At 48.8% G+C, this 71,112-nt stretch overlaps 1 protein-coding gene across 3 annotated transcripts; it reads left to right on the top strand.

Annotated features, from left to right (window-relative positions):
* Window positions 1-17,519: 17,519 nt before the first annotated feature.
* Window positions 17,520-56,550, top strand: DRD2 (dopamine receptor D2). 3 transcript variants are annotated; one of them, XM_019547132.1, is made up of 8 exons: window positions 17,520-17,670; window positions 41,042-41,355; window positions 49,102-49,211; window positions 49,695-49,831; window positions 50,685-50,875; window positions 52,286-52,372; window positions 53,582-53,933; window positions 54,735-56,550. In XM_019547132.1, the coding sequence occupies exons 2-8, from the start codon at window positions 41,074-41,076 to the stop codon at window positions 54,926-54,928; spliced, it is 1,353 nt and encodes a 450-aa protein (XP_019402677.1). In that variant the 5' UTR covers window positions 17,520-17,670; window positions 41,042-41,073; the 3' UTR covers window positions 54,929-56,550. The 3 variants fall into 3 exon arrangements, with proteins under 3 accessions (XP_019402677.1, XP_019402679.1, XP_019402678.1); XM_019547133.1 differs by having other exon boundaries at window positions 17,522-17,670; window positions 53,594-53,933; XM_019547134.1 differs by lacking the exon at window positions 52,286-52,372 and having other exon boundaries at window positions 53,594-53,933.
* The last annotated feature ends 14,562 nt before the right edge of the window (window positions 56,551-71,112 follow it).

The raw sequence follows: 71,112 nt of genomic DNA, 5'->3' as shown, positions 1-71,112 counted from the left end.
AGTTACTCAAACTATTCAATGAGGTTAAATAAACTGGGTTTTGCTTGTGGACAAATCTTTTTAAAAGAGATTAAATTGGCCTAACCTGCCATCCCCAGCGGATCCCCCACAAATGATTTACTGAGCTCCATCTTATTTCTTGAAGTTTCTGATTGAGAATTCAAGGGGAATGTATTTCACTACAGACTCCAGAGGGCTGGAGCTTTATTTGTTGAAAATTAGTTCCTAATGTACAGCAGCAGAGGAACTGGCTTCATATACTCCTGGTATGGAAAAAGCAACATGTATTATTAGCCCAGACAAGAGTACATGGCACACAGCAGAAAGACCTGCCATTTTTTTTAATTCATGCTTTTCCTGTGGACAAACTAAAAGCAGCTTTCTTTAATAAGAGTGAAGAATGTGTTGACAGCACACATAAATAAGACCATTACAGGCAGCTAAAATGCAGCTTTGCTGATTTATTAAAGCCTGTAAATCAAAATGACAATATTGATTCACACTGCAAGGTTTTGGCACATGATAAACAATCAATACGGCCCTTTGAGTCCATCCATGCAGAGTATACCCTCCAGTTATGAATTACAAAGAGTGTTTTTTTCTGGATTTGAGTAGGGTTGTTTTTCTCTTAAATGAGCAAATGTAAAGCATATTTGTAAAATCATTGAAAAGCAAAGGAGACTAAAAAAGATGAACTGTACCCTGGCCCTATTAGATGGATAACCCTCTGGAAGAAATAATCATGCTTTAAGTATTATTCATCTTGAAACTGAATACTCATACTGAGGAGGAGCAAAGGGTACAAGTATTCAGAACACATATACACTGTGCTTTGAGCCCTAATTTTTCAGTTCAGGTAGAAACAAGATTTGTTAGACAAGCTGAAGTAAGAGTATATTAAAACCTACTTTGGCAAGACTTGAAAAATAGTGTGTCTAAGGAAAAGCATCTCCCTCGACTGCTCCTGGGCCTTATGGAGAAGGTAGAAGCTCTATCTTACCTCTGGCTCCTTAAATATTACATACAGATCCCTAATTAACAAAAGGGGAACTATTTTAATCAGAGGCATGCAATGGAAAGAATTCATTTGGATTCAGTCAGAGTTTGAGCCCAGATCTCCTTCCTCTCTTTGGTGGGCTACCCCATAGAAAGCTGAATAAATTTGTTTGTGTATTTTTAAAGCCTCAGCAAAGAGGTGGTCTTAATTCATCATCCCTTCGCTCTAATGCTGGCAAAGTCAAAGAAACACTTTCGGGGGAAAAAATACAAATAAAGCCATTTCTATAGAAACCAGAGCTTTCTTGGCAATGCCTTGACAAACAAGGGAGTGTGTAGCCCTTGAATCAGACTAAAACAATTAAATGGCCCTGAAGTGTCCCCTCTACTAAAAGAACGGCAGGGGGGGAAAATCCCTTGCAGGTAGACCCTGGTTTTCACCCTACACTTAGGAAATAAAAGGGCAGCTCCTAGCAGGGAGCCTTGCCTAGCCTGAGGGAGTGTCTGCCGCCAAGAGCAGGTTTTCCCCCTTCATCCTGAGCACTTCGGCAGGGGCTGGGGGCTTCTGTGGGGGTGTTGGGCTGGACGCAGCCGTGATCCGGGGGAGGTGTTTGACGTTCCTATCAGGGGGCTGAGAGCCAGGGGCGAGGGGCGGGTGGGCAGGGTGCTGCTGCAGTGAGCAGGGGTAACAATCTGGTCCCTGGCAGCTGCGCCCTGCACCGGGGTAGAGCTGGGCAAGGGAAGGGAAGGCAAGGGAGAGCCCCCGGGAGCCGGGAGCTGTCCAGCGCGCGGTGCTGAACCGGCGCCGCTGCCGCCCCCGCCCGGCCATGACCGACTACAGCCCGGGCTAGGAGCAGCCGGGAGGCGCCCGCGGAGCCGGAGCCGGAGCCGGAGCCGGAGCCGGACTTGGCGGCCGGCAGCCCGAGCCACACGTGTCCGGGGCTGGGAGAGGCCGGCGCCGGGAAGGGGCTCCGAGCCCGAGCTGCAGCCGCACCCCCGCCTTCCTCGCCTGCCCCCGCCTCCTCCTCGCGCTCCCTGCGTCCCGGGGAAGAGCCCGCGGCCATGGGGGAGGCTCCGAGACGCCGGGAGCTTTGAACGTCGGGCAGCTGTGGATCTACCAAGCCAGCAGCCCTGTCCCCTGCGCTCCGGGCACGCATATGGCTTGAAGGTAAGAGCAATTCCCTTCCCTCCGCCGCTGGGAATGGCAGGGGCAGGCAGGGCAGCGCTTTGCAGTGCAAAACTTCCATGGGGACGTCCCCCAAATACCCTGTGAAATGCACGGGGCGGCTTTGCCTCCCACCAGCTCCCTGAGTCAGGCTTAGGAAGACCTCCCTGGGTGCCAGTGGCAGGTCTGGTTTGCCCCAGAAGTTTGAGACTTCACCAGACAGAGACGGGGAAGAAACCAGCAGGGCAGACTCCAGAGTCAGGGGCTTAGCACCAGCATCAGACCCCCCCGCCCGGCTCCCAGGCCCTGGGAAGCTGCCACCCTCACAAGAAACCTCAAGTTGCTTTAGGGAAGGAAAAAGCCACGTCCTTTACCGAGTCACTTAGTCCTGTACAGAAAGTCAGTGCCCGGGAGGGCTACCGCTTTCTTGCCCAGTGCAAGAAGGGAACTGCAGGTTGATGATGGAGCGGAGGTTGGCCTCCCTCCTTTCCCAGGGAGCAAGATGCTGAGACCTTTTCCTCAAGACTGTGCCAGTGTTTGCTTTTTTTTCTGGATGACTTATAGTGACTTGTGTGGCAGGAATAGGTCTTCACTGTTACCCAGTTACATGTGTCGATCTCTCTTTGCTGGTCAACTATGTGCTTAATCTGACTCTTTGCTAAAATGAATGAGGGTCTCCCCAGTGACCTTGCTGGATTGGGCCCTGTCAGCTGCACGTCTGTGGGGTTTTGTGCAAGTTGCTGACTGTGGAGATAGGTGGCCCTTTCGTGCATGGTAATCCTTGGGTCTAATTTGTGGTGTAAGATGTGAAGCAAAAGTGCCACCAGTGTGGAGGGAGGGTGGTTATGAATCACAGTAGAGGCAAATAAAGTTGAAAGCCAAAAAAAAAAGAAAAGCAACTTTTTCTTTTATAATAACCATCCCAGTAATGACCCTGGCTGTGGCGGATGTTGACTGCATGTGCAATTTACTGCAGAATTGCTCAGATATAGTCTAGCATCTTGAAGATTTGATTTAACTGTAGTTTCTTAATCATAAAAGGATCCAGATAATACAATTTCTCATTTATAGGCAAGTTTCATTTCTTTCAGAGCTAATCTCTGTGGACTGGTCCTAGCAACTCATAATAAATTAGATGTTTATTGCTGTTACCACTCTGTCTATGAATGAAGAAAGTGCCTTAAATACGTCCTTTTTAGCACTAAGTGAATCTGATTAATAGCTTCCTGGATATCTTCCTGTCTGCTTCCTTTTCATAAATCTTCATTCTTCACCCTAGAGCAAACTTTCCTTAAACTGTTTTTGTGTTCGTTTAGGAACTAAGTGAATCTCTTTCACATGCACTGAACATGTTGTGACAGGCAGACATGAGAGAGGCTTCACTTCTCCCATCCTCTGTGCTCATTAAAAACAGGAGGAATAATTCCACTGAAGTTAATGGCGTTTACCCTTGTGGGAGCCTGGGCACAGCGGGCAGGGCAGCAGCAGCCAGGTGAAGTCCCTGGGGGCACACATTTCAGCCTGCCCCTCAGTCTTCACCAGGAGCTGCCCCCCACTTGGCCCAGCTGTAACTGGGTACCTCATCATTCAGGCAGCCAGAGAGAGTGAAACCCACAGTGCTTCTTCATGTGCTATGGGCTGTGGAAGCTCGCATGCTTTAACCACCCTGACCCAGGACTCTCCTATGCTGAGGCAGACCCAAAACTGGCTGAAGTTTGGGCACAATCGTGCCCTTTGAGTACTGGCATAGCTTCATAGGATCTGTTTCTCTATTTGTACTCACACATGGGATAACACATCTCAGTTATCTGGTCTGATATATCACAAGATGTCACAACATGCAGCTGAATGTATAACACGTGTGTATGTATGTATTGTATACAGACACATGGAGTGCATGTGCCGGGCCATGATCTCCCGTTTATATGCTCTGTCAGTCGAACTTCTTGAGGCATATGTGCAGGGCATCTGTTTTTACACACAACAGAGCTAAGCAAGGCAGGCACACTGTGTCTCAGTAAGTATCTCACCAAATAACAAGTGTGATCCCCCTGTTACCGTCACGAAATACCCTACCCATTGCTGTATAATGAGAATGTGGTACCCGTTAAAGAACATAGGGTCTCCAGGCACAATAGGTTTTCTATGCACAGCACTTGTTTTAAAACCTCATTAACCCTGTTAGGTTCATTTTAACATTGGTTAAGTTTTCTAGCAAAAGCAAATGCTTCCCCTTCAGGCTTCACACAGAAGCCCGTAAACTGCCACAGAAGACAAGTGACTCTGAGTTAACATGAATCGAGTGTGTGTGGTGCTGAATTTACAACATGCACAGAAGCACACAGCTGGTTTGCTTTGCTGCTCTTTGCTTTCACTTCCCATGTAGAGATTGAGGGCTTGGACTGCAGTTCAGACTGTTGTTGCCTTTACAAGGGAATAAGAAAGAATAAGAACTACCTCCCCAAGGATATCACTGCAAAGACTGTCCAGACCCAAGCATCTGGGGCTTCTAGTCTGCTTAATTCCTTCCTAGGACAAGTGGTCAGGGAACGGGAGGAGTCCTGTCTCCTGCTCTTTACTTACTGGTCCCTGCAGCTGAGCCTGGAGGTAGAAGGACAGCAATGTCTTGCAGGTACAGAAGGGCATCCCACGGGAAGCAGAAGAAGACTGGTGACTTATAGGGGATCTCTGGAGTCACAGTGCTCCTGCGGTTTGTCCCTTGGGATACATGGGATTCCCTCTATTCCCAATGGTCTGATACCCCAGTGTGAAAACCCAGCAGGGAGAAGAGCTGCATCAGTGCAGAATCAGGCCTCTTCAATAACTCATCCGAGCAAAGATGAGCTCCCACATGCCCACACGGATACCAGAAGGACACCAGAGATCACCTTTCATTCAGCCTGAATACACAATGAGCAGAAGGGAGCAAGTAAAGTTATTAAACCTGAAGCCCTTCAAGCTTCACTGCAATACTAGATGGTCCTGCATTCCCACCTGCCCACAAAGCTAATTCATTTCAATGGGATATCAGCACTGATGGCAAGTGACAGGGTCATGTCTATGATGCTCTTACTGGCTCAATATGCCTTTCCAGTGCGCCTTCGGCTCAGTATATTCAATTTAGTCATTACAGGCCTCAGTCTCCACGGCTCTGCAGATATTTTTCTCTAATACAGAAGACAAAATAGGAGAAGTAAGGAAGCTCTGGCCTGCTTTATCTTCCTTAATTTTCTCCTTCCTATTAAAATAGCAGGGGGATGCGGGTCCTTATTCACATTTGACCTTAAAATGAACAAACTGCCTTGAAAGTGTTTGAAACAGTCTGGCCCTGAGGCAACTTGGAGCATCAGACCTGAACTCACCCTTTCTCTTTAGGAGCCAAACACTCTGCTCCTAGAAGGAGTTAGAATAAAACCCTAGGGTGGAAGGGATCTCTGGGCTCATCTGTCCAGGCCCCTGCACAGATATTGCACTGCTCTAGAAAGCTGCAATCCAAGCTGTCTCTGATTCTCCTGTTTTGATTCCCTGATGCTCTGGCTATACACGGTCGCTGTCTCCTAACACATCATGCAGATAAATGAGACGTGTTCATCCGACTGGGCAGAGGGGTCTTTCTAGTTCAGATGGCAGTCCAGGGAGTCTGCTGGACATAAAAACTTCTGCTGCCAGCTGTGGTTTGACTTGCATCTAGGGCTCTCTCATACACTGCTAATGACACCCCCAAGTACTAACTGGAAATCTCTGCTGCAGCTGGCTCACAGTATCCAGAAACATGAAGAACATCGAGATTGTTTAATATATCAGTTTTCTCCCAGAGAAAGTGCTTAGAGCATGAAGGTGCTCTCTCCAAACCATTTCTGCTCTTTGAAGACCTAGAGAAGACATTGCTCTTGCTTTTCCCTGTAATAAACCAGAGGCACCAGCTCATTTACTTGCATTATCACATATCACATATAGTGCTAAACTTATCCTCCTCTCTAACCCAACTCTTCACACAAGCTGCACTGTTATTTTAAACCTCCTGCTTAGACCCTGATACAGCTAAGCCCTTAAAAAGCGCCTACCTTCAAATGCATGAGCAGTTTTTCAAGCACAACCCCAGAGGTATAACCGGGACCCAAAGAAAGAGGCTCCCAGCCCTGGTACTGGCCCAGTGCACAGAAGTAAATGGAACTGAGTCGATCTCTTACTAATAGCATTGCAAAATCCATAAAAACGCATAGCTGCCTTTGCACTTCTCATGCAACAAGCACTTAAATAATGTTTCAGAGTGTCCAGGATGAAGTAGGGAGGGTGGTAGATAGGAGCCAGTGGGATCTGGACTGCAGGGATTCATTTGGGGTCTGGCTGCTGTGCACAGCAACCTACATGGAAAAGCTTTTAGTGTCTGTAGCTGCTCTGGTTAATTCTTCAGTAGCACGCAAATGAGTTTGGCTAATTTGGCTCTCTCAAGTGTTGCTTGGTAGGTTCCTTGGAAAGGGGGAGGTGAGTGTTTAAGTCCTGTCAAATGCATCACTCCTGGAGCGGTTATAAAACCAGCCCATAGTCAATTTAAAATGGTTGCTAATAAGTATTAACTCCTCTCCCAATTGTTCTGCTTCAATTGTGTTGTCTCTTGCTGTCCCTCATATGGTATTTTTAGCCTTTTTTTTTTTTTGAAGCTGCGCCTGTGTGTTCTGTTAGTTATCTGCTCACACATCCTTCCCAATTATCTTAGTGGGGATTTTTCTCTCAGTCCCCCCCAGAATGGGTTTATTTCTGGTTTACTCTTCCCCGCTGGTTTCCATGTGGTTCTGTGGGTGGCAGCATGTTCTTTATCAAAGCAAAGAGACATGATTAGTCCATTCAGAAAATGTAAATGAAGCTGCCTGTGTTATGTAGCATTTGGAGAGGAGAAATAGACTGCAAGCAGCAACAAAGCCAGGCAATAATGAGAGACAGCGTTGGGGCCTGCAGGTAGTCCGGGGCTATCAGGAATCGAGTCACATTTTAAGTTCCCAGTGGCTGTCACTGAATGTGCTGAATCTGTGTAAAACTGCCTGGTGGCAGCTTATCAGTATACAATCCAGTTCAGGCAGAATAAGCTAAATCCATTCTGATTGTGTTGGCTTTGCTTCCAATATATTAATTTTGATTCATAGCCCCTCATTTGCATGTGCTCTGTCATTCGTCTTGAACCGCAGCCCCACAACCCCAATTATTTCCACCTGAAAGTTTCCAGATCCAGAAACCGGTCTTGCCCATTGCCAGGTCTGTGCATTTCATTTCAGTGCATGTTTCAAAATGCTGACGAGCCGCACCGTGGACTTGTAATCAGCCTAAACTGCGAGAGCCCGCGCCAGGCATCCTGGCATAGCGGGGGGTTCTCAACCACCAACAAAAGTGCTGTGAATCACGCTCCTCTGAACGCTGGAACAGAGATCTGGTCCCAAGAAAGTCACATCAAGTGTCTGATGTTCAGCACTATCTAAATCACCAGTCTGCACTGGGTATTTGCACAAATCAGTAGCTCAGGTAGCTGGGATTTCTGAGGCTTCTCTTAGGCACTCCTCTAGTACCATGTCCTTGGTATTAGGGACCTCCTCACAATATTTAACACAGCTATCCTGTGAGGTAGGGAAGAGCTATATGCCCATTTTACAGATGGGGAAATGAGACACAGCAGGCAGGTTTGCACAGTGAAAGGAAGCACCATGTGATGACATCCCAGCCGGCTCCCCGCGATTTAGCCCTGGACTGGCAGCAGTACAGCCGAATCACAGGTCAGCAGCGTGACCATGCCAGCCTGTGGCAATTACCCAAACAGCTGCTGGTTTAGAGCAACAGCGCTGAGAGATCCCCAGCTCCCCATTGAAATCAAAGGCTCTGAAATCAGAGCCTCATCAGAGCCGTGCCATTAAGCAGCCTAAGCCACTTGTGCCCCTCTTGCATGAACGCCCAGCTGAATCGCTTCTAATCTCCCCACAGTTAAGGGCACTTGCAAGATGTGTTTGCAGTTGTACAGAAATACTTCAAGCTCACCCCGACAGCAGATGAATGAGCTAAGCATATGTAAGCTCCATATTTACAGTTTCTGAATTACATACTGATAGTTATAATTAAAGCCTTTTAATTATCTCGGTACTTAGGGAATCAAAAAGTCAACATCAGAATCCCTGGGGTAATGAATATTTCTGCATTTTTTTTTCTGTCATTCTTATCAGTGTGTCCTGTGTCTGCATTGTGTGGAGCACGATGCAGTTGTGGTCCATGACTAGGGCTTTTAAGCCCTACCGCTGCATGAACAAATAATAGCACTTTATCAAAGCCTTGTTCTCATTTATTTAAGGGAATCAGTCAACTGTGGTGTCCCCATTGTTCTATCTACTGAACAGACATGAAGTAGAAAAAGATAATCCTCCCCCCTTGTAGCTCACAAATAATTTTAAAGAAATGTTAAGACTATTTGCCATGGTAACACTGGTCTGGAGAGAGGTGTAATTGCTAGAGATAAAGATACCGACTAGAAAGTACTCCCACAGAAGTCACTTGGTGTTAAATCAGCCCATGAGAGATGCGAGGGCAGACTCTCAAGTGAGTGGAGATCACTGTTGTTCCACTAGCTCCGGTGAAGAGATTGAGGATCTTGTTCAAGATTTGTTTGTTTTAGTCCCTTCACGGAGCTGCTGGGCCTTGATATAGCTACTGAGAGAGCAGGATTTACTTCCCTGTTGCATCTTTAAAAGGTTGTGTTGCTTTGTACTCTAGGCTGTATGTTTAAAACAATTTGTGAAACCAGTGAATGGTTCCCAGCATAAAAGCAAGCCCCTGAGAATCACAGTGACTGCTCAGGGCACATGCCCATTTCCAGCAGGATCTCTGCCAAGTAAGAGACTTCCATCGTCTTTGTCACAGGCGGAAACATCCGCATGCAGCACTTCTGAAATGGGGGATGTCAGAGTTATTTTTTTTATTACAGCTATTTTGATCCTCAGCGTCCTGACGTTAATCCCTAGGTCACTTGCAACTTCTAGACGGGCTGAAAATGTTTCTATCAAAACAGTTTTTCCGTGAAAACGGGGATTTTTCCCCAAAGAAAATGTTCGCAGACGGTGCCAGATTTTCTTAAAACCCTTTTCTATTTGCACTGGAGCTCTGAAGTTCCCAGAGGAAATGTTTTTGTGCAGAGAAAAAGTGAATGTTTTCAGCTGAAAAATGTCATTCGTGGCAAAAAATTTTCAGGAAAATTAAAACAAAACATTTCTTGGTTATGCTGACATCCATTTCCACTTGAAAGGTGCATCAGGTGTGGCAGGAATCATGCATGGCTTAGCAATGAGTAACCCCGGGGTATATTGGAGGGTATTTGTCCAGGTGTGGTTGATGTTTCTCTCGTATCCAGGAGACATTCCTGACTTCTGTCTCTCAGCACTGAGCCGGATGCCAGAGTGACAGGATCAACAAAGTCACCACATATCGATGATAAAAAAACTTGTGATTTCTAAACTGCTTGGAAAAGTATGGTCTTGAGTTGCAGCAAAGGAAGTTGAGGTTAGATATTAGGAAAAACTTTCTCAACAGGAGGGTAACAAAGCACTGGAACAGGCTCCCCAGAGAGATGGTGGACTCTTCATTCTTGGAGGTGTTTAAAACTCGATTAGACAAACCCTTGGCTGGGATGATGTAGCTGGGGCTGGTCCTGCTTGGAGCAGGGGGTTGGACTAGATGTGACGTCCTGAGGTCCCTTCAGCCCTTGTTTTCTATTATTCGAATTCAAGCAAAACCATTGGTTCAGTCTTTGTGACAAACCCAGAGCACATGGCCCAGTGACTGTTTCATCTTTGCCCCCTTCATTAAGGGGAGAAATTGCAACGTTATTGGTTTATAGGCTCTCCATCCTCACAATGAACACAGCACCCGGGCAGCTCTACCAAGAGTCAGCAAAACAAACATATGTGGAAAGCATCTGAGTCAAAACCAATACAGAGGCTGTGGGCAAGTATAACTGAAAGGCTTATGTGAATCGGCTCAGAGCCCGCGCTGACAGGAGCTAGCCAGGATATGGCTCAAGGTCATCACCTACAGAGAGTTTAGCCTCAAGGTCAGCAGTCCCAGGTATCTGTTGGGTGCCCATGGGAAGTGACCTGGAGTGTCACTGTTTGCTGGCGGGATGAGAGTGCACATCGCCCAAACAATGAGTGTGCGAGATGAGTGTGCATATCGCCCAAATGATGACAAGTGCACAAGCCCCTGGAGTTCAGCAAAGCCAGGCTCGTTTCTGCCAGCTGTTGATCTGTCTCTGTGCCCAGATGTTTCTCACCAACCTTCTCCTTCACTCCCATATACCGAACATTGGTTCTAACATTTTCCAGATCAAGAAGAAGTGCTTCACCTGAACGGGAAGACACTCCCAGGCATTTTATAGGGTTAAAGAGCAGCCTGTCAGGTTGGGGAACCATGACGCCGGTCTGGTAGCAGCTGTCAGATCAAACTCTTCCTTGTTGCCCTGGCAAGGAAGCCGAAGAAGCATGTTTAAATGTCTGCCTGCGAGCCTCAGGTGGGAAGATGCAGGGAGACAGGGCTTCCACGGGGGACGGGAAGTGGAACAGATGTCGCCACGCTGCTTGAATCCACATTTTCAACAGCTCGAAGGAACATAAAGACCCCTGCTGAGTGCTTGGAAATGACACCCATCTCCCCTGGGCACGGGCTCCTCGGCTCCTCTGTCACACTCAGCGAATCGCAAGATGCCACACAGGCTCAGATTACGCACGTTTTCCTTTTAGTCTTTTTTAAATTATCATTATTATTCCCCCCTCCTTTATGCAGCTGGTAAATAAAACAGCCAGTGTCAGGACACCAGACTCATTTCTGCCTTAAGTCCCAAGCCTTCACCTCCACGATTACTCATGCCCAACTGTCAATAATTAAAAACATTAGTGGGTCCACATGACATTTGAGTCTGAAAGAGTATACGTCCCACTTCCCACCCCCCTCCACTCCTAATAATGGGCTGGAAACATTCATGAGTCTGTGGAGCTCTGCTAATGACTTTCTGGCATAAAGGGGATAAGGAGCAATGCATATTCATAATGCTAGCCTATCCCAATGACTAGTTATGAACAGCATTTATCGTGCCGTTTGCCTCCTGGGAGCTCTTCAAGACCCCAGCTGAAATTGGGGTCTCCTTGTACCAGACACTAGCCATCCCCATCCCAGGGGCCCTGTTCTCAGGAGATGATGCTCAAGGACATTTTTAGAAAGACCCAGGGGTCACTTGACATCACTGGAATAATCTGAGCCCTGCATGAATCAAGCCGGGGGAGGGGGGGTTATAGTCATAAAAATATCCACAAATCAATTTTTTGAACTACTGAACCGGACTCAGTCGTAAGCACAGCGACGGTGTAATCCAATGGACAGGCGCTGGGCTGGAAGGCAGGACACCTGGGTCCTGGGTCTGCTGCATGGCCAGGGCAAGTCAACTGTAGGCCGCTTGGGAGAAGGGGCTCTCCGTCTTGTTGTGGGCTGGTGCAGTGGGCTCGGGATCCCGGCTGCTAGCCCCCTACAAAGAGAGGTTGCAGTGACTCCCTCCTCTTTGCCATCCCTGCCATTTGTTGTAGCCTGTAATCTCTCTGGGATGGGGAAGGATGCTTGCAGCAGAACGGGGTCCCAGCGGTGATGCTACTGCAGCGTAAGCACTCAGGAAAACAACAGCTAGAACCGAGAGCCGTTTCGCGGAGCTGGCCACAGGGGACCGGGCATCCCTTCCTCGCGTGCTCTCTCCTCCTCTGTGCAGTCTTTCCACTTCGCAAGCAAACCTGCCCAGAACAAGGAGACCCAAATCTGGGGTAAAATTTTACCCAAGCGGCCCACTGGGGCTCTGAACTCCCACCTACACCACCTCCTCATCACGCTGCCCTTTGCCTTGGGCGACTGTCACCCCGGTACAGTTTGCAGCATCTGTTGCTGTGGTTACCAGCCACCAGGCCTGTGACCCGACTGTTCCCCTGCACCCAGGCAGCACACCAGTGCTTTGCAGCTGAACGGCCTCACAAAGCATCAACAAGTTGAACCCGAACAGACAGGCTCGGAATAACCTTTTGCCGGGTGAGGGCTTCGTCAGCAGGGCTCATGAGAAGTGACTGGTATTTTCCAGTGAGCTAAAGGCATTGCATGTGTCTACCACAGTTCCCCAAATGCAGTGCTCTTTCCTGGCCCCGGCTTTCTGGTTCCCTGCTGCCTTCCTCAGAACAGGGCCCAGGCTGTAACCTAAGGCTGAATTCACTTGGATTTGAAGCAACGCTGCTCTTTTTTGGGAAGATATAAAGGTTTCCCTGCATCTCCTCAGTGCCTGGAGGACTAACCCGAACAGCCAGCTCCTCCAATTGCTGCTTGATCTTAGGTACTAGGAAGCAAAGCAGGACAAGAGAAAAGAAGTCATTAGAGCTGATGCCATTTGGGCTGGAGAAAAAGCAGGCAGGCAAGCTGGGCCTGGCTGGGGTGAGCAATTACAGGAGAAGGCAAAAGGAGGAGTAAAGGCTTTGAAGTCTTGGCTTTTGTTTTTAAGAGGATCAGAAGGGAAGACATGCAAGCAGGCTTGGGAGGCAGGGAGAGTGGGGGCCTAGCCATACCAGTCACGCTGCAAGATAAAACGTATCCTCCTGACACCTCCCAGTGGGATGCAGTCCCGAGCTCACAGTTTAGGGGTAGTATAATGGCAGTGAGTTCTCAAATGCGGGTGACTACCTGTTACTGCTCTAGCGCATGCCCGTGTTACACTGGAAGTTTCTCCTACTGGTCTGAAACCAGTGCAAACACTCTCAGCTCCCAAGGGCAACCCAAATGCTAGGGACGCAGGGTCTCAGCTGATTGCTCCCCCACCTGGTAAAGTCATCATGCACCCCTAGGAATTGGTATTTCAGATGCTGCCTGCTCTGGTACCCAGCTGATGCCCAAAGGAAACCAAGGTCAGAGCTGCGGGGGTGTTCAAAGAATGCACTTGGCTCAGTTTTCCCAAGCCCCATGTTCATGAACAAAGTTGGCCCCTGGGGCCTGAGTTCCAGGAGCAGTGACCTCCTACAGGGTGGTTTGTCCAAATCATTCAGTTAATGCAAATTCTCTCCCTTTCTGGTAGGTGCAGCCCCCGGGCTATTTTATTTATTTTACAGTTTTAGACTCACCCCCCACCCAGGCTAGGTGGTAAGCCCGCAGCCCCAGCACACCCACTCATGTAGCCAAACAAGGCTGAGCCCCTTCTCTACACACCATGGTTGAGACACCACAGTACAGACCTGCTAGCAACTAGCCCTCAAGTATCAACTGAGAGATTAGTACTTGCTCCACTTGTAAATGCCTGGTATCCCTCTAACTTCGGGGCCCAGATCTCTGGTGGGCCATGAGAGCAGCTCCCCACACTTCGCGGGGGTCCTACCCAGCTATATCTGCAGGAAACGTAGCCCTGAGTTTTCTGATGCATCATTGCTGGCACAGAGAAGAAAGACTTCCTTCCTCTGCCAGCCTCAGTGACTCTTCTACCTAGTGCCAGAGTCTCTCTCCAGCCCCTGCTTTCCCTGCCAAAAAAACTGCAAGTTTGGGTGTTCACTTTCCCCCCGACTCCAGGCAGGAAGACTGCAAGTAGGCCCCGTGGTTCCCCCATCCAAAACAATGTGTTACCTGGGGTGTAAACTTCAGCCCCGCACTAAGCAGAGTCCCCTAATGTCAGAGCCAGACTCAGCTTCACCCACCAACAGTTATTTACCAATTTAGTTATTTATATTGCCTGACACCGTAATGAGAAAGGGATTTGACTCCAGCAGCTAGATCAGCTGATCTGTTTCCAAGCGTATGTCCCTAAAATTAAAACCGACCCCAGGAGGCAAGGAATCTAAAGGACACACAAGCCGAGCGATGAAATGAAAGATTCCTAAAGTTCTTCCTAAAAAATCAGCTCTTTTTTAAGTTGAAAGATCAGCTGATGGGCAAAAACGAGGAGACTGCTCATCTCTCCAGACCTCCAGAGTCTAAAGACTTTGAGCATCTCTCAAGAAAAGACTCTCTAATAAGAGCTCTGGAAGAAGAAAAAAATGCAGCAGGCAAGTCTGTAAGTCATACCTGAAAGCTGGCAGTGCTGGGATGCAGGAAGGCTTAAGAGAAAAGCAAGTGCCTTTCAACGCCCGTGCTCCCTCCCCCCGTGGACTGGGTGGCAGAGCTGGAGTTTGAAATTGGCACCGTGTTTCTGAGTCAGGCTTCGTCTGGACGGATTCACCCACTGAGACGGCGTCTCGGCGCGTCTCCGGGCAGCGGAGGGTCCGACTCTAGGGACTGTTTTCTACTCGCTGTCGAGTCTGACTGCTACACAGCAGGTATTCATTCGCTGGGAGCTGTGTTCATAGAAACCTACAGCGTGGCGTGCAAAGCAGCTGCTTTTCGTGCCACCGTTCTCCTTAGGTAAAAAGTAAAGAGCAGGGCACTGCGGTGATGTTTTCGCCTCAGCCCTGCATCGGTTTGAGTTCCAGGGTCTGCACCTGACCCTTAGGGACAGATCCCGCCATCACTCTCAGACAGGCCCCATTTCCGCGAATAGCCCCAGCATCGCCCAGAGCAGAAAGTGCAGTGCAAGGGGGTGAGTTGGCTCTGGAAGGAATATGCTGCCTCCGACCCAGATGAAAACAAGCTGCCCATATGATGCCACTGATGAGTGAGGTCAGGGAGCCAGCCGCAGTGGCACGACTGATTACAAAAAGCCTTTGCTGCAAAAGGGCAGGCAGCTTTCAGCTTCCCCAGCATCTCCTCTCCCTGCTGAAGAATCAGCCTGCAGCAGTTTGCTCTGGGCTGAGCTGGGGCCTTTAGCGACAGGCTGGCACCCTGGGAGACAGGCTCCGTCGTTAGGTCGCAGGCTGCATGTGGATGGTAATTGGACTTCTGGAGGCTAATAAGCCAGACTGAGATTTAACACAGGCATCTGGGAGACATCTCACTTAGTATCTCTTGACTAATGGGACCACTGCTAGTTAGCGCCGGCACCACAGCACTTGCGTTCCACCTTCGCTGGGGAGAAGGCAAGGTGCAGTGATAACCACTTGAGGAAAAAAAAGGGTTATAGAAGAGCTCCTCCCTGGTGCTTCATCTGTCTCACAGTAGCAGACAGAGGATAATGGAGCTGCAGCCTTGGAGAGGACCTGGGGTTACATCTTCCCTATGACAAATTGCCGGAGGTCCAACTACACCAACCACCCTCCTGCAGTCAAGGGTTCTGGAGAGTGGCGTAACTGCAAGAAGAACAACGTCCCAGCCATACGGCTTCTGGAGAAGATCTGCTCTTCCATCAGGGCAGAAGATACGAGTGAGATGGGCCCCACTGTACAATGGGTCATCACCCTCCAGGTAGCTTTGCCGTCTTGTTTGTGGGTCGGGTCTGCGCAGAGGGGTAGTGGCTGGGTGAGGTGTGCTGCTAGCTTTCAAGAGCACACAGAAGCAGCAGAGCCATATGATACAAGAATTGACTTATTAGGTCTAATAAAGGAAATTTGAGGGACCCCTGACCCCCATCTGGTAATGCACCAGAGAAGGGGCAGAGCTATGGGAGCTTCAGGGCAATGCTGACGTAGGAACAAATGGGCTCAAACTCTCCAAGAATAAACCGAGGCTGGAAGTGAGACGGTTTCTCATCATCACATCAACTGAGCTCTGAGCAGCCTTCCCCCAGGTGCAGGCAGCACAAAACCTGACTGGCAGATGGAGCTTGGCCAGTTCATGAAAGGGGTATGACATGGGCTGGGTGGTAGCAGTGGGCTGGACTGATGACGCAAGAGGGCGCTTGCCCATCCGGTGGTCCTGCCGTTACAGGTGAGCAGGCCCTTGCCCTGCCTTGAATGCATGAATAAGGATGCATTTCCTGTGTGGTCACTCCCATAGCTCAGGGACGCACCTGCTGGCAAGTCTCATGATGGAGCTGTAAAGCAAGAGTCAAAGGAGAGAGAGCCTGAGAGACCTATAGGAACAAAGGACCAGATCCTCTGCTGGTGAAACCCAATGCATACTGGGTCAGTGGGTGGACATGCAGCGCAGACCCACAGCTGGTCAGAAATCCTTTCCCCACCAACAGGGAGGATGCCCAGAACAGAAGGGCAGGGGCTGCAAGGCTGATTCATGAGCAATGGCAGAGCTAAGTCAAGGCAGGCATGAGCTTAGCAAAGCCTGTTCCCACTCTGGGGCCAGGAGCAGCAGCTGATCTGTAGAGAAGAGATCAGGGCATCTTGCCTGTCTCTGCTGGTTGCAGGCAACATTGCCACTCGCTCGCCCTGCCACACAAAGCCCTGGCTCATCAGAACAACTCTTTTCCTTCCAACCTCTCCCAGGCTGAGCGGCAGACACACGACTGCTGCGGGCTGATTGACACTCCCACATCAAACTTGAAAGGATCTATTAAAAGAGGCCTCGCTGCAAGACTTAGTCATGTATGGAGCTGGGCAAACACCTTCCAAAAGGCTTTCACATGTATTCACTCAACCGAAAAGGAGAGAACTTGCTTCAAGGCCCGCTTGTATCGGGATTTTTGCCAATGATCTCAGTCAACAAGTTCATTGGCAGTGATGCTGGTGGAAAACGCCAGTTTTTAATGAATTAGAAGACATGAGGGGAAAGCGAATACTTGGACACAGAGATCAGAGGGCTCATGATTATTTATTTTTAACAAGATAGTGCCTGAGGACCAAGTCAAAGTTGGGACAGCATCGTACAAATATAGATAGGTTGGTGGTAAAAGATGCTAATTCAGCCAGGGCACTGGGCAATGCAAAGTCTGCAATCACGTGCAAGCATTAGGGATGCAGTGGTTAGGATGAACAGCACACATGCAAGAGCTGGTCTAAAATGTGGGGAAAGGGACTATTTTGCAATTCATTAATGTTTTCCCTTGTTTTTCCACCAATATTTGGATTAAATAATGTGCTAGATCTCTTCAACCAACCCCACAGCCATTTAAAAAGGGGAGAATTTTGCAGAAAAAAGAAAAAGTAAAAAATGTGAATGTCAAAACAATTTGACCAGCTTCACTTGCAGAAATAATCGAGTGGATAATCTCAAGCAGTAAATTCCTGACTATTTTAAACAGCTCCAGGACAAGTCACAAGCTAGAAAGGAAGGTAAATATCATTGGCTAAATGACTCGTATGACTGTGGGGTCCAGGAGTCCAGAAGGCACCAATTCCACAAGCTTCAACAAGCATATCAGTCCTCTCACATCATGTCTGAATCTGATCTCTGCTCAACGGACAGCATCCGATGAAGCAAACCGCTGCTTGAGAAAGCTTATGCATCTCTGATTTTGTTAGTCTATAAGGTGCAAGTCTACCCTGTCTTCTGTTCCGTTCATTAGACCTTATAGGGAAACCCAACACATATGTTTCAATATCCTTCATGCAATCTGCTACCATGAACATGGCTTTCAAATGAGCCCAGTTTAAGGAACCGGTTTGAGTTCCAGAAAGCACTTGGCATCTAACCTCTGAGAACCAGGCCCCTTGAAGGTACCTCACGTGGGACACCTAAGTTCACCAGTCACTTGCCAAAGCTTTGGCCCACACGTTCATTACTCCGGGACCTGGTAGAGTGAGAGTGTTTGGGACGGCTGCAGCTGAAGGAGGTTCCTACTGCCTCCTGTCTAATACTCTTAAAATGAAAACAGTCCCAATCCCTGCGTATTCTTAAAGAGGAACATGAATCAGCCTCTCTAATCCAGCTGCCAGGCAGGAGTCAAATTACTCTTGCTGAAAGCCAGGTGGGTAGGGAAAGCAACAGGTCATTTGTTTGAAAGGGAAACATTGCTGGTGAAAGCTATTTATGTTGCTGAACTCCCAGGATTGCTGATTCCATGGGTTTTTTGGGTGCAGGCTCCACAAAAAGACCTCCCTCTCCCTTTGAGGAAGAAGGCGTGACTCACATGGTAACAGCTGCAGTGACTTTTCTCTGCTATTCTCAGCATTCCCCTGTGGAGGATGGGGCTTAGAGTGCATGCTTAAGTAATGTCTGGGCTGGTGGAAGATGCTATTTGAGAAGTCCTAAGAGAACAGGGCAGGACAGGGATTTTCCATCCTATGAGAGCTTTAGAGATTATACATGTTTTTCTTGTCCCCAGACAGAATGCATCTCAGTGGTGGATCTACACGAGATGTTTTACTGCACAGTAAACTAATCTACTGCTCAGTAAAGCATCACTGTCTACATGTGTGCAGGCACTTACTAGACATGTCAACATTTGCATTCACTGCACAGTAAGTTACTGCGCAGTAAGTGGCTTTTAGATCAGCATCTACACATGCAGGCATTACAATGCAGTAATGCTGTGTGTGGACTGACTAGAGAGTAAAGTTTGTCCCAAGTCAGCCCATACATACAGCTACTGTGCAGTAACATATCTACACCTGCGTGACTGTGCATTAACTACTTCGGCATAAATTTGCTACCTGCATCTAGCAGGTAGCAAATTTACACCCAAGTCGGCAAAAGTCACCATAATTACTGCACTGTATGTGCACACACATGTAGACATGTGCCCGTATTGTGCAGTAATTTTTGGTTACTGCACAATAACATAAATTACTGTGCAGTTAGTGTGCATGTGTAGATGTCCCCACTGAGCGGTAAATTAGTCTACTGCCTGGTAACATTTACAATCTGCATGTGCAGGTCATAAATTTACTGCACATTAAAGCCAAATAGCATTAATTGCATATGTAGATGTACCCAATGTGTTGCAAATCCATAGGTGATGAAGCAAATCCAGATCAGGTCAGTCAAGATGTTGTGTTTTGATCACAAGCTCTGTTATGAAGCTGACTTTAAAAAAAAATTTTTTGTATAAATGAACAAGAGTTTTGCAATGGAAAAGTGCTTTGAAGAAAAAAGCCAAGATTTTGTTGAAAAATGCTGACATAGGAAGTTTCAGCCACTTTGAAACTTTTCTATGTATCTTTTGTTTGAACTGGGAAATTAGTTGAAAGAAACCCAAAACACTTCATCAAATAATTCCCAACCAACCCTATCAAAAACCAAAGTCTTCAAATCAGGTATAGCAATATGGTTTGTAATGGAAGAAAAAACATATTTTTCTCTGAAGATCGTTCAAATTGCTGTAACATATAGTTCTAGAGAGAAAGGGCAATTTTTTGCATTTATAGAAGGGACTACTGAATTTCTACCTTCTGTTGAGTCCTATAAAATGCCTGGTAACTTATGCATTGAAGATGGGATTTTCCAAGGAGCTTAACAGAGTTAGACACTACATTTCAACTAGTGCCTTTGAAAATCCCAGCCTAAATTAACTCCCATGCTAATTATGTAGACTGGTTTTAAATAGACTGTCATCACGGATGAAAGTTCAGCAGCCCCCAGCTTTGGCTCATGTCTAACCAGATAACACGGTAGCCATGCCGAGTTGTTCTCCCCTTCTTCCCCGTGTTGTTGTTCCCAGAGGAGATGAACAGCTGATTTCAGGAAAATGAAACCTGCTGCAACCAAGCATTTACCCAGCCAAAAAGTAATCCTATTTAAAACTCAAGCCCACATCTAGGGCTTGGTAGAAGTGGGTGATTGATATCTCCATCCTACAGGCAGAACTGAATGATTTGAAGGACTCATCAAGTGCTCCAAAGAGTGGGGATTCATCCTGCCCCACACTTCCAAAAAAGATGAGGTTTAGATGACAGAATGAACACAGAGAGCTTGAAACTGTGCAGGTATCAAGAAACAAAATACAGTGGATGGGAAATATTGGTGTTAGCAAGGACTGTTAAACTAAGTGTTGCACAGGCCCCTGCGGCAGGGCTGCTTCACACCCTCAGCCCCGTGCTGAAGGTAACCATGCAGATCAGGTGCTTTATGGTACATACCTAGGGGACACGTGTGTTTTCTAGTAGTAATATTCATTTAGGCTGAATACACAGATGCGATGCAGTGTTACTGAATCAAGGGGCAGAGAGAGCGGTGGTTATGTCCCTTGACCTTGCCTTGAATGACAAAGAGCCCAAATGCAGCAAGGAGGAGAGCCCCCCAGCTGGGCAGGCCCTTGCAGGAGCCAGTAGCAGTGTTGTGCTCGTTGCGCTCAGTGCAGAGCAGCTTGGGCTGCACAAAGGAAGCCTCTGTTAGAGGCTTTGGCTTGGAGCAGTTCCTGCCCCACCGAGCGGTGCAGCCAGCACCCAGACAAGTCCAAGGAGATGTACACAGTTAAGTCTCTGGGAGCTCATTAGTGCTCAGAGCAGTTTAAACTTTGCACCCTCGTCCTGGTAAGAAACTTCACTTTCTGCTGTTTTCACACATCTCAGTGCTCAGCTTGTTTGAGAGCCCTCTGGAAGCCGAGGGCTGCCTGGCGAGCACTGAGCTCCCATCCTGGAAACAGCAGCCACCGAGGCAGGTTACGTGGGCTCCCAGCATCTGCAGTGGGAAATCACACTCGTGCAAACACAAACGCAGTTGCGGCAGCATAAATAGGAAACCGTCTGGCGTGTACGAACACCCTCTGCTAGCAGTACTGATGCGGTAGCATTCTCCATAGACGCGAAGGGGACGTACAGAGGGAAATGGAGCCATACCAATACCACTCCAAGCTGATGCGTTCCTCCCCTCCGTTCATTCCCCCTTTGCCCTTTTTCTTTTTTTTTCCCCAAGGCCCATATCCAGCACCCCTAGCCTGTGGATGCGAAGCCACAAGCTAACTCTGTTGGCACGTGTACTGGGCGCATCACTCACAGCACAAACACATCTGTGTGTCAGTCATCTTTGCAGCTTTGCCAGACTCCTGCGAGCTAAGCAGCCAGAGCCCTCAAGTTCCACTGCTCTGCCATGCGCTGTGTCCCCTGGCAGCACCGTTACCATCCCCTCCAAACCCGAACCAACAGATCGTTTCCCAGCACATGCACCAATCGGCATTTCCCCTGGAGCCCGGCAGGCAGCACCGAGGGGGCACACTTGAGACAGACGCAATATCAGTTTGACACGTCTCCTGCAGCTTGTGTTGGTTCTAAGTCTCAGGGAAGCCGGCGGTATTCAGGGAGGCACTATGGTGTGCAACTGTTGCTTAGAAATTTGCTGCTGTGGAGCAAAAATGCCTTCCAGGAACACCCAGCTTTAAATAGCTTCCCTGAGAGTCAGGGTGGGGGACTCCCTGTAACATCTGGAAGGCTTTGCGGCATGCTACCTGGCTAATACCATGTGTAAGAAATACCCGAGGAGAGGGAGGCCAGGGCTGCTCTGACAGCACAATGAAAGCATTTGCAGAACGGCTTTTCCCTGCTAGGATGCAGGGAGGCCCTGAGACAGTTTCGTGAGCACATGGTCCAAGGCAAACAGATGTGGCGCTGGCTGGGGTCAGCTGCGGATGCCTGAACTCTACGAGCAGTCTTGAATCAGGTACGTCTGTAAACAGGACGAGCAAGGAGCATGCCGTTCCCCTGCTCTTGGGCTCCCTGGGGAAGGTGAGGCCTCCAAGCAGATCTAGCAGATGTGCGGTATTCACAAGCTGCTGGTAGTTTAAGGGCACAGCTCACTGCAGGGTGGGATTTAAGTCTGTTGCATTCAGTTTTAGCCTCTTAAGATCTCCGTGCTGCTCCTCACATTACAGTCTGCAGAGTTTCGTGTCTGAACCGAACTTTCCTGAGACCGTCTGATCTGGAGCAAACCCAGGCTTTTGAAATCTGCCTAGAGTCTGCTCAGGATCACCACAGTTAGGGCCACAAAGGAGTTTTTCCTCTGGGTCAGATCAGCCTGAACTGTGGGGAGGAGGGTTTTCGTCCTCTGTAGCACAGCACATGGTTCCTTTCCTGGGATTTTTTGAGCATCTAAAAACCAGCTACGCTGCAGGTGTTGGAGTGGCAAAGCCCTCACGTCCTCTGCTTCAACCCCTGGTAGTTTCCATGTGTTGAGTATGGTGCCTGGTAGTTGTGTGTGAGGATGCAGGGGACTGTCCTGTCCTCCGATTCAGTGATGCCAGTTAAGGATTTAGCCTGTGATGTTTAAGCTGCGGGTGCCCTTGCACAAGGATACGCACCTGCAAGTAAAGAGGCTTAACGGTTCGCTGCTTTGCAAAGGGGAGGAAAAAGGTAAATATGTGCTGAACCAGGAGCTCATGGGCAGTGCACAAATGAGAGCTGCCAGGCAGATCCAAGAAGTTATTCTGACAAGAGTCAGCTACAGATGTGAGTTCTTGCTCGGGCCTTTCAGCAAGCTATTTGGGAGCATCTCCTTGCACAGCTGGGAGACCTCTAAATATCTGCTGTATGCACATTTCCCAGCTCAGCCCTTGCCAGGAAGATGAAACATTTCACTGGGGCCGACACGACACATTTGCCAGCCAGCCAGCAGGCTTGTTTACCATCAGTGTAATTAGACGATCAATCATGAGGAGCGGAGTCGAAACACTGGTGTTGCAGATGCATCCATTTCTGAGTGCTCACACTCTTTGCCGGGGGCAAGGAGGAGGTTGTCAGGGAACGAGACACCCAGGTGAGCCCGTGCAGCCTCAGAGCGGTCCTGCCTGCCTGTCCCAAGGTGCTTCTCATGCAGGACGTCAGCCCCGCTGCCCATTGCCTCCGCTTCCTGGCAGTTAGGTTCTGGGCACACAACTTTAGTTGTACCGGCGTGAACTCACAGGTGCTCCAGGTAACGGCCATGTGCCTGCTCACACCTGGCCATGGTAGCAAGGCAGCTTACCCCTCCATCCAAGCAAAGTCCGTGTTACAGGGCACAGCATTTGCACTGCGTAACAGCCATCCTGCCGTAACCTTTCCTGGTACGACTGTCCTTGTTCCCGCATGACTGGGGTGCGTGAGAACACAACGTGACTCCGTTCAGCCGAACGCCGGGGCCAGCCAGGACTGCCGCAGGAGGGGAGGATGGAGGGGAGACGGCACCCAGCTCTCTCCACAGACCATGCAGCACCTTGCTTTCTTCTCTTGCACGCCCAGCTTCAGGCTTTGGCTGGCCCAGACTGTCTCATGGGTCATGCTCTTAGAGACACCATAAAGCCACTTCCCCCAAACAGCTCCCCAGCTCAGACTTGTCTGTTTGGGGACACTCAGGAAAGCTCCTCTAAAGCAGATTATTTCAACCCCTCTGTGGACTGGACACCCTCATTCAGAAGGGAAAGGGTCTGCAGGTCATGGAGTTGGCTCCCCCGAGGAACACCTTCTCAGGGCAGGGCTTTTCCAAAACCCCGAGACCCAGAGAGAGCCCCAAGTAGTCTCCCAGACCAGCGCAGCCCTGGCTCCTGGCCATGAGACAGAAAGGACCTGGAGAAGCCAAACAGCCCTGATTCCAAACTGTAAGCAGAGATTCAAGGCTTTGGTCCATCTACTCACTGCTCCTTTATGTGAAACACTACCATGTGCAACGGTGCCTGTACTTCCCACTGTATGAGTAGCATCTTCCTGCTTAATGGTATCAGAGTCGCTTTTAGGGGCAGCCTTCGTCTCCCCAGCGTGACCCCCAGTCACTATCCGACAACACAGGCTCCGCGCTTTCAGCAGGTGTCATGGCTGCAGGACCTCCTGCTGCACATGTGCATCTCAGCTGGGTTGTGTTTCTTTTCCTTGATGCCCATTTTATCTGATACACAAGAGAGTCAGCCTGTGGTACAGTTGTCCTGAGGCTCAATCAATGATGCCAGGAATCTCCCGAGAAAACCATGGTTGGCAGCTATTTGTAGTCATTTAGCTACCTTGCTTCTTTGTAGCTTGGGTTTTTAAATGTCCAGAGGTCCCATGAACAGCCACGATGGTTTTTGGTTTGCAGGACCACACGCTGAATTTCTGTAGGCCAAGAAAAAAGGCAGAGTTGTGCATGGCATGCTGCCTCCATCTGGGGTCGTCACACAGCTTGCTTGCCTGAATGCCTAACTACAACTTTCCCCTGCTCCATTTGCAGCAGGATTGTAAGGGGCTGATGTGATCGGCTTGATACCATTTCTTTGGACAAATAGGTGGGACTCTGCTGATAGGAACTGACCTCCACCGTCACCTACAATCTGTTCAGAAACGCCATTCCTTGAATACAAGAGTACTAGCGTGGCCATTGCCTGCGCTGAACTAGTCGAACTTATATAAAAGACCTTAGGGCCATTTTGAATGGCTCTGGCACAGCAGTAGAAAGCAAGCAACCCATAAATGGTACAACACAGCCCAGGCAGATTGATTGCCCCATACCAAGGGAAAGATGCGATTCTGGAAAGCTGTTTCCCACCTGGAATCAGGGGAAATTTTGAAATCTCAAAAAATATCATGATCCACCAGTGCAGAAATGGAGGCAACTGAGACGGTTCCCTAACATCTCGGCCAGGGGTGGTATTTGCAGTTCTGCAGGCAGGGCTAATTTGGCAGATGGGTCCTTGCTCTGTGTTAGGAAACAGCACAGCGCATATCTATTGGCAAAGGTTAGAAGAAGCCTGCTGGATTCCCACTGCTGTCATACCCCGGGATGCTGCCTCCATGTCCCTCTTGGGAGCTGCAGATCACTGTGACCTCTTTGGGGACGGTGGCTAAGGGGGTCTTGTGACTGCCCTGTGAAAGCACTCATTATGCTTCCTTTTCACCATGCCATATATGCCTCTCTGCAACGTTTGCATTAGCAGGAGGGAGTTAGCAGTTGTGGCATCTAAATCTGAATGGTCTAAATGGTTTTCAGGTGTACTTAAGCATGTTGCAGGTCATGGCTCTAACACAGGGCTACTTGCACTTGGCTTACTAGATATACAAACCCTTACAGTGCCAGACACAACTTCTGCAAAATGCCTCTCTGAGCTGACAAGCCCTACTGACGCTGTGCTTGCAGAAGAAAAAGATCATTTCCAGCAGAATTTGTCAGTTTGAAAATAGCCGACCGAGATGTTTCGAAAAATTCAAAGCACTTTCCTCTCAGTTTTCATTCTTTCCCCTAGAAATGAGAAGTTATCTAGGACTGGCCCTCACCTCTAAGCAGGTTTGGTCTGGGTGAATGGGCATTATCTCAATAAATGCTCAGTGCGGTTCTGCTGGCAATGCCCAGCCGAGGGAGAGCTGGCGAGCGAGAGGTAGAGATGCTATTCCACGTGCCGACCCCCTCTAGAGACATAACCCATTGCGTTCATGGTCTTTTTGAGGCACCTCTCACTGTCTTCAGTCCCCTCCATCAGCCTCCTTATGGCTACCACAATTAAATTAGCTCCCTAAATGCTTCCAAACCCTTTCGAAAGGTTAGATACAGTTTCTGTGCGTTGCAGGGCTGTTCTGACTTCTGCAATGAAGCCTGACTAGTCTTGAGTCTTTAGAAGCCAGCTTTACTGCAAGAAAGCAGGCTGAGCTGTGCACCCCCGTAGAGCTGTCCTCACACCAGTTGAGAAGTATATCTACCATACCATCTCCTGCTCTGCTCCACATTCATGCAGCAGATGGCTGGGCAGCTTACACGTTCCCAGGCTGCACAGCTAAGATCCTGCCCACTTGGCTTGTACGATTTCCAGTAGTCCAACAAGCTGCTGAAATATTTACAAGGAGCTTACGGGGAGCAGCAGAGCACAGCACGACTGGGGGAACTGGCTGCACTCCTTGTCTGGGATTTAATCAAGGACACGTAAAAGTTTAAACCCCAAACTCCACGAGGGGATTTTGGAGCAACACAACAGGTGCTATTAAAACATTTAAGGGAGCTGCTTATGACAGACCCCCATGGCTTCTCCTGGTGATATCGGCCCGGCTTGTTCTTCTAACAAGCGTGAACTTCCCAAATCATCGTGGCATTATGTCTCTGCCAGAGAAAGTGAAATGCACACGCTACCCGGCAGCTGTCATGCCTTGATTCAAAAGTCCAGGGCTTTTGCCAGCCTGCACACAGGTCCAGGACTGATGGCAACGGTCACCTCTTCATAGCCAAGTAACCATCAGCTTTGCAGTCACCTTTGGCCCTCGGTGACTCCTATACGCTTGTAGCTGCGGTTTCATTTCACACTGAACTGATCAGAAGGTGGTTTTCCAGTCGAGTGCATGCTCAAGACACCTTATTAATGGCACTGCCTGACTGACGGTGTCAACCCCATGCAAATTTCCCCAGCTGAAGTCTCAACCTCTTGGAGGAGTGTGGCGGGGACATAGCACTGCTGCCTTATTTATAGCGCTCTCAAAGCAATAGGCAAACACCACCTCTGCTCAGCACAGCAAGGAGGTGGGAAATGGGGCATGCAAACGCTCTGAACCGCCGAGGGATGCGGGAATGCAACCTGAAGAAGAGGAGGAGGAGGAGGATGGTATTTCAGTACCACCGAGAGGCCTCAGCTAGGGGGAGAACACAGGGCTGAGCTCCTTGCGTACTAATGATACAAACAGACAAGTTATAGGGATACCCATATATCAGCTGCGCTGCGGGCACTGTCGTGTGTCTGCCCCTGTCCTGTGGCAAGTGGATAGGTGAGCTGTCGCAGTTCAGCTTTCCCCCACTCTGCAAGCACAGATACACAAAACAAGTACTACGGAGCGGCTGCTAGGTGGAAAGTGCACACACACACACAATTCGTCCGCCCGTCCATACCAAAGGAGAGTCTCCCTGCCCCATTTAGGTTGACAACCTAAATGGGCAAAACAGAAAAAGGTTGGCAGAGAGAAGGGTTTTTTATCCGCATGGGCACCAGGACACAGAGGAGTTGAACAAGGTGCCCAATATCCGTAAGGGACTCTGCAGCAAAGTGAGGCACTGGATTCAGGCCCAGGTAGAAGATCCTTCCCCTGGGAAGTGCTAGGTCAGAGTGAAGTAAGATGAAATTTTATGTTTTAAGTGCCTGAGGAGAAAGAGAACTTCTCCAGCTTGGCACCAAACTTTTCCAAAAGCCCAATTTCACAAAGTGCCATGCTTCAGATGGCCATTAGCATGTCTCTTTGCTCTGCATTATTGCCATTTCACCTGCCTTCTTGAAGGCCAGGCTGGCACTTGGATGCTTGCACTGAAAGGTTCTCTCTTTTCATCTCAGTTTCTTTAAGTGCTTTGTTGTCCTTCCCCTGAAACACTAAAAGCAAGAGCAACCTGCCCCTTATAGCAAGACTTTTCAAAGGCTCACAATAAACAGCTCATCCCCCGATGGCAGCCATAATATCAAGATGCCTGTTCAGACACAGAGTTTATAGAGGCAGTTAATACATAATGCCAACATTAAGAGTCCATCTTTAAGGGAAGAGGGTCAAGTCTTTCAAAGCTAGGAAATGCCTCAGGTTGTCTCAATTCAGTCCCTTTCACCATGAGTATCAGGGTACAGGTTTTAATAACATGGCCACATACTATTTTATCTACAGGAGGCCTGAGGTTCGTTCCGTGCATGGTAGTTTGACCTTTTTATGCTTTAATTTTTTAAAAATAAATTGGTTGTAAAATCAAAACCTTTCATTTCACAAACACTGGAATGAAATGTCTGGACAAGGTCAGCTGTTGGTGCTCCAGCACGAATAATTTGGGCAGCTGTGTCTCAGAGCAGAGTGCAGAGACAGGGCAGAATAAGCAATTTTGCCCTATTACGGTAGGAATTGGCACTAGAAGAGTTGCACATTGCCTTGTTTTCTTAGTGCATGAGCCAGAGTTCATCCCCTGAAGAAATGCTGTGTTGGTGCAAGTCGGCAGCGTCATTACTTTGCTCTCTGCCTCAATCTATCTGCAATCGAATCCTGGAGCGGAGCTGTGGGGAAGCAGACAGGGGTGTTTTGGGAGAGATTGTAATGGGAAGCTCATGCCAGTATTTTGGCTGTCTGAGGCCTGGACTGGTCTGTGTCCAGCGGATAGGACAGGGCAGGGAATCTTTTATACAGCGGCCTAGATCCTCAGCTGGTGCACAAGGTTTTCTGTGGGGCTACACTGCTTTGCAGCAAATGCAGATGTGGCCCTGTTATAAGAAATACCTTTGGTTTTATGCCATTACAGAGCCCTTGTTTTGGGGTGATGAGCGTCATTCTCAGCCCCCCAAAAAGAAAGCCCCATGCACCATAGGACTAGCACCAGGGACATCCTAACCAGCAGCAAACTCCCACCCCCTTCAAGCTGGGACGCAGCAGGTGGTTGCTAACCCTGCGGCAGCATACAAATGGCAGTGCCACGTTTGCTTGTGCTGGAAAACACCATCCAGCACTGAATGAGCCTTCTCCCATATTTCCACAGGGGCGTGGAGCCCTCGTGTCCTGGGCACACCATGAGCGTGGTCCTGAAGTGTGCCTGGGAGGATGCTTGGAGGCTATTCTGCAGCCTTCTTTCTATTATTGTTTTAATTTTAGCCTGAATCTTCGGCAAGTTTCTGCCTCCTCCAAGAGAGCTTTGCATTATCAAAGGGCAACTGGAGAATAGAAAGAATCATCGCTGCATTTAGCATTGATTTTTTTCCCCCTGCGCACTGAGTCACTTAAGCTAACATTTAATTAATTTGTGACACTTTGACAGTTTTTGAGAAGACATTTGTAGAGCCATCAAGCGTCGCTGATAGGACTGTCAGACAGACACCTATTGAATTATCAGCTATTAAGGACCCATATGCAACAAATTTCCAAGGTTTATTATACAAATTGTTCTTTGAATGAGTGGAGCACACAAAAGCTCGAGGAGCACAAAAGACCCATTGTTCGCAGGTGAGTTTGATATTTGCAAATGTTTTGCTATTTTGATCACTTTACTTGGTTTAATAAATCAGAGTTTGCTTTGTCTTTTATGCTGGGAGGTAAACTGGCCTATTCCACAATGATCCGGCTATCCAGCCAGGTTCCTGCAATGATGCAAAGGTCTAACCTAAGGCACCATAATGGGGTGTGACTTTGCAGGAAAAGCCCAGCAGTATATCAGGTCCTCCAACACTGAAGGAGACGCCAAGTCTCTGCCCACTGTTGAAACTCCTGCCTCTAGCTTGCAGTTGCATCAGCATGCCCCTGCCCTGGGCCGGTGGCAACAGCCACCTAGAATTCAGCAGCATCTTCTTGCAGATCTCTCCCTAAATCCCAGCAAATTCATGTGAGGAGCCACAAATACCGGAAGCTCATGAAATCCATTGTGCAGCCTAAGAGCTGGGTCAGACACGGTGTTTGCATTATCCCTGGGGAAACTGAGACACATAGGAGGTTACATGCTTTGCTCCACACCTCACAATGAGTGGCAGAGCTGGAAATGGCATCCCAGATCTGCCCCTGTGCTGTCCTGATCTAACAGTGCTCTTTTCTGTGAAGCTTGAGGTTTTCAAAGCAGCCTGTTAGCCTTGGTGTCCCTAGGCTGGGGCCTGCCACGGGGTTGCTAGCTCCCTGTGATGACCAGGACATATTTCACTGCAGTGCACATGAGCATCCAAAACCAATGTCTTCAGCAAGTGGCCTCCTCCCAGCCAGCAGTAGCTATATGCCCTGCCCTCTATATCCTCCTTGTCAGCAGTCAGGACCCAGGAATCACTGATCAGCAGGTGGGACAGCTACAAAACCCAAACCTCCTGGGATCTCCCTGGTGCTGCTTGGAAGATGCATGCTTAATGACAGTCACCTCTCAAAGGACGCCAGCTTCACTCACCCTCCCACTGCAAAATGGGGCCAAAGCCCCTGGCATGCAGGGAGAGAGGGACCTACAGCAACACAAGGTAACCCAGCCAAAGATCTCCTGTGTCAGTACGGCCATGTGTGCACCAGGGCTTTTTCCAGCCTAGCTATGTGGCCCTGGGGATGAGATTTGCTCCTGTTGTTGGCTCTCAGAGTCATGGCAGCAACACTTGGCCGCGTGGCTCTCAATCCAGCAGCTACCCGCCTCGCCTGCAAACTGGGAGCACGTTACTCTAATCAGACTGCTCCGCTCGCTGCTGCTTCTGAGCGTCTGGCTTTATCAGCGCTGATAAGCTTGGGGCAGCTATTATCGCTGGCATTACCATTCCCTGCTGCATTCCTATGCTATTTTTCTCTGGATGGCTGACGGGCGAGGCCAGGCGTGCCTTCTGTGACAGTGGTGAATGCTGCCAGCATCGCAGGCATGGCTGGGGACACTGGGACAAGAGACGGTGAGAGAGAACCTTGGTGCAAAACTAGTGACACCGGTAGCACCACCCAGAAGGCCTCACTTTTACCACGGACAGTCAATGTTGAGGGCTGAGAAGATGCTTGCTTTTTAGCCCAGGCCTGAAAAACACTCGTGAAATCAGCAGGAAAATCTCTTTCCCTGTCACTCCCACACACACACGTGCCACAAATGGCTCTCAGCTTGCTGTCTCCCACTTTCTGCTTCTGTAGCTGACGCTGTGGCCCTTAGCCAGAGGTAGGAAATAATAGCTGAAGTGTCTCATTAAAGCGTTTTGGTTGCGCAGACGGAGCAGCGGAGGGCTGCAGGGTTTGTGGTGCATCTGTTTGCAATTGTTTAATTATCGAGCAACAGTTGGCATCTGGTGGCTGTGAAGCTGCTTAGTTCTTCTAGTGCAACTATCACAACATTTTGTTCCCTTCCGATACTGTTTGCACAGTGGTAATGACTCGCTAGTGCCACTGCCGTCACCAGAGACACATCAAACCCCACTGCCATGGATAAAACCCTTCCAGTCTGCATCCCGGGTGCTCTGCAAGGAGACTTGCAGGGTATAAATCAACCGATATCCGCTTCCATGGAGCCATGCTCATTTACATCTGCTAACAAGCCGGCCTTGAGAAGATGAACATATAGCAAGCGCATCAGCCTGCTGTGTCTCATTGCCTCCATCCCCTGTTTGCCTGTTTCTCCCAGCGCCATAAATCTAGACTGTGGGCCTTTGGGGAGAGCAGCTACCTTTCATGTGCTTCGTACAGGGTATCAGGGCCCAGTGCTTTGGCTAAAGGCTAGCCCCTCTTAGCAGAGCATGGTGCTATGGATTTACCTGCAGTGGAGCGCCAGCCACCAACCAGTCTGGGATTTGGACCTGCCTTCAAATTGCTATTCATTTAGTACCTGAATTGCTACTCATTTAGTTCAGTCGCAGATCCCTGCCCCTCCTCTAGAGCAGCATTTTAGGAGTCCACTTCCCAGGATCAGGCCCTTTGCTGAGTGCCAAAGACAGGTCCAAGTGGAAGAAGCAAATCACAGTGCCAGCTCTGCAGAGCAACCTTTCAGTGCCAGAGCCTGGGAATATTTGCTGCTCATTGTTGGTGCCCAGGGTTGCATTGGTACCAGTGTGTGGAGGAGGATCCAGAGCTGCTTGCCTTTGAGTTAGCTGCCTGAGTCACTTGTTACAAGCACGTGGGGATAGATCAGAACCGACCACCGTTCAGGTGCCACCTAGTCCTTGTGGCCTGAACTTTGCACAGCTGGCTGGGCACAAGACTCTGCAGGCACCCACGGTGAGGCACAAGGACTGCTGAGTTGAGGAGCATAGGGTGAAGTGAGACCTGGAAGAATAATGTGCAGAGGATAATTCCCTCTGCTGTGTCCAGTGCAACCAGGTACCAGTTGCTTGCACTGATGGCAGCTGTATTGCCCATGGGCCAGTACACTGAAGTCGAGCTGGGATGGGGGGTAGAAGCCATTGCTTGAGGTGCAATGAGCCACAGCAGTGTCTTGTGTGGAGGAGGGGCATGCCAGCTTCCCACTCCTGGCCTCTCATCCTCTAAGCCACGTGGGCTCTGTTATTCTATGGCTGAGGCCAAGGCACAGATGTGGGTGCCACGTGCAATTCAGTACATGGGGAGGCTTTGACGAGAGCTCCATGCTCAGACAATTTCTAAGTTAGGACAAGCTGAGGAGGCTCCTCAGAAAGGCCTAAAATTCCTTATTCTCAGCTGGCCGGTGGCAGTATGCCTGCTCCAGGAGAAAGGGAAGAGTGACCTCCCCACTCCCTTAGGAATTTTTACATCCCAGTCCCCTAGGTGACCAGGCTCGGTTGCCTATGTGGCCAGGTAGCTGAATTAGAAGGGGGTTTGGGGCCTGGGCTGTTTCAAACCAGGGACACAGGGAGAGGAGGATTTTTCCACACCCTCTATTCAACTCAAGGCTGCAGGTTGATGTAATGAAGTTGTCAATATGAAAACTTTTGTCTCACTGAGTGCCTGTGTTGCCTACAGGATATGACTTAGGATACAGTAAAGCTAAGTCAGGAAGCCCTAGGCCTTATGTATCTTAGAGAGCCAGCTCTGACATGAGTAGGCCCTGAGCCTGACAAGATTAGATCTGGCGTGAGCAGGTGTCCAAGATGTGGACTTTGTCATATGGTTTGAGGGAAAGGTGCCGAAGTGACGACCAAATAACCACAGCTGTGAACAATAGGAGAGCCTGGCTATTTTACATGACTGCATGTCTAGGAGGGAACTGATTCACTCAGCCAAGGATTACATCCATCCTCCCTCTCACTCACTTCCCCTAAGAGAAACACCTGGAGGCAACAGTTGCTCACCACTGCTCTTCGGTGGGGGGGAGAAGGGGAGTGGAGCGTGAAGCTGAGTTGAAGGAGAACATTTGCAGAAAGCACAAGTCTTTCTGGCAGTGGCAGCTCTAGGCCCCTTATTCAGTTTGTCAGGAACCTCTGCCCAGCAAAGAACGAGACTGGGGTGAAATATCATTCCCCAGTCCCAAAGGAAAACAGACATCATTTCTCCAGTGAACAAACCACTGTGAAAGCAGCTGCTGTGTCTGAAGTGTCCTCAGAAAGGATCAAGAGGTTTCATGTGGACCTGATCCCACTGAGCCACTCTAATGCAGTGGCAATACTTTCCACTGACATCCCAAATGTGACTACATCTCCAATGCTGTTGGGAGAAGAAGCCTCCCACAGCATTGCCTCTGTCCTGGTGCCTCTTCCTCCTGTAGTCCCACGTAGGCAGGATTGCAGAAGTCATGCACAGTTCATCCTGGACTCCAGTAACCCAAGCTGCTGCTGCCAGGTTTCATTATTATCATGCTTCGACTTGAAGTTATTTTATTTAATTATTTTTCTGCTGAAAAATCAAACCCAAAGCCCAGAGCAGGATAGAGAGAAAAAACCCCCAAGCAGGTCATGGCACATCTGCTTGGGCCAGAGTGTGGAGAGTTAGCTGATGCAGGATGTCAGAGGTGACAATGCAAGAATCCCATGGACTCTGCCTGAATCAGCACCATGACTAAAGCAGAGTTCCACACTGAAGCAGCCTGTGAGTCTGGTGCTTTGCCTTAATAAGCCCTTTTGATGCCAGGAGTTAAGATTAATGCTAGTCAGATAATGATCTGTCTTTTGCCATGGTCATAAAGCACCCCAGTCAAGCATAGAAGCATATACCTAGCCTTCAGCATGTGAGTTGTCCAAATGATGCAATGATACGTATGACCTTGCAATGTTCATTACCAGTTTGGAGACTCCAGGCTCTTTCTACACAGAGTTATACTAGGCTGGCTTTTCAGAAATAGTTTCTTTTGGAATAACTCTATATGTGGAAACACATATTGCAGAATAAGAAAGTCCTTCTTCTAGGTTAACCTCATTCACTCTGGAAGGCATGCAGAAAAAGGCGCTCTTATTCTGGAGTACAAGTGTTCACACTTACACCTAGAGCAGGCTACTTATCCTGCTTCAAATTCACACCCTATATCATTTGGGAATAACTTTGATGTGTGAATAAGTCCTCCAGTTCATTTCCACAAATACCCAACATTTACCTGGATACTTTGTGATGACCAGACAAACCAGAGCACCAAACCAAGCATTTTTTGTACCTGAAAATACTGATGGATGAGCTTTATTTTGCAGTTCCATCTGTTATTTTGTCACTGTCTACAGATCAGTGAGCTTTTGCAAGTTATGCTGATGGTGGACGTGGAAGATTTGTGTCTGTCATTTCTAGAATGCACTACACTTGGACTAGATGAAAGAGAGAAGGGAAAGTAGAGCAGGGAGAGAAGTGAAGCGAGTTTCCTTCATTCATCCTTGACTGAGATGCATCATACTTAGCAAGGAAAAGCAAGCACCCACCAAAAGAATTTGCAATTCAAAGAGCTCAGAGACAGGAAAGGCAAGAAAAAATAAATATTAGTCCCACCACTTTTAGTGAGGGAAAAACAAAACTCAGAGCAATGATGTGACTGATTCCACATAACACAGGAAGTGAGTGGAGGGGCTAGAAACAGAACTTGGTGTTTCCTGAATCCCATTCCACTTCAACATGAGACCCATCTTTCTCTTCAGGTTTGAATCTTAGTTGCAGTTATACAGACATCTTTGAGTTGTTGAATCTCCCTCTGAGAGTGGCTTTGTCATGAAATCACCCAGATTCCAGGTGTTGATCAGATTAAGTTCAGTCAACACAGGGCCATGTGTGGCTGACCAGTAGGAGGCACTCCTACACTAAGCCACCCACCACACTGTGCCCAACCACCTACCAAGCTCAGAGTGCCTCCGTGGGAGCACCTCACATCCGGCCAACCCCTTTCCTGGAGCACACCCGCAAGCCTGGGGTAATCACTGCCACCACCCAGGGGTTCTGTTTTATATTTGGGCCCTGTGCCCCCTGGGGTACACAGGCCTTGTAGACCTTGAGGGTGCTTGACCCACTATGAGAACTTGGGGTGCTTCCTTTATCCTGAAGCCAAGACAGTAGCCTCCCTTAGTCAGTCGAACCAAGGGGGCATAATGGCCTACCCAATCCCTCTCTCAGCCAGTCCACCACACTTTTACAGTGGAGAGCTTTATTGGTTAAAGAGGGTAGGTCTGGGGAAGGGTACGGGTTAGAGAAGTATCACAGAATAACCTTAGAGCAAACAGTGTCAGCTTAGTAGCTGGTTGATACACTTCTATATTACTGTAATCGATATGTCTAGATACATTTCAGGTACGTTTCTCACATGTTCATCTGGAGCCCAGAAGAGCTCCAGAGGCTGTGTGCTTACTCCATGTCCCCCAACATGGCTCTCTTTCTCCTTCCTCATGGGGACCCTTTTATATACCTGTCATGACCTCATCACTAAGGTCGCACCAGAGGCAGCCCCACTGGCTGATGCCTGGTGCTTTCAAATGACATCACCTTCCCAGGTGAGGGGAACTAGTCATATGATGTGCAAGGGCAGGAAACTTGAAACACAGGGAGCAGGTTCCCCCTCCCTCAAGAATGTCTCCAGCCCACTTTACAACCCAGTGTTACATAAAATAAATGGGGCAGGGGCTGCCTGCTCACCGCAGTGAGGCAGATGGAAGGGTGATTCCTCCACACCATCTACATGAGATGCTTAATGTGCAGTAGACTAATTCTACTGTGTATTAACATGTCACGGCAAAAACCATGCTAATGCGCAGTAGCATTAGGCTACTGCACATTTCTTAGACTTTCATAGACATTAGGGCTGGAAGGGACCTCGGGAGATCATCGAGTCCAGCCCCCCGCCCAAGGGGCAGGAAGTCAGCTGGGGTCATAGGATCCCAGCAAGATAAGCATCCAATTTACTCTTGAAGGTGTTCACCGTAGGTGCTTGAACCACCTCCGCTGGCAGACTGTTCCAGACCTCGGGGGCTCGGACAGTAAAGAAATTCTTCCTTACGTCCAGCCTGAAACGGTCTCGCAGGAGTTTGTGACCGTTCGACAAACATCACAGAAGCATCACAGAAAGACCATGTGCCTTTGCTACTGTGCAGTGGCGCTGGCTACTGCACATTTATGTAGTACCTCATATTAGAGCTACTAAACTTAATGTGCAGTAGAAAAGGTGCATTAATGCATGTGTAGACCTGCCCACATAACACATTTGTATTCTCCATATTGGCATTAAAACCATGACAGAGGTTCATGACAACTAACATTACATGATAAACTTTTCAGACCATAAGAAGGGTGCATGTTGGGGCTGCTTGGAGTTGGGGTTAGCAACTGGAGCCAGCTTTTGGTTTGTGAAAAATGATTCACTTGCTACCATGTAAATGTCCCCTGATGTTCTTTGGCCTGGATCCAGGACAGTGCAGCACTGATTCCTCTCCATTTCCAGCACATTCAAGATATTTCCAGATTGCTTTGATTTCAGCTTATATTTTCAGACTCATTCCTCAAAGGTAAAACAGCAGAACTGCCTTCTAGAAGAGTGATATAACCTACAGAAGAACCTTTGTTGTCTTCCAAACTCTGATTCCTCCTGTTACTAAGAAACCCAAGTAATCTCCATGGGTCTGAGACATTTTCATTTAAATGGTACATGTATTTTTCAGTTAACCACCGGGTAGTTGGCTCCATGGCCAGTGGGGAAAACAACAAACATCACAACAGAGGAGCTCTAAGTTGGAAGGGGGTTATGCATTAAGTACTGTGTAATTTGATTTCCTGAAGTCCCTATCTGAGACCTTGAGTCATTTCCACCGGGTGCGTTGACAGATGCAGCATAAATTAATGTTATTCATGTCAAAGTATGGGTAACTTGGAGTGATGATGTTGGTTATTATTCTTCCTGGTGCTTCCCTGTCCTCCTAAATGGTATGGGACTGTAAGGCGGTTCAGCTCTTCAGGGTTGGTGCTGCCTCTCCTTGTTTTCCACATCTGCTCATACATTGTCCTGCAAAGGTGTCCTGGAGGATGCATCCCAGCCCAAATGCAGTTCAACTAGGGGAGGAATTATAGAGTGACCCTGTCTTTGTACAAGATGCTGTCACCGTGTGAAAAAACAACATGGCGACATTGCTTGGCACCGTCTCAGGATGTCATCAGCTGGATGGGACAGGCGTGCTAAAAATGCACAGATCCTTTAAAATAAACACTTCTTGGTCCCGTACTATTGTGGCAGCTGAGTTTGTCCAGGGCCTCCTGCACTGTAGTGGAAAAGGCTTGTTGTTGTTGCTGTTGCTGACTCTTCTCACTGTCATGTTTCCATCAGCCAAGCAGTAGAAACACTGCCATGTGACCAGAGCAACCAGCCACACCACATGAGTAACAGCTAGCAAACAGTGGGAGTGAAAAATTTGCAAACAATATCAGATTAGAAAAATCAATCATTCATTCTCACTCTGTGTTTAGGTTCCTGTGTTTTGCCTGTCATGGTGGTAGGTAGGATTATTCATCCAAACTGTGTCACCAATGCTTTACCAGTCATGATACCTTCTCAGAACATTCATGTCTGTCCAGAAACAATTCGCAACCCAAAAGGCTAGGGACAGAAATTACACATAAACCCACATAAGTGACCGGAAATTAGTTTGAATCTGTAACACAACAGAAGTTCAGTGCACATGAGCCAGTTTCCAAAATGGCCAAAACCAGGTTAAGATAAACCTGAGTGGATGTAGTATCAGACTTGACTGGCTTAGGTTGAATTGGTTTACTGAACTTCTGTCCCAGATCAAAGATTTCATAGATTTCATAGACATTAGAGCTTGAAGGAAACTTGTGAGATCATTGGGTCCCAAGGGGCAGGAAGTCAGCTGGGGACAGATCAGCCCAGCAAGATAAGCATCCAAGTATTTCTTAAAGGTATCCAGAATAGGTGCTTGCACCACTTCTGGGGGGAGTCTGTCCCAGACTCTGGAGACTCAGATGGCAAAGAAGTTTTTCTTTACGTCCGGTCTAAAATGGTCTTCCAGCAGTTTGTGACCATTAGACCTTGTCTAAGCCCATTGTGACTTTCAGTCCTACCAAATAGCTTGATCAGTCTTTACTATCACTAATGATGGGTAAAGCTCGAGTGTTTCAGAGCTTTGGTTCCACTGTCATCCTGAACTTATCTGAAACCCTCTAGTACAAAATCCATTTAGAAATGCCACCCAAAACATGCATGTTAACCAATCTAAATATTGTTGAACTTCGAATGAGTTTTGAATCAGGAGAAAGGATCAAGAGGTTGAAACACGCCACACTTAACTAGCCCACTGTCACATAACCCTGTTGTATGACTCATCCTTCGTTGTAGCGGTGCCTTGTGGTTATTTCTGATCGCATTGTGTTCGTGGTCTCAAAGCTGCTTTACAAAAGCTGGACTGTTTCATGCCTGGCATGTGAAATCTGCATTGTGAAACCCTCCTTGATCTGTTGGGTTCTCCGTGAGTCTGTTTGCCTGTCTGGCTGTTTACAGGCATCCCCAGAGCTCAGCGAAGCTGTAAGCCGGCTGCAGATGGGAAGGAACACGGCAATTAAACTGCAGCAGCCAGGGCAGCACACACAATTCATAAATATGAGCATTAAATTTCAATTACCTCATTCTCAAGACAGAACTCCCAAGGGCATCAACGAATGAATCTTTTCTCAGAGGCTGCTGACAAGAAGAGAAGAGTGCAAGCTTAACCCATATCAAATATTAATCTTTGGCGGTTTGATTGTTACTGAGAACTTTCTAACACAATGATCCTGCTATGTTGCTGAATGCGATGACTATGTATGAGCAAAATGTAAATGCGTCATGTAGATAAGGGTGGGCTGTGCTGCTGGGTGGCTCTGCATGTCTGGGGATAGGAAAGATGGGTCTAAGGTGAAGGCACAGGGCTGAACTCTGTGATCTTTTATCTCTCGGTGCCATGCCATACCTACACAGGAAGGATAATGGTTTATCTACTCTCTCATCCTGTCTGACCTATTTGGACTATCTGGTTTTGGAAGGAGAGACTGTTTCTTGCTCCATGTGTCTACAGCACCTGGCACAATGGGACCCTGACCTCAGCTAGGGCTTGTCAGTATGGCCACAAAACAAGCAGAACCCACTGGCTGGTGAATCCCAAACCTTGTTTGCTGCTGCGTGTCCCTGAGTTAACAGTCTACTGGTTTCAGTATGCTCTAAGTTGACAGCCGGTGCAGGGAGACAACCAGCACATAACAAGTTAATCTCCGATTCCTTCCCATTCTGCGCACCTGCGGCAATGAATTTTTTGGCCACCTAAAATTGCTGGGCGCTTTTGGCCTGTGTTTTAACAGGTATCATAATCAATGCAAGCATCCCCACAAAAACCAAGTACTGAAAATAGTTTCTAGCTCCCCGGAAGATACAAACAACATGTGAATAACCCCTTTCACTGATGGCTCAACAGCAACATCATTATCGCAAATGCCTCGGTTGTTAGCCTGAAGTGGAACAGCAGAAGCCATCTCATTTGGGGGGAAAAAAAAAAATCACACGGGGGTGGGTGGGCTGACTTCTTGAAGACATGCTGCTTCCTGAAGCACCTTTTAGCAATGTCTGCACATCATGAAGTTCTCACATGAGCTTCACCTGGAGGAAAAATCCCCCAGGCTACAGGGTGTTAATTGGAAAACAGCAGTACAGGTGGGGGGTGGGGGGAGGGATGGACTAGGCAGCCAGAGTTTTCTCTCAAATGTAGGAGTGAGTTTTAATCCCGTTGGAAGTGACATTTGGTGGATTACACGCTCTCCTTAGAAACGAGGAGCTTGTGAAAGCCTGGCTGCTACTTGGGTTTTGATCCCTGGCGTAGAGCGCTCAACATTAAGATCAATCTCCTTGCTTATCTGTTCTTTCTTCTGGACGGATGCTGTCTGTGGCTTTGCCTACACAAGGAATATTAGAGATTTTAAAACAAAGGCAAGTTTTGAGCCAGATCCCAATAAGTGTCAACAGTTTGGTGCCGCTGGCAAGGGGTGGAGAATGCCGCCGCAGATGCTGATCAAAGCTAGATGGTTAGATCAACTGAGTATCACACAGGATAGCTCTCGTATCTCCCAGAATGGAAGGTTTTTGTGTCTTTAATGGATTTTAACTCAGTGTTGAACAAGGATGGTGCAGTAATTTCTGAAAAGGAAAAGTGTCGCCCATCACATCACTATTCATCGGCAGGGATCTTCCAAGATCCCTCATTCATGCGATCCCCCAGCCTGACTCAGCTTAGGGGAGCTGACCCCAGCTTGTCTAGTGCCTCGTGGAAAAACAGATCTTCGCATCAAGACACACAGGATGATATCAGAGCCAGAGATTGTGCTGTGATCTTCCCGTAGGCACGTCAGCTCCAGCAGATGATCATTTGAAGCCAAGAGGCAGAGAAAGCCGTGGCCTGTTTATACTTTCACTGTTAGCGTGTTCATTTTAATGAAGAGCAAGAAAAACCAACACGTGGCAGAGGAAATGCTCTAAAAAAGCATGAAAGGAAAAATGACTTGGGCAGGATAATAAGAGCTTAATGCATTAGCCACGCAAGGAGCTGCTCTGATTGCAGCTGGGCCAGCTCACCAGCTGGGCCCAATGCCTCCTCCTTGCTGCTGTGCCAGCTGCCCGGCCGCTTTGCAAATGTCAGTCTTGTAATTAGAGATTTTCTGGATTTCCTTGCGGCCACAAAGCCATCTAAACAAATGCGGGCAGACCCTGATCTGAAATTGCCACCCTTTATTTGGGCCCCTTGTTCACGTGAGATAGCAGGAGGTCAGGGGAGGGTGGAAAGGAGAGGCTAGATCCTGTCAGCTCAACACCGCTGCTGTGGTTGGGAGAAGGGTTTGCACGGGAGAGAGGGGCTGTTTGACAACGGGAAAGCCAAGGTCATCTTGTTAATACACCAAAAAGCAAGGATGCAGTAGCTTTTCCCTAGGGGCGTGCAGGGGAGGGCAAACTCTCAGTTGGTACAAAACGTGCAATTGCACTGAGGACAGCTAACTATGATGAGATTGAACCTCCCTTCTCTAAAGCACCTCCCTTCTCTCAGGTCTCATCTGCCCAGCACAGCCCTCCGGCATCACCATCATTGTAGCATGCCAGCCCCCCGGTATGTAAATGGCTTCTGTCTCACAATACCTCTGTGAGACAGGAAAGGTGTTACCTCCATAGCACAGGCACAGAGAAAATCAGTGACTTGTCCACATGACAGATATGCAGTCAAGAGCTCCCCAGTCCTTAGTCCAGAGCATCTTCAGCATAAGATCGCTGAATGCATTGAATAGCATAACCCTTGCAAAGCCTCCTTGCTTACAGGATAGCAGCTTGAGACTCCCCAAGCCAGCACGCATGGCTGATGTTTTATGCTATGTCCCTGACTGTCGTTTGGCTTCTTCCTTGTGGCAGGGTGAAGTTGGAACCTGGCACCTTTCACCTTCATGGATCCCCTGAACCTGTCCTGGTACAACAATGAGATTGGCAACAGGAACTGGAGTAAGCCTCTCAATGGGTCCGACGCAGAGCAGAAGCCTCACTACAACTACTACGCCATGCTCCTCACCCTCCTCATCTTCGTCATCGTCTTTGGCAACGTGCTGGTGTGCATGGCCGTGTCCAGAGAAAAAGCCCTTCAGACCACCACTAACTACCTGATCGTGAGCCTGGCCGTGGCAGATCTACTCGTAGCAACGCTGGTGATGCCCTGGGTGGTCTACCTGGAGGTAAGTGACATGGGTGTGTAGCATGTCCTGTGCAAAGCCAGCATGCCTTGTACATCTGGTCTGAATCAGGTGCTTTCCTGAATCAGTTTGCAAAGTGCTTTGACATTCTTTGGCTGGAAAAGTACAATACAGGCTTTTAGTATCACCAAAAAATTATTGCCAGTTCTCCCAGTCTGGGTTTCATTAGGGATCCTTTCTTTGCAGGGCAGTAAGAATCTGAAGAGCTGCCTTGCTCTAGCAATCAGGGGTCTTTCTGTGTTAGGATCTGGTGAATGCAGTGGTAAATACACAGTCCTGAGTGCGGTATTGTCGTCTTACAATAGGACTGTCTCCACTAGAAGGGAACATTGAAACCTTGCTCACCAGAGAAAGGAACTGGTATTTTGGCCAATGGCAATTTTCAAAGAAGCCAGAAAGCCCAACAAGAGCAGCTAGTGAAAATACTGGCTCCTTTTCCATAATGGATGGCACCTGCCAGGATGGCCCCTTGTCCCACAATAGAAAAGATTGGTGAACGGCCTGCTGCAGGGAGCAGAAATGGTCTCAGTTCATTTCATGCTCGTGAGTGCATGAGCAGTGCACACGGCATGTTGATTATTCACACACACTTTGGAGGGAAATATATTTCTTTTCTGCTGGTGGAGTTGGGCTCATCTTGATTTGAGAGAGAAAGAGGGAGGGAGGGGGAAATCTCAGCCTAAACCAACTGCATTTGAAAAGGTGGCCATCATTTAGATAAACGGGAGCAGAGCCTTTAGAAATAATCTGGCCAGTCATAAGTGCTGAAGGCCTGGAAACCTGGCTCCAAGCCCTTCTAAAAACTGTTCCCCAAGATGAAGCCACTAAGGAGGGATACAGGCCCCGATGCAATTTTAAAAGATACACTGATATCTGAAGGGCATACTTGGTCCCAGGCAGGGCCCTTATCCACTTGCCAGTGTCATATGAATAGTCTGCAGAATACCAACCATTCATTTAGCGTAGTTCTTAGGACCCATAGCAGAAGGGAAAAGGTGTGATGGCACGTATCAGATGTAAATGCTATGCCACTGTGTCACAATATACGAGAAAAGCAGAATCTCAAGAGAGCTACTTGTTGCATTACTGCTGTCTGAGTGTCACATCGGTATAAAGAAGCGTGCGTCGAGCCAGGTTTGAATGGCACAAGTGTTTTGTGAGAACGCAAAATTCCACAAATGCCGAGCGATTAGCTCATGTCAAATGAGTTTTGGAACAGTAAATAGCTAGAAATTGCAAATTGCATCAGGTGCAGGATAATAGAAACAACAAGGTGCCTCCTGTCCTTCGGTGCATTAAAAATGTTGATGTGTGGGTGCGAGATTGAGAAAAAGGGAGGAGGATATTCATTTTCTTTGGAGACTGGAAGAAACAGGGGAAAAGGCTACTGAACAATTAACATAGGGTACTGCTCATCTCTTGTCCAAGAACCAGCTCAAAGTTTTATGTGCTACTTAATGACCTAAGTGAGGTAAGTTGTAGTTAGGCCTCCTGCGGGTCTTCTATGCCGCAGGAACACATCTCATGCATAACACCTAGGGCAAAGCACAACTGGAGATGCTTTATTCAGGTTGCCAAAAACTTTACAGTGCTCCCTCTGATGCTGGCTGGTAGCCTGCGTGAAGGAAGCTGGAAGGATCTTCAATCCGGACACAAATGGGTGGCATCCACATCAGTCTCCTAGTAGGCCACTACTGGGCATCTGCTCTGGAAGAGGCCAAGTTTGCAATGGGCCACAGAGCCTGGACTTCTGTTTTTTCCTCTACTCCCTCATTACTGTGCTAAATATTTAGAAAGCCTCCCCTTCAGGGTCAGGGGGAAGCATACTAGCAAGAGGGAAAATAAAAGTTTGCTCTGCTGGTGCTTGGGCTCCATCTCAGCTCTAAATATTCATCAAACACATTTTCCCTACACAATTTCTTCAAAACAGAACAAATAAATAAGTGCTATTCCACCAGTGCATATTTTTAGAAGTGCCTGCAATGGGAGACAACCTGGAGGGTTTTCCTACAGCTTTCCGTTTGCAGATGTACGAGGAAGAAGTCAAATTGCTGTCTACCCAGGCAGGAGGTCCCAGCCAAGCATACAAGCATATGTTTAAAGTCAAGCACATGATTAATGACATTGAAGTGACCGGAGCTGTCCACATGCTTTATGTGAAGCATGCAGTTAAGTGCTCTGTAGTACTGGGCTCAAGGGAGCTACAGCTGTCTCGTTATTACTTTGCGGTATAAATAATAATCACTGATACACACTCATGCTGCAGATGAAAAGCCTTTCCCTGGGACCTCTCTCTCATCCTTGTTTCACAGCAAGAACCCTGATTTTAATTCACTTGCTGCTGAGTTACTGGACTTTAATCTAGTCTCCAGCCCTGGAGTCAAAGAGAGGCATTCCCACATGCCATCCCATTAGGAACGGGGTCAAAGAAAGGAGAAGAGTCTGCTTGGCCAGGCAGCTGAGTGCCATTTCACTGCAGCAGACTGGAGTTGCTCAGGGATTTGGCTACTGAGGGTTAGCCTGGGTCTGCTACACTTGCTCGTGTGACTGCTTTATCACCAAAACTATCAATTTAAATCATCAGTTTAGCAACAATTTGGGTTTTTGCCTAACCACACTGGCACTCCACGTGCCCAGGTACACATAGTACCTTGTTACAGAGCCGCTGATGGAGGGATTTAATACCCACATTAGCTTCAGTGTGAGCCGTTTCTCATTGAGAACTGCTTGGGAAAATGCTGCATAGCAATGCATTGTGATACTATGATAATCCTGCCCCCTGCACCCTCCTAGGCAGGGATTCTAGTTCACTGCAGAAATCATTCTGATTGCATCACAGGAGGGAAAAGAGAACAAGATCTCTGACTGTGTATTAGGAAAACCGAAAAGCCCCAGTCAGCAGGGTGAAGACTGATTTGCACTTTACCTCCCACAACTCATGCTGCAGCCCAGAAGGAGAGATCATTTTGCTATAGCGTTCGCTCTCGTACAGTTAGTGCAGGGAGAATCTGATCAGAACGATACAAGTTAGAGCCACGCGGTCCATCAGCTATCGCCCCCGGCAAGCTCAGTCCTCACAGCACAGCGAACGGTGTTTTCCATCAGCGGCTGCCAGCCCGGAGGAATTAGGAATGGACTCCACGCTGCCATTAGGCCTATGCAGTGTGAACCGGAGCAATGACCATCGCAACAGGGTAGCTGCTGCACCCATCCTGTGCGGGTGAGCAGGAGCCACAACCTGCGTAGGCCTCTGAGACTCTCCCTCTGCTTCCTTAAATGTGTCTCTGTCGTGGCAGTCAGGAGAGGCCCAGTCATGGGACTTGCCCCTTCCCGATGTCCTGACTTCCGGCGGCTCCCCACTGATCCAAGAGTGCCCCTGGTTTTCATCCAGGCCAGTCTGCTATTGATTTGCCAGTAGGATCTCTTGCCACCAGGCTGAATCAGTGCTGATGAAGAAGTTGATTGCATTTATGCAGGCGCAGGAAGTTTTCACTGGGTGCGTCTACACAAGGCGTTAACTGTGCAGCTTAAACTGTGTAGCTGTGCAGTAGCGTGCTGGGCCAAAACTGTGCTAATACACTACTGCACAGTAATATTAGGCTACTGCACAGAAAGCATCATTAAAAACCCGTGCACCGGTGCTACTGCACAGTAGCACAAGTTATTGTGCATTGATTTAGTACTTGGCCATCCGAGCACTAAACTTAATGTGCAGTAACTTCGGTGCATTAATGAATGTGTAAACACATGCACTGTGTTCTAGGAAGCACAAATGAGATTTTGGGCTACTTATTCTAATAACAGTTTTAGCCTGGGCCTCTTCATTTCCCACTGGATTCCCTAACCTCCAAGTGGGTCTCAAGCCAGCACCTTCCAGGTCCTGGTTTAACTTGGAATCACTTCTCCAGTCTAACTATCATTGCAGCTTAGCTCTATGGCAGTGGCTGTCCCCTGCCCATGCCAGAGGGGAAGATGGCTCTAGTTGGGAAGAGAAAGGGTTAGGGTTGGGGGGTAGAAAATGAGGTAGTGGTAGAGGAGCTCACACAAGACTTGGATTCATCCTTTCATGCTGGTAGTGAAAGATAGGTCCAGGCCCTGATTCAAGTTTTCCAACTAGGGGTGATTAAATCCCAGGGATCATCTCTGGCCTATGTGCAATACTAGACTGCTCTAAACTACCATGTGATGCTGAGCCCATCCACGTGGATCCTGAGCCATGCAGGGATTGTGGGGAACTTGCTAACAGCTCACTGACATTGGAAAAGCGCTGTCTAAATCCTCCTCCTCCCCAGCTGACAGGATCGACCTTGTTGCCTTTGAACAGATTCAGGATTTGCATCTGAATAGGTCAGGTCGCTGCAGGGAGCACCAGGGCCCGGCCATCTGGAACCTTGACCCTGAAGACTTATTCTGATGGCAATGAAGGGCAAAGTGGAAGGATATGCATGGCAGGCTACGTCCCATTTGTAACTGGGAGATAATAGCATGTCCCAAGATCACAGCCTGGTGCTGGATACAACCCATTAAAGACTGTGAGGTGCCCAGGCATGATAGGGATTAGGAGTGTATAAACACCTGGAGTCGGAGTTGTGTCTGGTTTCCCAAATCAGTGGGACAAACTGGCATCTGTTTCTGTATGAGGCACTGAAGTGCTTTTCATTGCCACTCGGAGCTATTTGGGCCAACAGAGATCTTGGGTGGGAATGCAATTTGCTTCTCCGAGGGCTGTTCAACAGGACTCCGCTCGGGGCCACAGCTCCACGTGCTCCAAGGGCGTTCTGGCTGACCACACGCAAGCTAAAACTCTATCTGGGGGGTTAATTAATGGCACAAACCTATGCTGGGCAGGGTTGTGATCTGAAGCGTCTTCCAAAGACTAAATGACATGCTTATCAAGGAGATAAGTGTCTGCAGAAGCCAGGCCATCATTTCCAACCATGCAAGACAGACATGCTAGTCAAGGGAGTAGGAACAGCAGTTCGTGCTCTGCCAGGCTTCCCCACCAGGCAGTGGCGGAAGGAGCTCTGTGCTTCGTCACAGGTCAGTGAAGTAGAACTGAAGTTGCTGAGAAACTTTCCAAACCCTGTTTGGCTGTAACCCCTGCCATAGAGTCTCCCAATGGCACCTGCTACATTTAATTAAGGACTGAGGGTTCAGCTTTGCACAACAGGCCATGCTTTGGGAAGGCTGTTTGGCTGAGGCTCGTACTACAACTTCCAGAGCACCGGGAGGAATTGCCTGCTGAAAGAAAGGGCCAAAGAAAGACCTGGAGAGTGATGGATTTGAGAAAAAGATTAAGTGCTGGATTGCGCGGTGGGGAAAGGAAAGAAGAGAAGCCACAATCTGCCTGTGACTGCACCAGCGCAAAGCAAGCAAGCAAGAAAAAGCGCTGATGTGACACGGGCTGTCAGGAGGCCACGTAACTAATTATCGCCAGAGAAAATGAATGTTTGCCTGGTGCTTTGAAGATGTCAGGCGTGGCTGTGAACGTCCTCAGGATTAGCTCATGCTCTACTAAGTCATGGTCCTTGCCCACAGCAACCTACTTTCAAAAGAAGCGGTGAGATCTTGTCCTCTCCGCCCTGGGTTCTCTCCCATCCTTGTTCTGGACTGGAAAAGCCAAGCTGATGTAAAATGGACTTAAACCCCTTTCCTTCAGTGAGCTCATGCGTAGTTCCCTGCTTCATTAGTAGCTGAATTTAGGCCTGCATTGAACTATAGCTGTGATTTACTGCTAATGCAATGACAACCCCCCTCGAGCCCTAGTGCCGGGTACTTTAGCCTGAGGCATCAGCAGCTTCCCATCATTTTCCTAGATGTCAAAGTGATTGGGGTTGTTTTCTGGTGTTTGAACAGGGACAAATGCATCCATCTAACATCGCTTGGGCCCAACAGATAAACGAGACTGATGAAGTTCAAGTTTAAAGCTGCCAAGAGGCAGACCCCCCCCCAGTCCTTAGTATCACAGTCGTGAGAACAGCACTCTCTGAAATGGGTCCTGTCGTCCTTGTCCCATCACAGGGTGGGGTGCAAGGAACAGCACACAAAATCACGGAGCTTGTGAGACGTATGAGACCCAAGGACACAAAGCGGAAGAATTTAGCACCGCCGCCAGAGCAGATAGCTCCAGCTCTGGAGTATACGAAGCCTTCAGTGCTTGAAGCTAGGATTTCCTGGGCCCATAAGAAAAGCCTTCAAAAAGGCTTTCTGCTCTGCAAAATGGGATCACCACTGTGCTCTTTTGGGCAATGCAACAGCAGCTGGGAAGGAAAGTCTGGGCTCTTCTGTGCAGTATTCCAGGGGAAGCTTTTTCTTGTCCAGAAATGGCATTCGGTCAAAATGAAGCATTTCCCATAGGCAAAGGAACAATTTGGACAGAATTTCCGATCGGGTCCGGTCAGCCGTGATCATCAATGTACCCACCCCAGCCACAGCGACGCCTCACAGACATGGCAGTGCTGGGTCCTTCATGTCCCCTCCCTGGTGTGCTTAGCACGGCACGCTGCCTGCAAGAAACGTGGAATCAGCCCCTCGGTGTCCTCCACAAACTCCGGTTTGTTCAGTTGAGGGCAGACAGCTGACAGCAGCATTGGTTCATAGCTGGCTGGCAAATCTTGGCCTCTGGGCAAGTTCTAATCAAACTAATTTACTTATGTGACTTTGTCCTTTGAGTGCTTTTTTCATAGCTGAGTATTCCTCTCTCATTCAGACTTTAATGGAGTTGCTCCCTTCCTCCTCCTGGTGATGGTTATGTATTAGAGCTCAGAAAGAACTGTGAAGAATAGATTTCTTATTCATTCTCATTTCAAATTCAGTATGAATCTTAGTTATTTATATTCAAGAAATATACAGCTTTTTTCCCCCTGCAAATACTGCTGCATACAGTACTTCTACTACTCACCATTTGACTTAATTACCAAACTCTGGTTTTAGTCGTAAGAAAAGGGAAGGGGGGTGGGAGAAAACTGGAAATATTATAATTAGCTCTCTATCTTAACCATGAAAAGTAATGTATGTCAAAGAACTCTTTCTTTGAATTTAAAACCATCTTCATTCATGACAGAGTAATATGGGGGTTATGTCTTTTTTTTAATGAAGAAACAGTAGGATTGCACTGTGCTATCTATGCCCATTACTGCACTGTGCTGCACATAATTGCAAAAAGATCCTTACGGAAAACATTTACAATTTGCTAGAATTGCCACCGCAGTTTAAGGCTGTTTATGATGCAGGGTTTGGGATTTTTTTTTTCAGTAATGCCTTTGGGCTGAGTTGAGCAACCGCATAACTCACATCGACTTTAAGGGAAGCTGTATTTTCTGATTTTGTGCCTAATTTTGGTTCTAGGTTGTGTCTGCCGCATGGGTTGTGAGAATCATGAATTAAGGTGGAATTAGGGAAGATAGAATCAGGCTATATCTGAGGGGAAACAGCCTAAGAAGAACCAGACCTATAGCACAGTGTCCTGGAGGAAGCTTCAGCACTGGGACTTTTAGAGCAGGCAGGACAAAGCCCTGGGAGCTGCTCATCCTGCATAGACTCAGAGGAGTATAGGCAAGCTTCAATCTTTGATTCCTGTGGACAAAATTGTGCTCTCATTTAAACTGGCCTGAGTAACTCTTCAAAACCAACAACAGCCTTTTTGCAGTAAGGGCGCTGTTGGGCCGCAGAGCTCTTGGACCTCAGCTGCCTGAGCAAATGCCTTCATTGAATTTCCTCTCTTGCAAGGTGGTTGGGGAGTGGAGATTTAGCCGGATCCACTGTGATATCTTCGTCACCCTGGATGTTATGATGTGCACTGCCAGTATCCTCAACCTCTGTGCCATCAGCATTGACAGGTGAGATCTCCACGGGCCAGAGGGGAATTCCTGTCCAGCTCGGCGTGGCTGTTGGCAATGTGGCTAGCACAAAATGACATGTCTGTGTGCCCTAAAGGAGCTAATTCAGGTTCTGGGGTCCAGCTTCAGGGACTCTGGGCAGGCTGTTGTACCCAGCCCCGAGAGAGCCAGCTTGTGTGGTGCTCATGTGTGGAAATGATGGAGCAGAGGCCCCGGGGGCAGCAGTAATCCACAGGGAGTGACCTGGGCTGCTGCCTGGCCCTCTGTCCTGCAGGAAAAGGTGCTGGAAACTGCAGTGCATTTGTGTTACACCGTCACATGCTCCAAAATAAAGTCACGCCACAACCAGAGTGCTAGTGACCGCCGGGAGACTCATAAAGTCAAATCTGGCCCCGATTGAGGCAGGGTCCCAGAAGGGCTCACCAGTACAAGTCCCCAGCCCTGCCAGGGTCATGACACACTAGGTCTGTCTCTCCCTCACAGGTACACGGCAGTGGCAATGCCAATGCTCTACAACACGCGCTACAGCTCCAAGCGCAGAGTGACCGTCATGATTGCCGTGGTCTGGGTCCTGTCGTTTGCCATCTCCTGCCCGCTTCTGTTTGGACTCAACAACACAGGTGAGCAGCATGCCCCCTCGCAGCTAGCTGTCCTCCATGTTGCACGCTCCTATGGCCTTCTGAGTCCCTAGAGGGGCTTGTCTGGATAGGGCTGGGAGTTTTAGTGAGTGTGCCCCCTTCCTCTTGTTCTGGCTGCCCTACCCCGTGCCAGCCCATACACACCTCTGCTGGTCCCCTGGCCCTGAATTAGCTCCATCTCTCCCTTCTCCAGACCAATGTCCCTCGTGTTGGTTTACTGTCCTGGCATAAACCAGCCCCAACACCCAAAGAAAATACCTTACAGCCATAATAACAGTGAGCACTTTACTAACGAGTAGATAACTTAATTGGCACAGCAGGGAAGAGAAATTTCAGTGGCTGATTTGTTAGGGAGACTGGACAGCCAACAGCCTGAGGCTAAGCCAGCCATTCACTCACATGTAGCTCACGGTCCTGAACTGAGATCCAGCTGGTTGCACTTCATAAACTGGTTTCAGCCCAGTTTCTACAGGAGAAGCACCTGCATGACAGCCCTTTCCCCTCCAGTGACAACTACTGGGGCCCTAATGCAAGCATGCAAGCCCCTCTAATGGGCTCTAAAATCTCTTATTAGAGCACTTGGGCCCTAATGCAAGCATGCAAGCCCCTCTAATGGGCTCTAAAATCTCTTATTAGAGCACTTGGGCTGTGATTTTGAAAGGACCCTGATGAAACTAGATGCCCTGATTGACTTACAGGGGAGTTGGGTGTGTGATTCCTTAAGCGACAGTGTGGAGGTGCTGGAGTCTTCAGCAAGAGAGAGAGACAGAGAGAAATGGTGGTCATAGCTCCTAACAGCTGGGACAATGCTCCTGCAATCTCTTGTGTCTTCCAGACAAGAATGAGTGTATCATTGCCAATCCCGCCTTTGTTGTGTATTCCTCTATCGTCTCCTTCTACGTCCCCTTCATTGTCACCCTGCTGGTGTACGTGCAGATTTACATAGTGCTCCGGAAGCGCCGGAAGCGCGTCAACACCAAGCGCACCACTCTCGGCCCGGACTCTGACACGCAGGCCCCGCTGAAGGTAACCAGACCCATCTCGGCTCACCCCATCCCCATCCTCTCCCCCTTCCTACTCCCACTCTCCCCAGAGTGCCCCCGCCTCCCAGAGCGAAGCTTTTTGGTGCAAGTACAGCGCGGGATTGTGGAGGTGGATGTGGTGCCTTGGCCTAGTTGGGAGTCCTGGTTGAGTCTGGCGGTGCCAGGTTTCCCCCAACTTCAGGGAATGCCTGCCATGGGAAGTGCTGAGTCCGCTTTCCCTCCCAAGTCTTTGAGGTGGGGTTAAAAGGTTGACTGAGGGCCTGGGGTCTGTGGTGCTTTCTGAATCAGTCCCTCCCAACAGCTCTGGGACATGGGGATGCAGGAGCTGCACCGAGCTATTGGAAATAGGTGCACGCACCTATTCTGGATACCTTTAAGCAATGCTTGGATGCATCCAGCTGGGGTGATCTGACCCCCACTGACTTCCTGCTCCTTGGGCAGGGGGCTGGACACAATGATCTCACAAGGTCTCTTCCAGCCCTAATGTCTATGAAATCTATTAAATGTTTTCTTCATCCCAGAGGTTGAGCCGGCGGCCTAGCCTTAAAGTGCAAGGCTAATCCCCCCCACCCCCCACACACAGTGCTTTTAAAATTTCAACCAAAGGATTTCAGGGACCTCCAAACCCTTTGATTCTTGCCTCTGTTTAAAAATGAGACCCTACCTATTAGACGCCTTCCTTTCTTTCCCACCAGAACAAAGTCCGAGCATGCCCGTGGTACCAGCTGATGTCTCGGGGAGAGGCTGGCTTGCTCTGTGACACTTGAAGCTGTAATGAGCACTGCTGTAATGGGGGACTGCTCACAGCCCTGTAGTATCCACAGAGAGGGCCTGTCCCAGCCTGCATGGATGTCCATAGCTAGCAATCTCCTTGAGGCTCATAAGCAAGGAAACCGCTGTGATGCTCTCAGACACAGACAGATGCATGTGAGGATGTGGTGCACGCACTGCACACACACTTGTCATGCAGACTGCATGACTTGCCCATGTCTGAGGCTCACGTTGGCTACTGGAAGCACCTGTATGAGCAGAGGGTGGTGACGCCATTGGCCACCAATTTCCATTCTGGCACAAAGTGAGAAAGGATCCACGTACTCTTGCAGCCCCTTCTCCAAATTTTCTCTCGCTGCCTCCCCCAAAAGCCAGGTTCTAGGCAAACAAGGTTGTGTGAAGGCAAAGAGACAGGAATAGCCTGAGGATCTGCCAGGTCATTAACATGTCCTCCTGGCTCCTTTGGCTTCCACCATTCATTCCCCAGAGTAATTTTCCAGCCTCCTTTCCACTGAAGCAAACTTGGCCGTGCCTGCTCAGTGCTTTGTGTTTAAGTTGTCACAACCCCCTTGCCAGCCGCCCTCTGCTTGCGTAACCTGTGTGCCGATGCTTGCCCCCTTAGGACAAATGCACTCATCCAGAAGATGTGAAGCTCTGCACAGTCATTGTCAAGTCCAATGGGAGCTTCCCAGTTAATAAGCGGAAAGTGGTAAGTGTCACAGAGGAATGCCAACCTTTCGGTGCCATCCCTTTCTCCCTTTGCCTTTGCAGGGGACACAGCAAGTGGAGACGGATTATTTTCCTCTGTTCTGAGAAAAGAAATTTCTCTGTTAACAAAGGGAATTCCCATGCATTGGCCACACTTCAAGGATGCACTTGCATTTTCCCAGAGACAACCAAAAGATTGGGGATTGCAGGGCTTTGAAAACCTGGACTCAAACCCCATTAACTTGAGTAGAGGGGGTTCCTTCTTGAGCCTTCAGACTCTGTTGTAGGTAGTTTTCATTTCTTTCTTTTCTTTTGTGTTTTCTATGAAAAACTGGGGGGGGGATGGGGAAAGCTTGTTGAAAATTGATATTGCCTATGGATATTTAAGGGGGAAAAATCTTGGCTTTCAATCCAGTAGCAGCCCCTCCAAAAGAAAGCCATTTTCCCTGCAAAAGATGTCTTTCTTCAAACAGCTCTCAGTCTGTGGCTGCCCACTGGTAGTATTCCTGGGTTCTCCTTATAGCCTGGGGTCACCCAGGAGGTTTTCAGGTAATACTCCACTGAGCTGTACTAGGAGCGTAAAGGCCTGCCCCTCCTCTCAGGCATTCACAGCTAGGTGTGCTGTATCAGATAGCTTTCATTAATCCGAGAGCGGGAGAATGGGGAAGGAGTACAGGATAGAAGAGTATTAGAAAAAACAGCGCCTTGAGCAAAACAGAATGGGCTTGTTGGGGACCTTCTGATATACATCTAGTTCACTTAATCCTAAATGACTGGCTAAATTTCGGATGAGTTACCCACATGCTCATCCAGAGACGAATGGAGCTGTGAAGGCCTTTTGCTTGTTTCAGCATCCCAAAAATGTCTCCTCCCTCCGAGATGGGGTGACTCCTTTTTATAACTTTTTGTGACCTCATCACTAAGTCCCAACCCAGGAGCAGGCCCGCTGGATGCCGACTGATGCTCTTAAAAGACGCCAGCATGGCCAGGTGAGGCAACCTGGTCATTCGGTGGGAACTCGCAGGACAAAGAAAATCCCTCTGGAATTTTTTCCACCCAGTGGTAATTGGAGCAGAGGGGACTGGGTTTACAGCAGTGAGGCAGACTGGGGCCTAATTTCTCCACAGGGCTAACCCTATGCCCTTCAGGGACTTCTCTATTACTCTTTTGTCCAACAGTGCATTTACCTTCTTTTATCTCGGGATATTTGATCCTTGTCCAGGAGGCAGTGAATCACGTGGAAGAGATGGAGATGGAGATGGTGTCCAGTACCAGCCCCCCCGAGAAAACCAAACACAAGCTAGCACCTCCAAGTAACCACCAACTAGTCGTGCCAGCCACTTCCAACCAGTGTGTGAATTCCACCCTGCAGTCCCCCTTGAACAGCCCTGTGAAAGCAGAGAAGAACGGGCACGCCAAAGACAACCCAAAGACAGCCAAAGTCTTTGAGATCCAGTCCATGCCCAACGGCAAGACTAGGACCTCCCTCAAAACCATGAGCAGGAGGAAACTCTCTCAGCAGAAGGAGAAGAAAGCCACTCAGATGTTAGCTATAGTGCTCGGTAAGAATTTGGTTTGCCTCCCTTTGTCTTCTGTGAATGGCCATTGGCTGCCCTGGGCTGGTCGTCTAATGGGAATGGCCAGCACTGGCCATGATTTCCTATAAAATCAGGGAAAACAAGGGGTAGTGACGTAGCCTGAGTGAAGGCGCCCTCCGCCAATAAGCAGCAAGGGGTGGGTCAAAGGAAGTCGTAGTGACGTAGCCTGAGTGAAGGCGCCCTCCGCCAATAAGCAGCAAGGGGTGGGTCAAAGGAAGTCGTAGTCCGAGTGAAGATGCCCTCTGTCAATCAGCAGTGAGGGGTGGGGCCACTGGGAAATGCCTGCAAAATCGGCTTTGCAAAAAAACCCATTGTTTTGCTGCAACTTAAATAGGTCCTGACTGGTAAATCATAAGAAATATCTGTGCAATGAAAGAGCCAGGAGGAAAGGCCACCGCACCCCCAGCCAAGCAGCTTTCTCTTCCCTTTCCTTCCCTAGACCACAGCCTCCTCAAACTCAGGGAGCTTCCAGGCTGCTGAGTGCCAGTGGCTGGGGAGGGACTCCCAGCTCTCTAGGCTGCATCCCAAATAGTGGAGAAGTCCAGTAAGAAGTTAACAGGTTCTCTGCTGGCATACCCCCTCTTGAGCAAAACAGTTTGCATCCACTGAGAAATCCCAGTGCTGAGATACCGAGCGGTACAGCTTTGGAAGAGGCCCAGACAGAAATGTAGTCCTTGAGGAACCTGCCCTCTGTGACCCCCAAACCTCCCAGGGCCACAGAAGAAAGCTGGTGACATTCGGACTTATCTTTTCCCTCTTTTCTAGGTGTTTTCATCATTTGCTGGCTCCCCTTCTTCATCACCCACATCCTGAACATACACTGCAACTGCAACATCCCCCCAGCTATGTACAGCGCCTTCACCTGGCTCGGGTACGTCAACAGCGCGGTCAACCCGATTATTTACACCACCTTCAACATCGAGTTCCGGAAAGCCTTCATGAAGATCCTCCATTGCTAAGGCAACACTCAGCCTGAGAAGAAAAACCTATACCACGCATGCACGCGCCCATGCACGCCAGGCAAGCAGGGAGTCACAAGGAGGCCGAGTGTTTTTGTACAGGGCTGGGAGCCCACAGTGTTAAGACAGTGCCATATCCATGCAGCTGGGATGTAATGAGAGGCTTCGAGTGGGAGGATCTCTCCGTCCCCAGGTGACCTTTGGACTCTGAGAGGTCACTCCAAAGGGCACTTTTCAAGAGCTACCCTCACACTGTGTTCAAAGAAGCAGAAGCAAAAACAAAGACATGCTCATTCGATACCTGCCTGTGGCCAACTGACCTCGAGTGCATTAATTACTGACATTAGCAGAGCCAACGGCAGGTGGTGAGCGGTCACGGCTGCCAGTTGCTCACGTGTTAACGTCACTGATACAACTCTCACCAAAGACGCCGCCATCTCTCTCGCTTTGCAATAGGAGCCAGACAGTTGGAGCTCACGGGAACTACATGCAATAGCTTTGCCTTCACCTCCAGCTGACCTGTTCAGTATCAAACTGCTGAGGCCTTCAGACCAAGACTTAGCAAGGCCCCAAGTGGGCTAAGAAGGTTTGTCACCTACAGATCCGATTCCTACAGTCCTATGGGTCCACAGGAAAACGGGTGCCAAGAAGAAGGGCCATGTGAGTCACGTGCGGCACTGTCCCGCCCATGTAAATATGAATAAATAGGATGAACTGAACTGAAGCCCAAGCCAAAAAATAAATAGGGAGAAAACTAAAGAAACGCTACCTTGTCTTGCATGGTACACACACTGATTCAAGGGTACCACTCATCCCCACTGATTACCCAGCCCGGCAGCAAGTCCTGCTCACCAGCGTTTCCATCTCCTGTCTCATTGCAGGTTATTGTGCAAAACGGAGTGAGGAGCAACAGTGGTGCATTCCTGGTGTGAAGTCAACAGAGCAAGACAGCAAGGATGTATGCCACAGGTGGGGTTTTCCCCCACTCTTTGCTTTGCTTTAAAGAAAAAAAACAGGGAAGCCAGGAAGAGTAGCTATTGCTCACGGGCCGTCCTGCCTTCCCCCTTCCCTAGGGCTCTGGGGGAAGAGTGAAAGCAATGCCCTCTCCTGAGGTTTTAAGTTTCAGGCATTTTATGATGGCATCTAACCATCTCTATTAACAATGATAGTCTTTCACCACGTCGCTATAAAAACAAGCAAGCAAGACTGCAAGCCACTCACTCGTGCTGAGCAGGAATTTCTCTCATGATCCATCCCAGTGACTTGTAGGGAATGAGTCTTGAAAGTATCTGTTCATAAAGGGGCTTTGCAGTCTGACTCCTAGTGTTCTGGGGAGAGCAAAGGGCAACGTTCGGAGAAGATCTGCAGCTAGACAAGTTGGACTCTAGGACCATCTGGGAAAAGAGGGTTTTTTTCCTGTTTGAATGTTTCCAGCACCCCTTACCCCTAATGTCTGTGCTTCATGGTTTAAACAATTGAGAAGCCGTCACCAACAACATCTCACCAAGCCAAAACCAGGCTGCCAAATCCATGCTGTAATTACCAGTTGTACCCAGTTCACAATATATTTTGTAATATCTCTGTAAATAAAATACAGCAAAATGAATAAAATGACATGGAAATAGGCCTGGCTGTAGTTTAAATTCAGGGTCCGGACAGTCTGAACGACTGCAGGCTAGATGCATTAGAGTCATCTGCTGTTTTTAAAGGTATGTAATGCACTCTGAGGATAAAGGTCTTTTCCTTTCTGTGCAAAGGTTTGGGAATATCACCCATTTTCTGTTTAAACAGAGGAGCAGAAAGACAAAGCCATTGCCTGCTGAAGGCTCTTGGCAACGAACCGCCCTCTGTTCTCTATGCATTTCCCTCTATGCAACTAACACATGCAACATGTGCAATAAGTTACCCTGCAAATCGGACAATCATGTGTCACAAAAGGAGATGATGAGTGTGTCGTGTCTCTCTCAACCATGTTGCTAAATGGAAGGGGAGGTCCTAGCTGGATGGAAAGGGTTCTTCTTCATGATGTTTCTAGGTCTCTCCATAGCCGCAGCTTTCAATGGAAAAAGTCACCTCTCCAGCATTTAAAAGCATCTCCAGCTCACGGCAAGATGTGGGGAGGGAAAAAGGGGTTTTGCAGATTGATTCAGGTCACAGCTGACGCATGGGTCCATCACGGGAACACTAGATTCACTTCTACCACCCAGGTGTTACTTGATGCTACCTGCGTGAAATGTTGCAATGGAAGAGGGGGTGACAGGATGTGGCCAATTTTTCCTTAGTGTCAACACTACAATATCCAGCGATTAGAAGAGATTTGCTATAGTGACATTAGCAGGATTATGCGTAAGAGGAAAAACATCCTTTCTCACAAAAGCACAGGAAACCATCAAATCCGTTTTTGATCAGGAAATTGGAAACAGTAATTTGAGAGATCTTGGGAGCAGGGCTCTGAGTGAGAAGGAAATTATCTCTTCTTTTCTCCCCTGAATGGTTCCAGCTTGAGCCAGCTGAGCTCATCCCGTGATGGGAATTGGTCCAGACTTCATTAAGAATTTCAAAACAATGGAAGTCAATGCATTTTGTGTTAATAAAAAAACCCCTCTTGTCCAATTTTTCAACAACATTAACCGTTACAGGGGGAAGTTAATGGGAAAATCAACCACGGATTGATTCAAAACAAATAGAAAGCAATGTGCACAGAGTTCCTTTGTAATGCAGGACGCAATGTCACGGTTGGTTATCTCCATGGATGACATCTGCCCCTGGGCAAAGGACCAGAACAAGGCCCGAGCATCAGGTGAATCCTCAAAGCAAGAATCGAGATTGCATGCTGTGGTTTCGCATCTTGTATGGTATTATCTCAGGATGGATGGGGACTGAGGCCCTGGGTAGAAACTGCCCTAAATGAACATTTAATACTAAATCCAGACCCAAACACAGTCATTTGACTCATCTGAAATATTAATTCCCCTGTGGAGCAGAGAGCTGTTGCAATCATCAAATCATAGAAAGTGAGGGTGGGAAGGGAGCTCAGGAGGTCACACCTGTCCAGCCCCCTGCTCAAAGCAGGACCAGGCCCAACTACATCATCCCAGACAAGGCTTTGTTGAGCCAGGCCTTCAACACCTCCAAGGATGGGGACCCCACCACCTCGCTGGGTAAATTGTTCCAGTGCTTTATTACCCTCCTTGTGAGAGAGTTTTTCCTAATATCCAACTTAAACCTCCCTTGCTGCAACTGGAGCCCATTGCTCCTTGTCCTGTCATCTGCCCCCACTGAGACCAGTCCAGCTCCAGCCTCTTTGCAACCCTCTTGCAGGGAGCTGAAGGCTGCTATTAAATCTTCAGTCTTCTCTTCTGCAGACTAAACAGTCCCTCTCTGGCACTGATATCTGCTTTCCTCTCTCAAGAATTACCTCCTAGACCAGTGGTTTCCACACTTTTTTTACTGCAACTTCCTGCTGGGAGCAGAGCGCGGCAGCAGCGGCAGCCCAGGGAGCTCCCAGGACATGGAGCGGCTCGTCATTTGTGTGCGGCACCACCGACATTGCCCCCGTGACCCTCATTTGTGTTGTGACCCAATGTTAGGAACTGCTGCCCTGGACAAGGACATCACCTCCCAGAAGGTGTACCCCTGCTCACCAGGGAAAAAGCAGCTCTCCCATTCATTCCCATGCCCTTTTGCCTCCCCATTCCCAACACCTGGGATTTGCAATGGCCTTGCAGAACAGCTGTGATGCAGGTGCCCCACATCTAAAGTCGCATCGCTGTGGTTTTGTGGGTGGCAAGGCCACTCTCACACCAAATTCCTACCCGTGATATTGTGCTGAAAAGCCTTTTGAAAGATGGGTTGATTTGTGTCAGAAAGTATTATTCTGCCCGCTCTACAGGGGATAGTATTAAGTGCAGAGCGGGAGCCGTCCTCTTGTTCTGCATTTGTACTCCGTCAAATATACCGATATCCTCGTCTCATCCATTGTGGGCACTTGGAGGGCCTGCCGCATCCAGTAGAGGAGCCACAACTTGCCTGACTCCATAGCAAGAGGATCAGGATGAGTATCTGGCTGCTGTGGCTGGACTCAGATTCACTTTTCTATCCCTTCCAGAACGTGCTGCTGGTGTAGCAACCCATGGAAAGGCATGCATGCTGGCACCAGAGAAGGTTATGAGATTTTTGTACTTTGTGCTAATTAGAAGATCTGATTTCTTCCTTGCTGAGAGACAAACAAGGCCTAGAGGTGAAGTCCAGCTATAAAAAACTGCTGTCATCCTTGTTAGGGTCCCTGTTTACGGTTCCTTCTTAATGAGTGAAGCTGAGGTCCTGTTGAATGAGAACTCCCTGCCCTGCCTTCCTCCCTCCGTTAGCAGTTCAATGTAGCCGTGTGCAGTAGCAGGATTATCTAGAGGCAGGTGGACCCTGCCTGCATGGCTCTTCGGCCTGCCCACTGGCTTCCATTGCAATTGTGATATCATTTATTCCTTCTGATTAAAGGGCAAACTAATTGCAATCGCTCCAACCGGTTGATTAAATCATGTGGAAGTTACTACAGTGACTTAAAAACCCTTCTTTCTCTATCTCTATCTGGGGAAAACGTAGCTCCATGTAAAGGGCTCAGGAGTGTACAGTTTCACGGGCATTTGTAAATGCTACGTGGTCAGTGTGTAATCACCTCCAGCTGTTACACATCAACTGCACATTGTCTGGTTCACCTGCTACCGTGATGATGAGCTTATTGCAGCATCTCTGGCTATTGCTGACACACTCTCTGCCCCTGCTTTCTATCGGTACGACTGGTTCGTGCCGTGCTTGAGGACCCCCATCATGTATCAGACCCCCACTGTGCTGGACGCTAGATAATGAAGTCAGTCCCTGCCCTAAGAGGTTTACACACTAGGTCCCATCCATCTTAGGCCCACTTCTTTTTTCAGACTCTTTCAGTGAGAGCTACATATTCCACTTACTGTGGGATTTTATTTAGCATCTGCAGCTTCAGCATTGTGGGATAAGAGCATGCAGATGGATAGTTACTGCAGAGAGGTGCCCAGATACCTTGATCATGAGCTAAGGTTGTCCTAATGCTTCTTTAGGCCCTTCAGCCTCTAAAAAGGAGCTAGGGTAGGGGACCAAGGGCAGAGTGAAGAGAAAACAGTTGCCTGAAGAAAAGAGCAGCAGCAGCATGGACTGCTGGTATCAAACACCTGCTCCTCACAGGCAGACAAACTTCTCTGGATAAATGTGATATCTTTTATTAGACCAACTAAGTAGTTGGAAAAATTGTTCTTTGCAAGCTTTCAGGTACTTTCCTGGCTCCTTGTTGACACTGTCTAGTTGTGCAGACAGTGACTGAGCGTGCCCAGGACATTGATCCACAGCTGTCAGCTTGGTTTTCTGAGGCAGAAAGTGGGGAGTTAACCTTTAAGATATCCACCAGAGCCAACCTGCTCCCACAGCCTCCTTCCAAGCGCGGGCTTGCAACAGCAAACAATTAGCAGCACCCACGAACTAATAATGTTTCTTTGTGCAGAGAAAATCCATACAAGCTGTCAGGGAGCTCTAGCATTACAATTTTCAAGCTAAATACAGTATTTTTAGCACTGGGATTTTTTTTAGAGATGAACATGCCCCGAAGACTTCATTACGGACTTCGCCATGCTCTTAAGTACACCAAAGGGAAGACGCAGTGGTATCAACATGTTGTCCCTCTCCGTTGTACGCTCACTTGATGTAAACTCTGCTCAAGGCAGCTCAAGGCATTTGTTTGGCACAGCTGGGACTTGCTTAGCACCATGCCAAGCTGCTCCTCAAAACGGAGCCATAGCACCCAGAATCATGGGGCATCATCCATCGCTCCTCATTGCTGCAACCTCTCTCATGCTAGAAGAGCGCTCCCGGGGCTGAGGCCTGGAGGACCCGGCTCTAACTGCACCTCCTTGCAAGGTCAGCTTCCAGCCACTGAATCCCATTCTGCTCTCAGCGTACTACCAGTAAAAAATCCCAATCCTCCAGCCTCCCACTCTGAGCCGTGTGTTGGAACAGGTCAGGAATTGTTGTTTCTGGAAATGTATTGTTTTTTAAAGGAAAACAAGTCTGTATGACTCAGAATGTTTCCTTCAAAAATCTGGGGGATTTCAATTTCTCAGTGAAAACATTAAAAACAGTTCCCTCTATATTATGGACTCTCATGGACAGATTTCCAGCTTCAGCTTCCTCTGTGCAAAAATGAAGTTGATTTCCTACTTACGGGGACTTCTTACCACCTTTAACTTTCCCTGATCCTGATGAAGGGTGTGTGAGCCCCAAAGCATGCAGAAAAAAGATCATTTTTGTTGCAATTTCTCAGCTGGTCTAATAAAAGGTATCATCTCTGAACCAGGAGGTGTAGATTTTTGTGTTCCCTCTGTATTAGATATTTTCAGGGGCAATATGCATTGACAACACAGTCGTATTCATCAGAAAACGTCCCTCAGCAAATGCATTTGGGCAACGGGAATTACGTCAACCTGCCTTTAGCAACCTGAAGCTCTTTAAAGTTTTGCCTGTTTCCTGGATCTTTAAAGTTTTGCCTGTTTCCTGGATCCTGCAGGCTTCTCGCAGACCTTCCCTGAACCCACTGCAGTATATCACTCTCCTTTGGAAAGCGTGGACACTGAGACTTGGTCTCAGCACTCCTGCAACCATCCCAACCCAATGGTAATTTCATCTCTCTCCTTCCCCTCAGTAACTCTGTGCTTAAGTTTGAAACTCAGCCAAGCTCTTGCTCACAGTCTGGTGCTTTGGATGGTGCATGCAGGTAACACACACAGAGCATCTCTTCTTCCCAGTCACCTGCTGGAGCATTCAATATTTATACAAGGATTAATTGAGCAAGTGGCCTTTGAGTCTCAGCCCAAGTTGGAAGGCATGAAAGTAAAACCACACCTTTGGCCACCTCGGAGTTGGTTTGCATGCAAAATATCTCAAGGATATTTCCTCCGCACGTGCACAAAACCTTTCCCAACCTCCAGGAAAAGAAACCCATCCACATGCAGGAGTCAACAAATTAACATTTTAGTTTAATTAAATGTATTCATCCACTGGGGCTTAGTGATCTGTCCTTGGAAGATAAACTGCATCCCTCTACAGAGCAGTGATAACTATCATGTTCACACCAGCCACACGGACCATTAACACTCTTCATCTCTCCATTTGACATTCAAAAGAGCACAAACCTCTTTAAGGAGAATAGAAACAAAGGCAGGGACCTTTAATCTCCCTGGTGCTTCCTCACTTCTGCTGCAAAGCCATTTTGTCCAACAGAGCTGATATATCAAAGCTAGATAACAGTCTCAGTGAGAGATACAAGCCATAATCAGGTCGATTTGAAATCTGGGTAGTGGCTTTTAATCTGTCTGAAAGGATGGAGCAGGAAATATTAACAGATGACACAACAGCTGTCAAGCTTAGACAGTTAGCTCCCTAAAGTGGCTCTTAGTGCAAAAAACGGGATTCATTTTTTTCCAGCACTAGAGAGCTTACAGATAAGAAGCAGGGAGAGATGATCTGGTTTGGATTAAACTATTAATTATGATTGCAGCAGCAGCTAGAGACCCCGGGGGAAATCGGGGCTGCCATTGTGCCAGGCACTGGTCATGCACATAGCGAGAGAGACCACTGGCCTTTAGGAAGTGAGAATGTAAATAGGACAGACCGGCGGGGCTCAGGGGAGTCAAATCAGCCCCCCTCTTGTGGCAATAGCCAGTTCAACTGAGCAGGATTAAAGCTAGAACAGGACACAAATCCACTCATATTTCATATGCCTAACAGTCCTGTCTACGTCCCCTTGAAAACAACAGCAAGTTTGCTAGGGACATCTCTCTGCACACAATCCCATCAACGTGCTCCAGTTCCTGGCTCAGGGGTATATGAAGTATAGACACACACTGAGATAAGGGGCTCTCTAGGGAGGCCGAGTGCAAGAGAGCAGCGGAGAAGTGCAATAGCTATTCATGGCTTCAGGGGACTGGTTTCATTGTCTTTGTGCTGCCAACAGCCTGAATCGGGCCCCCTGTGCTGCAAGGCTGAGATGCTCCGAGGATCTCAAGCAGTTCAGCAGCCGTCTCCCAGTGCAAGGGAATAAATAGGGGTGCAACTACCTCATCCCCTTTGGGTGCTTTGAAAATGGGCAGGGAACCATACATTTCTCTTTGACAAAAAGAAAATAATGGATGTTTCTACAAAGCAATCCCAGCAATCAGCCTACATCCTGGAGTCGGATGCTTGCATCGCAGCTACAGACCAGTGCCATCAGATTAACAGACACATGGGATTATGCCTTGCCCACACGAGAAATGCATGCCTAGGCCCTTGAATTTGTTAAATGAAAACTAAGGTGCCCCCTTCAAATTCAAACTCCTTTTAATTTTGGTAATTAAGACCTTTCCCCAACCCCTGTTATTCTGGAGAGAAAGGGCTGAAGCAAAACTCCTTGATGTTCTCCAAGCATGTGGGGCACTTGGGGGTGGAAGAGGGAATAAAAATTAAGTAGCGGATAATGAAAAATGAACAGGACGGACCCTGAAAGATTTGTGATGAGGCAAAGCCAACCCTAGAGCTCCTAAAGCATCATTGCTTTACATCCTGCTCCACCTGCCACGCGGGCCCCAGACAGAGAAAACAAATACATATTTTCCCCCCATGCTTAGCGTGGTTTCATCACAGAGCGCGCTCAACTGCATCCACGGCCTTGATGAGGTCGTTAAGATTGTGTCACCTAAATCTCAGCTGCGGGGTTTCTGTCAGAGCTGGTAAATGGAAGCTGCCTGAGCGTCTTGGCAACAGCTGCGCGCTAGGAGTCACCTCACTTTATTTAAGTAAATGAGAACAACTCAATGCACCGTGGAGGGAGTTTGTGGAGCTCAGAGCTGCGAGGAGTCCATCAGAAAAGTGTGTGTTCGAAAACTAAATTGCTAGTCTCAGGGCTTCGGCAGGTTAATTAAAGCAGCTGCACTGGGACTGGGGAGAAAGCACCCATCCTGGCAGGGCATGAAACTCTCTGGTCCTTGTGCATCTAAGTAGTCAGCACATCACATGTGCACCCACTGCGGAGTGGGCATGGGGGAGGGAAAGGCAGAAGCGAGGGGCCTCTCAAGTTGCAAAGGTTGCAGTCTTGCAGGTGCCTCCAATCCCCTGTCGCAGCAGCAGGCAGCCCATTATTTCTCAGGGGCAGCTGCCTGGGCTCCCTCTCAGACAAGCCCCTTTGCAACAAGCCTCTGCCATCCCCTCCTTTCAGAGCTGAAGCCCCAACAACAATCCCTCTGCCCAAGCTCAGACACTGCCACTGGCCACGGGCACCCAACCCTGAGCTCAAGCAAAGCCTCTGCTTTTCCTTGGATTGAGGGAGACGATCAAACTTTCATCTCTTTTCTGGGCTTAATCTGTCCCAGGTGCTCAGGACCCAGCTGCCCTAGGAGAGCTGCGTGCTCCCCTGTAAATGGGGGAAACTCCTGTCCACGTGGCTGAGCTTGAGAGGTGCCTCTGACCCCCCAGCCCACGCAGACACAGAGCCTCATCCCCTTCTGCCCAGAAAAACCAAGGGCTGTAGCATCCTCTCTACTCCTGTAGCCTCTGGCTATCAGGACCGCTCCTTTGCGGTCCCAGACAGCAGCATTTAAGTCCTTCCTTGCTCGTGCTGCGATGTATGCAGACACCCCATCTGGAAGGCATGGGGACGCAGTCAGAGCTGGGTCACCCTCGCCCCTCTGTACAAGTCAGAGCAGCCCCTTGTGCCAGCCGGCTCATCCGTGACAACAGCCGTGACCTGCTCGGTCCGAGACGCTGCTGGGTTTCCCTCTGCTCTTCATCACGGGCATGGGGGGTGCGGCAGTGCGATACCTGGGCTTCTTAACGGTGATAACTGCATGTGCAAGAATCTGTGGAAGATGAGTGACCCCCGAAGAGACCCCCTGGGAAATCATCTCTGTTTCTTGGCTGTCTTCATCTGTGGCTCCACCTCTGCTTTAACGGCTCTGCAATTATCTGCAGACTTGACTTTCAGACTCCTGATCCCCCACCCCACCCCTGCTTGTTGGGAGCAGATCCAGTCACACCCAAAAGCTGTGTAAATATGATAAATGTTTCATGACCTGGATGGTTGATGCATTTTTAATAGTAGAGTCATAAAGCTGTTCTTTCACTTACAGGTCTCCAGATGAAGTGCAAAACCCCAGAATCAAAGCTGCGCAAAGCAGCTAATCTTGTCTCCGCATGTACCAGGGAAAAAAGAAAACCAGGAGAGAGCAGACTAGAGAGCAACACACAGACAACATCTGGGCAATTGTCACTGCACTGTCAAGCCAGGGCCTGGCTAGTTCACTCAGCTCCACAGCAGGGCACGACAGTTGCAAGCGTGATGGAATAAAACATGTTACGTGTGGTTTAGGGTTTGCTGCATGGGGAAAGTGGTGGGCACAGATATGCTCTGTTGCTATCACCATTCCTCTGGGACACTCAGTCCTGAAGCAAACTTTGTTCTGAACTAATTATCCTGGCCCTGTCTTGCAGAGTAGACTTGCAAGGAAGCTGAGCGTGTTTGGCTACAGAGCCCCAAGGCATAAGCAGCAAGCAGGAAAGTTGTCTCTCTAGAGCAAAGGGAAGCAGGAGGCATAAACGTCTGCATTAGGAGCACCAAGCGTCCCCTTGGATCTGCGAAGTAATGACCAGGAGGAGGTTGCTGTGGTTTGTGCTCAAGCAAAAGGCCTGGTGACAGATCATGCAGCATGGGACGTTTTGACCGGACCCTGGGAGCAAGCTGCAGACTATAAACCGTTGGTACCTGGGGCAGGCTGGTTAAATGCAGAGCTTTGGGAATTGAGCTATGAGGGGGTAGCACTGGGCACCCCCTCCACCCTGTGTGTTCACTGGACACGCTTGTCAGATGCACAGGCCATGCAAGGCCCAGAGGGTTCAGGAGCACTTGCAAGCTGCATCCGTTTAACACAAGGAGTGAATGCAAACTCACTAAGTGAATCCAGCGCAAGCTTTATGAATGCAAGTTCATAAAGTAGCAGTGTAGGACTGGCTGCTTTTCAGTCTGTGTACCCAAGCTCAGCGATGGCTGTTACACCCATTTATTTAGTCTGATTAGTGAGGTGAATCTCAAACCCCTCCAACGGAGATAGTAACCCAAGTACAAAGGTGCATTCTCCAGGTATGGCTTAATACTGTACCCTTTCCTATGGGACCAGCCAGGCAGACATAGGCATACTTATCCCAAACATAATCCCACTCACGGGCTGAGGAGATGTGAGGCTCCAGCTATAGTTGGAGTGGCACAACTTCTGTGCACAGACACAGGCTTTAGGTTGAAACTAGAGAGAAGTGAATTGCTCTTAAACTAAAATAAGAAGTTGTAACCCAAGCAGCATGCAAAGCAATTAAAGCTAAGCTGGTGCCTCTCTCCCAGGCAGGCAGGCAGGGCCTGAAGGAATGGTTCCCTGCTGCAGGGTGTTTTTCAGGGCACCTGGTATGAAACACATCTTGATCGCATTTTTTAAATTAGGCTCTGCAAATTAAGCAGCAGAGAGGCCAGACCCACCCAAGAAGGTGATGGAGAGTGAGATAGCAACCAGGGAGCCTAACTCAGGGATATCAGTGAGGGGGAAATGCTGGTGAATTTTTATCTTCTCCATCTTAATTAAAAAAGCAAATAGAAGCTTTCTGCTGAGCCAGGCTGATTCCCATCAGCTCCCACTGAGACGAGCAAACCCCAGCCAGCTTGTCCCACACAACACCGCTCTCTGCATACACCCACGTGGCTGGAAACTTATCTTTAAAACATGAAGCGCTGGGGAGAAGCTGTCACCTGCTGAATTTCAACCCCACCACCTCCTGCAGCAAGAGACATGGGCAGCCCTGGGGGGAGAGGAGGCTTGGATGGGAACGCACATTCACGTTTCATAACTGAATTTCCCCCACCCTCTGCAGTGGAGGGTGCATGGAGCCACCCAGGCCTGATGCCAAGGTGAAGGCCATGATCATGATGCAGAGCCCTCCGAGGGGAGTTTGCAGGTGAGGAAGTAGTGCGCACGGGAGGGCCAATATTAGTCTCTTTGTACAAACAGGGAGGATAAGGTGCAGAGAATACAGCTGGCTTCTCCGCAGTGAGGCAGCAGGAGAGGATTGGCATTGGGATTGCAACTTGGGAGATGCGCGTCTGAGCCCTGCCGCCTGCCCCCAGCCTAATGCCTACAACACATTTCACCGTCTCCTTTTCCTCCCTGAATCAGCCGCCGCGGTGGACCCCACATGCCTCCTTGGCTTGCAGTTACAGAGCTCCTGCTGGCTGCAGCCTCCTGACCCAGTCCAGGAGTCTGCATGCAGCAGGGATTTCTAGGACACAAATCTCTTCTTAGGCTCATGATACCAGTAGCTCGCACATGGAGCTATGCTGCTGGAAAACAAGAATTGGGCCCAAGTTTTTAAATTCTTCCAAGCTAGACAAGTTCCTGCCCTTCGGTCCCTCTCTGTTCCCAGCTGAAGCCAGTGCACTAATCCTGCTCTTATCATCCGGTCCTGTAGGAAAACAAACAGCTGCAGAAGTTTGGGTTGGAGCGAGTATGTAAATGCCGGCTTGAGACTGCATCTCATTACTGACCCTCCCCAGCAGGGTTTAATTATGTCCTTGTCTGGTATTTGGATCCTTTCTTTTCCTGTCGGCCTCTGCCCCCAGAGGCCCTTTGCACAGCTGTGCAAGTATTGTCTGGCCACAGGAAAAAGAACGGATGAAGGAGCGGTCCCTGGCACAAGCCCGGGGATGAGAGGAGCAGGACAGACAGACAGACGTGCAGCCTGCCCTTGGTGTTCAAGACCTGGCTTGTGGCACGGAGTTGCAGGGGTCAGCTCCTAGCCTTGCTCAGGATCGGACACGGGCATAGTTTCATAGCAGCTGGGGTCAGGAGGGACCTGATCAGATCATCTTGCCTGACCCCTGCCACAGGCAGGAGTGAATGCTGGGCTCACAAGACCCCAGACAGGTGATCATCCAACCTCCTCTTGAATTTGCCCAAGGTAAGGGCAAGGACCACTTCCCTGGGAAGTTGGTTCCAGATTTTGGCCACCCTAACTGTAAAATATTGCCTCCTGATCTCTAACCTAAACCTATTCTCCAGCAGCTTATTACTACTGCTCCATGAGGGAACTGGGTGGCCACCCAGGGCCTGCACAGAAAGGGGCCCAAATGGTATTATTATTATTATCATCATCATCTCTGGCAAAGGGGGACCCAATACTAAAAGTTTGCCAGGAGTTTAGCTACAGTGCTGGCCTTGTTGCAGGCTCCCAGTCTGACTTGAAGCCCTTGATTTACCTCACTACATCTCCCCTCTTCAGGGGTCAAGAGGGGTGGGGGGTTAGCCTTCGCTCATCTGTATCTCTTATGAGGACTTCCAGCTCTCCGGTGTAGAGCCCAGCAGTGTTTGTACAGCACCCAGCACAGTGGGACCAAGGCAGGCCCCTGCACTAGACAAGACTGTGAAGGACACACAAGCAGCCTAGGATGACAGCACCCCTCCAACCATAACCCCGAGACCCCCTGTTTGCACAGCACCTAGCACAGAGACACCTGGTTCACGACAGGTACCACAATGGTGCCCCTCACTCCCCCAGCTGCTTTCACCTGTTTCCTTCTTCCATTCAGGGGCTGGGTGACCTGAGCAAGGAGCTTCCAGTGTTTGCTTTGCTGCTTGGTTTTCAAACCACCGAGCACAGAACAGCCCCAGTCCTGGCACAAAGGCCCATCGCCTGCCACCTGGAGATGTTGCCTGCATTGGAGGGAGTTCAGGCTTGAAAGCTGTCATCAGCTCCCAGTCGTCTGCCAGGAAGGGTGGCATCCACTCCGGTCATAGATTACACATGGTGCTAGATCTCCCTGCCTCTTTATGTGTTTCAATTACAGCAGAAGAAAGCCTCTCATCTGGGGCTGGCTGGACCATTAAGCAAGAGGGAAACAAATGAGAGAAGAGAAAGGAAGCTGTGAATTCCAGATTAGCAGAGGACATCCACCTTCAGCTTCCCCTGTGCAAAAAAGAGTTTATTTTCTACCTATGGGGACTTTTTACCATCTTTAATTTTCCCTGAACCTAAGGAAGGGTGTGCATGCTCAAAAGCTTGCAGAAAAAGACCCCCTTTTTTTTTTTTTTTTTGCAGTTTCTTAGTTGGTCTAATGAAAGGTATCATCTCTGAACCAAGAGCTCAAGAATTTTGCATTTCTTTTTGACTCATACCAACACAGTTCCCAAATACATCCCTGAAATGAGCAAAGAGGGAACTCGCTCCCCGCCACCAGCCCAATGGAAAAGATGGAGTCCCCTCATCCCACCAGCCGCGGCCTCGCCCCAAACAGAGGGTCGGACAGGACAGACGGATGAGGAGGGGCTCACCGCTGCTCCGCGGAGAGGCAGGTACCAGGCTGCAGGGAGAGCCGTGCTCTTGAGAGTGGCGTACCGAGAGCAGAACGACTGCATGTGTGCACGCGTCCCACCAGAGAACTGGCTCGTGCAGGATCTGCAGACAGCTTGCCTGGCTTCTGGTAATGGCAGCAGAAGATGCTTCCCTTCACCGTCCTCAGGAAAGACTCACCAGACCCCAATGCTAGACCCTAATGCCATGTGGAGAACTCCCCGACAGCTCCAGTTAATCCCAGCATCCTTCTGCGCACTCCCCTAATCTCCCGGCACGCTCAGACCCACTCCCTTAAGGAAGACGCATGTAACAGGCAGGACAGTGTTAAGCATCTCCTGTTTGTTTGGCTGCCTCGCTCCCTTTTCTCCAGCCTCAGCCACTGCCACACACTTGGAGCAGCTAATAAATCACACTTGTCTGCCATGGCCCGTGACAACTGATTGGAGCTGGAAGAATTAATTACTGCAATTACCCCAATATGTGCTGACGAGTCCCCAGAGTCAACACTCCGGCATGTGCATCCACCCGGATGATGGACTCGGACTGAGAACTGCAGAAGCTAATGCCTCCCCGAATGAATCTTAGCAAGCTGGAGCTACCCTGTCACCTCCAAGGTGCTCGGAGGCAAGCGTCTGACAGAGAAAGTGTCAGCGCTGCAAATGAAGCTGCGGTGGGAGGATGGCTTAGGTCTCATATGGCTGCGTTTTTCTCTCTTAGCTTCCAAGGGCTGGGAGATTCATCAAGAGCAAGGTTTGGAAGACCTGTTGAGATCCCGCTTACTGCAGCACTTGATTTTGGCCCACATCATTTGATTTTTGGGGTGGAGAGGAGCCCCCGCTGTTCATGCCCCAGCACGTGGCCTTGTGTGGTACTGGAGATCATCTGGGCATCTCTGCCCGTATCAGCTCCCTTCCACTGTGGACACCCTGGCCTCTTATAACTCTTTTGCAGAGGCTTGGCTGTGCCGGATGCAGGCCAAGCAGGGAGGAGGGACTGTCAGCTTGTGTCAGCATGTGTGCCCACCCTGCTCTGAATTAATAGCGGCTCCTCTGCTAGGCGCAGAGGCTACAGCGGGTTCTCATCATTGCCACTGTGTGGAAACATTTCTCAAATTAGGCTTGTGAAAGACCTGTTTAACCCTGCACTGTTACAGCAACACAGGCTTTTTGCAGCTGAACATCTTGTTAAAATGAGAATAATTTCAAAGGCACCGCTCTGCTGAGATCCCCTCCAGTCCCCTACAGCCTGTTGCTTTTGCTTTTTTATCCTCCCCTTTTTAAAGCACCTCGGTGGGTTCATGTCCTGGGATATTTCCCTGCTCTAGCTGGAGCGTCAGGAGATGAACCAGAAACAACACAACCTTGTTCAGACGTAGCAGCCAGCAAATGCACAAGGCCCCTGCCCCCTCCTCCTCATGCACAACAAGCAGAGAGGAGGCACTTCAGACTCTGAAGTAACTTTTTCCAAACTTGCCTCTTCTACCAAAAGACAAATTCATTCTCCAAAGCAATTCTGCAGGTTGTTTTTTTCCTTCTCTGCTTCTGTTCTTTGCAGTCGTCCAAAGAATATCAATAAATTCCATATGGGGATAAGCAAAACACTTCTCTGCCATATCAAAAAACATGATCTGGTTCTTTTGCTTCAGCTGCAAAGCAGTGAAATGGCACGGAAGGAAGCCTGATAAATCCCAAACTTTATACGGAAATGAAATTTGGTTGGTATCGATGCTGCCTCTTTCTTTTGAG

Source organism: Crocodylus porosus, unplaced genomic scaffold, assembly GCF_001723895.1.
Source record: "Crocodylus porosus isolate Cpor-Errol unplaced genomic scaffold, CroPor_comp1, whole genome shotgun sequence".
NCBI lineage: Eukaryota > Metazoa > Chordata > Crocodylia > Crocodylidae > Crocodylus > Crocodylus porosus.
The sequence above is the reverse complement of the archived record's forward strand: the minus strand, read 5'-3'. Positions and strand labels throughout refer to the sequence as shown.

Excerpts from the sequence above, each read along its gene's own strand:
- DRD2 (XM_019547132.1), top strand. The coding sequence starts at position 41,074 with ATGGATCCCCTGAACCTGTCCTGGTACAACAATGAGATTGGCAACAGG. Across the intron at positions 49,832-50,684 it reads GTTTGGACTCAACAACACAG|ACAAGAATGAGTGTATCATT; the intron begins GTGAGCAGCATG and ends TGTGTCTTCCAG. Across the intron at positions 52,373-53,581 it reads CAGTTAATAAGCGGAAAGTG|ATCCTTGTCCAGGAGGCAGT; the intron begins GTAAGTGTCACA and ends TCGGGATATTTG.